The sequence below is a fragment of the Psammomys obesus genome, unplaced genomic scaffold, assembly GCF_907164565.1.
Source record: "Psammomys obesus unplaced genomic scaffold, mPsaObe1.curated_primary_1811, whole genome shotgun sequence".
Classification (NCBI taxonomy): Eukaryota; Metazoa; Chordata; class Mammalia; order Rodentia; family Muridae; genus Psammomys; species Psammomys obesus.
Genome location: NW_026590061.1, coordinates 5,567,992 through 5,630,752, shown reverse-complemented (window position 1 = coordinate 5,630,752; position 62,761 = coordinate 5,567,992). Strand labels below are relative to the sequence as shown.

The 62,761-nt window shown below is 45.2% G+C and overlaps 2 protein-coding genes across 2 annotated transcripts; one reads left to right on the top strand and one right to left on the bottom strand.

Annotated features, from left to right (window-relative positions):
* Nucleotides 1-4,703: 4,703 nt before the first annotated feature.
* Nucleotides 4,704-23,511, top strand: Cmas (cytidine monophosphate N-acetylneuraminic acid synthetase). Its single transcript, XM_055605583.1, has 8 exons — nucleotides 4,704-5,010; nucleotides 13,128-13,270; nucleotides 13,419-13,574; nucleotides 17,075-17,208; nucleotides 18,215-18,309; nucleotides 18,639-18,810; nucleotides 19,278-19,431; nucleotides 22,936-23,511. Exons 1-8 carry the CDS (start codon nucleotides 4,757-4,759, stop codon nucleotides 23,124-23,126), a joined length of 1,299 nt encoding a protein of 432 aa, XP_055461558.1. The 5' UTR covers nucleotides 4,704-4,756; the 3' UTR covers nucleotides 23,127-23,511.
* A 10,603-nt stretch (nucleotides 23,512-34,114) lies between these two features.
* On the bottom strand, nucleotides 34,115-53,971 carry LOC129675673 (sulfotransferase 6B1-like). Its single transcript, XM_055605661.1, has 6 exons — nucleotides 53,670-53,971; nucleotides 51,515-51,699; nucleotides 47,864-47,990; nucleotides 40,378-40,472; nucleotides 39,906-40,092; nucleotides 34,115-35,286 (listed from the first exon to the last, which is right to left on the bottom strand). The coding sequence occupies exons 1-6, from the start codon at nucleotides 53,812-53,814 to the stop codon at nucleotides 35,168-35,170; spliced, it is 858 nt and encodes a 285-aa protein (XP_055461636.1). The 5' UTR covers nucleotides 53,815-53,971; the 3' UTR covers nucleotides 34,115-35,167.
* Between the last annotated feature and the right edge of the window lie 8,790 nt (nucleotides 53,972-62,761).

Genomic DNA, 62,761 nt, shown 5'->3' with positions numbered 1-62,761 from the left:
ATATATATATATATATGTGTGTGTGTGTAAATATAAATAAACCATTATGATTTTATATAAATATAAATATAAATATAAATATATATATATATATATATATATATATATATTTATATTTATATTTATATTTATATAAAATCATAATGGTTTATTTATATTTACACACACACACATATATATATATATATATGGTTTTATATTGAGGTCTTTGATCCACTTGGACTTTAGTTTTGTCCAAGGTGATAAATATGGATCTATTTGCATTTTTCTACATGTAGACATCTAGTTGGACCAGCACCATTTGTTGAAGATGCTGGGTTTTTTTTTTATCAAATGATTTTGGCTTCTTTGTCAAAAATCAAGTATCCATAGGTGTGTGGGTTTATTTCTGGGTCTTCTATTCGGTTCCATTGATCCACCATTTTGTTTCTCTGCCAGTACCATGCAGTTTTTATTACTATTGCTCTGTAGTTCAGCTTGAGATCAGGGATAGTGATGCCTCCAGATGATCTGTTGTTGTACAGGATTGTTTTGGCAATTCTGGGTTTTTGTTTTTCCATATGAAGTTGAGAATTATTCTTTTAAGGTCTGTAAAGAATTGTGTTGGTATTTTGATGGGAATTGCATTGAATCTGTAGATTGCTTTTGGCAGGATGACCATTTTCATTATGTTAATTCTACTAATCCATGAGCATGGGAGATCTTTCCATCTTCTGATATCTTCTTCTATTTCTTCAGAGACTTGAAGTTTTTTTTTTTTAATAGGTCTTTCACTTCCTTGGTTAGAATTACACCAAGGTACTTTATGTTATTAGTGTCTATTTTAAAGGGTGTTGTTTCCCTAATTTCCTTCTCGGCCCTTTTGTCTTTGGTATATAGGAGGGCTTATGATTTTTTTTTTTTTAGTTAATTTTGTATCCAGGCACTTTGCTGAAGCTGTTTATCAGCTGAAGCAGTGCTCTGGTTGAATTTTTGGGGCTGCTCATGTATACTCTCATATTATCTGCAAATAGTGATATTTTTACTTCTTCCTTTCCAATTTAAATCCCCTTGATCTCCCTTAGTTGTCTTATTGCTCTAGCTAAGACTTCAAGTACTATGTTGAAAAGATATGGAGAAATCTCTATATCTGACAGAGGGCTGATATCCAGAATATATAAAAAAATTAAAGAAGTTAAACAGCAAAAAATCAAGTAATCCAATTAAAAAATGGGGTACAGAGCTAAACAGAGAATTCTCTGTAGAGGAATATAAAATGGCAGAGAAACACTTAAAGAAATGCTCAACATCCTTAGCCATCAGGGCGATGTAAATCAGAACAATCCTGAGATACCTTAAACCCATCAGAATGGCTAAGATAAAAAACTCAAGTGACAATACATGCTGGAGAGGTTGTGGAGAAAAGGGAACCCTCTTCCATTGCTGGTGGGAATGTAAACTTGTACAACCACTTTGGAAATCAATCTGGCATTTTCTCAGACAACTAGAAATAGCGCTTCCTCAAGATGCAGCTATACCACTCCTAGGTATATATCCAAAATATGCTCAAGTACACAAAAAGGACATTTGTTCAATCATGTTTGTAGCAGCTTTATTCATAATAGCCAGAACCTGGAAACAACCCAGATGTCCCTCAATGGAGGAATGGATACAGAAATCGTGGTACATTTACATAATGGAATACTACTCAACAATTAAAAACACGGAAATCATGAAATTTGCAGGCAGGTGGTGGGATCTAAAAAAGATCATCCTGAGTGAGGTATCCCAGGAGCAGAAAGACACACACAGTATATACGCACTTATAAGTGGATACTAGACATATAATATAGGATAAACCTACACAAATCTGTACACCTATAGAAACCAAGCAAGAAGGAGGACTCTGGGGAGGACAGGAGGTCCACAAGTTGAGCAACAGAACCAAAATATCTGGGCACAGGGGTATTTTCTGAGACTGATACTCCAACCAAGGATCATTCATGGATATTACCCAGAACCCCTGCACAGATGTAGCACATGGCAGCTCAGTATCCAAGTGAGTTCCCTAGTAATGGGAACAGGGACTGTCTCTGACATGAACTCTGTGACCGGCTTTTTGACCACCTCCCCCTAAGTGAGGAACAGCCTTGCCAGGCCACAGGGGAGGACAATACAGCCAGTCCTGATGAGACCTAATAAGCTAGGGTCAGATGGAAGGGGAGGAGGACCTCCCCTATCAGTGGACTTGTAGAGGGGCTTGGGAGGAGAAGAGGGAGGGAGAGTGGGATAGGGAGGGAATGAGGGAGGGGGATACAGCTGGGATACAATGTGAATAAACTGTAATTAATATAAAAAGGAAAAAGAAAAAAGAAAAAATATGCTATGTAAAAAGATCTATTACCATGTTGTAAAACACTATTTTTTTTATCTGCTTATAGTCTAGCCCTCTTTTGCTAATACACTGCTATTTTAAAGCTCTCCCTTGAAACTATGACTATATTCTATTCCATGTAATGAGTACTTTTATGCATTACCACTTAGTCCTCAAAATGACCTTATATGTGTGGATTATTACCAACGTCTGTGAGCCGGATAAGAACATTTAGGTTCCCAGAGGAAAAGTAATTTTTCCAAGGTCAATCACTGAAAAACACAGAGACCAGTGAAAGACACTATGTTCCCTCAGAAGATCTTTCTGTCCCGTGCAATGATCTCCATGCTCTGCCCACACAGTAAGATTGTGTCAGTCAAAGCAATGGAGCTATCTGGGGCATTCTGTTATTTCTGGCTTCCTCTCAAGGTCACAGACTCCCACTTAAAAAGAACAGTGGCACCCAGCTCCGTGGCCAGGAGCAGCAGCAGAGCAAGTGAGTGTGGGCACAAGCAATATGTGGCATTTTTGTAGATGGCACTCCTCTCTTCCCAGCCTCCCCAACGTGGGGGCAGAGGAACAAAGGCAGCTCCTGCTGACTTGGCACTGTAGCAAATGGGACTAGCAGGTGTCCTCAGCTCAAGGTGATGTCAACAAAGACCCACCCCTTCAGGCTTTGATCTTGAACTATTCCCATGTGACTACTTACCTTACAACCTTTCTATCCTGTTCTGTTCCAGTCATTGTGTCTCTGCAGCTGATATGCAAAGAACAGTAGGGTTCAGCATGGGTCCATTTTAGAAAGGATTTGGGGAAAGTGTTCAATACTATCAACATTAGCTCCCTTCTTGACTGGAATGATGCCACCGGGGGCTTTCTCTCTCCTCTCTGTTTTGGGCTGGCTTTCTTCAGCGTGAGCATAGACCCCTGGCCCTTTCAGAATACCAAAGGTCTCCACCTCTTTACCCATAGGCTTCAGATGCACACAGTCTTTTAATATCCAAAAACTCAGCAAGAAAAGGATCTTTTGTTCTCTCCTGTCCAGAAAGAGGTCCAAACAGTAGCTATGTTCAGCCAGATGGGACGTTTCAAGGGCCAGTTTTGGTCACACACTGTTACCATGCAAAGAAAGTGTGTTTGCACCACACCCAGTGAGAGGCAGCATTTTCTCAAAGGAACATGTTTTATCAGACAATTTTTTTCGAGGTTTTCTTAGAAGGGAACAGGTGTGCACTACACTAAAAGGGATTGGCAACGCCGACACACCCACAATAAATAACACTGTTGGCTAATTAACACAGAGAATGCCAAGTCCAATGCCAACGGTAGGTGGGGGTGGCTTTAAAATGTTGAGTTTATGGCACCGGTAGGACATAAAAATGAGGTATTTTTTGGAGGGGGGTCATGAATCAGGAGCATAAAAGAAAGATAAATGTTTAACAGTTACATGTTACAACATAAAATTGATTCATGCTTACGCAGCCCATAGTATTCACTAAGTATGAGCCTCAGTTTACCAATGCGCATGCGGGCGGGGTTGGGGGAGGGGGTGTTTAGTTCATTCGTTTATTCCCTGGGAGTGAGGCCACCCTGAACTAGGTCATTAGTTCCTTGCTAGTCTGAGCTATATATTGAGCTCAAGGTCATATAGTGAATTCAAAGCTAGGCTGTATTGAGGCGGAGGGTGATGATAATTGTAAATTAAAAAAAAAAAAAATGAGGCAGAGAAAAGGAAACTCAATCCCCACAGGCTGAAACTGATTTATTGGAGTGGTGAGGGCCCCAGACTTTCTGCAGGATGCAGACTGAGCTCATGTACACACATGCACACACAGGTACTTTTGCAGCTTCCCTGGGGGCAGGGTGGGTTGCTTTTGATAACGGGGCTTATTGTTTGTGCAGATGGAGAGGAACAGTCAAGCTGAGGCTGAGTAATTCTTTACGGCTAGCGGCTATTGCCACGTACAGCCTGATTCATTTCCTCATGGTCTGAGGCTATTACCCAGTTTTCTGGGATAAGGGAGGCGTTGGAGAAGAAAGAAGGGGGAGGAGGAAGAATTGGAGGGAGGAGTAGGAGGAGGGAAAGTGGGAGGACGAAGAGGAAGCTTATGGGGAATGAATGGAGGAGAACTAATCCTCATTTACTTTTAGATACCTACAGACATTACTGAGCACTGCACAAAGTGCCTCTCCCCGCACCTCTGGGCTCAGATAGCGGCTCCTTCTTTGAGCCACCTGGCCGGCCAGACCGGGGCTCTGCGGACTACAACTCCCAGCGTGCCCCGGGGCGGGCTTGCCGTGGGCGTGGCCTACAGCTGCCACAGCTAGCGGGCGGTACCGAGTGGAGTCGGCGGGGCCGAGCTCCCGGATGTGGAGACGTTGGGGCGGCGGCGTGGGAGGAAGATGGACGCGCTGGAGAAGGGGGCCGCCACGTCGGTGCCCGCCCCGCGCGGACGGCCGTCCCGGGGCCGGCCCCCGAAGCTGCAGCGCAGCCGGGGCGCGGGGCGCGGTCTAGAGAAGCCGCCGCACCTAGCGGCGCTGGTGCTGGCCCGCGGCGGCAGCAAAGGCATCCCTCTGAAGAACATCAAGCGCCTGGCGGGGGTTCCGCTCATTGGCTGGGTCCTGCGCGCCGCCCTGGACGCGGGGGTCTTCCAGAGGTGCGCATGTGCGGGAGCAGGGCCCCGGGGGTCGGGGGTCGGGGTTCCCAGGCCTGACCCTGGACGGACCCTGCTGACGGGCACCTGTCACCTCTGGGCTGCGCTGACTGCCCGGTGCTGCAAGGCCAGGGAGGCAGCAGGTGCGTGAATGGAGTCCAGAATTGGGGCTCTCCAGCCTACAGGCTTCCCTCACCTTTGGGGAAAAAATACTCTGGCTGTGAGGCTGTGAGTCAGCACAATGCGGAAAAACTCCCTACGTGTGTAGAAGTATGACTGTTTTATGAGTGTGAATGGTTTTACCCTACCTCTTGAACTTTAGCCTTACAAATCGACAGTTTTATCTCCGTATCATTTTGGCTTCTACTAGGTCGATCAGGAGTTACAAGTTGATGCCATTCATCAAAGGAGGGAGATAAAATCCTTTGCCAACAGTGAATTTAAATGCACATGCTAGCAGCAACCTAATTGTGTTTAAATTTATTGCTATCTTTTGATGGTTTTTAAGATGATTGATTTTAAAGACTATTAATACCCCATATTATGAGGGCAAATTTTTCATCCAGCCAACTTTGTTTGAAAATGAGATCGCAAAAGGCACAGATGTATTTTCTGTGTGTTTTGACCCAAAGGAAGCTCTGGGTGGAGCCAAGCAAATAGAGCTGGCTTCCGAAAATAACACGTAATCGGAAGTGTGGTAAGGAGAGATAGGGGAGAATTGGGGACTTGGTTCAGCTCAGTAACTATGTCTGGAGCCCCACTTTTTGCCAGACACTTACAAGGACGTCCATACACCATTCTATCTCTTACAGAGCTCATGCTTGGTTTTCCCGTTCGGTTTTTGTTTTTCATTCTCTCAGAATACAAACTGCAAAGGCGTGAGAAGATGTGCAGGCCACGGTGACAAAGTAAAATCCCAACATTTGTAAAGGGAAGACAGCTCAAAGACATAATACATTGAGAACAAAATTATCATATGACTTTTGGGTCACATGTCAGGAAAGGACTTTCAGCGTAGATTCAGAAAGGGTAACAGTAAAACTGGGGAGATGGTGGCCCAGCACTGGAGAACATGTTCTGTTCTTCTGGAGGACCCAGGTTCAGTTCCCAGCACCATTGTTGGGTCGTCCACAGCTGCCTGTTGACTGCAGCACCGGAAATTGGCTACCGTTTCTGGACTCCACAGGCCCATGCCCTCACATGCACATATTCACTTCAGTCTTTCAAAGAGGGAGTGAACTTGATGGCAGAGATGGCTCAGTGAATAGAGTGCTTGCCATGCAAGCCTAAGGTACTGAGTTCTAATTCCTTGAACCCACTTAAAATCCAGGTGAGGAACTAGTGCAACTGTAATTACAGCAAGACAGGAGGTGGAGAAAAGAGAATCTGGAAGCCCGTGGGATGGCCAGCCTGTTGTACCCAGTGAACAACAAAAGACAGACCCAGTCTCAAGGTGGAAGGTGAGGAGTGACACCTGAGGTTGCCCTCTGACCTCCACACGTTCCATGGCACCCATGCCTTCACTCACACAAATGCATACACACAACACAAAGGGTAATTTGTACAGTAATTAGGCTTAAGAACAAAAGGTAAATCTTTTATTCATCACATGCTGTTAATCTACCCTGTGATGGCACAGTTCTGTCTTGACCTGGTGTTACAGCAGTGGCAGGGGCCAGTCCATATGGAACCACCCTCTGGAGCCACCAGCCACAGGCGTGATGGGAAGAGTAAAGCTTATTGGCCCCAAGCTGGCTGGTGGAAGATGATGGGCTGTCACCCCTGTTCCATCTCAGCAGAGGAGACACTGGGAAGCATGCAGGGCTTCTGAGGAGTCGGCTTTAGCTCTGGTCATGTGGGCGCTGGTCGGCCATCTCTTTTCATGATTGACCATTCTCTTGATGTTTTGACATCCAGGTATTAGCAGGCATTCCTGATCCTGGTAAACTTGCAGAAAGTGATTGATAGGAGGTGATGTGGTTGACAGCTGTCTGTGACAGTTTCCCTGACCTTTTGCAGGCAAGGCCATCCTTATGGGTTAATTCTTTGGGGAAATTCAGCAAAGCAAGCAGTGAACAACATGCTGGCTCGTCCAAGCCAGGGACTGTGTTGTCCAGGCCCCTCTCTGTCTCTGTGCTTTCTGGCTATCATGAGGGCATCGCTGCTCCACTGTGCCCTGTCCATCTTGACACTCTGCCTCACCGCAGGCCACAGTGTTCTAGTCAAGCAACTGTGGAAAGCCCTCAGAAACTGAGCCAGAATAACTCTTTCCTCCAGTTTGAAATGCTGTCACCATAACTACCACAGCCGAGTGGCATGCAGAATACATTCATGCGTGTGGTATCAGATGAGATCCATTCTTGTACAGGGGTGGGATGCTCTGTCACGATAATCTTAGATCTCTTGTTTCAGGATAGGCTCTTTCTGATGTTAGGCAGGGTCATGAGGACCATCCATCTCTCCACAATGACCATAGCCTCTGGCATCTTAAGGCCATATTCCTAATCTTGGTCCCCTTCTTCTGACATATCAGCCTGAGAAGATGCAGACCCTCCAGTAGAATGGACTGTTTGTCCAGGAAAATCATGATGGGCTCATGGACCCTAAGCACCCTCTTACAGAGTAAACTTAAGAAGTTTTCAGTTGTAGAAACCTTCTCTGTCCTCTGTGATAGCGTACAGACCGGATCTGTGCCTTCCCTTTTCAGGTGGTCACTTCTCTCCTCAGCCCCTGTGGGAAGATAGACCTTGCTGGGCACATTGGGCTTGAACTTGAATTTGTGTCTCTAGTCATGATGACAGGCATTTGTTTCTCGTCCTCACTATAAGCAGCGACTCATAGATCCAGACAGCCGTTGTATGGACTAACTAAACATTTCTTGGTGCCTCTCCCTTGCCTGTCCAGTCTAAAAATGCTTCCGGTTTCTGATTTCAGGATATTGGAGTCTAGTTTCTTCCTTATTGCACTGGCTTTGGTAAACAGTGTGCCCTTTTTAGCTGTGCTGGTGTCTGTGTTTGTTGATTTGCAACACTCAAGTCTTTTCAGGCATAGATAGTCAGGTCTGCTCACCTTCTCAGACCCCATCCCTGACTCTGTTAAGGAGAACACAGTGCCTGTTGGTTCAGTCAGCCCCGCCTCATGAATCCACTGATGGCTGAAGCCCCATGAGGAAGACTGAGGAGCAATTACCGAGTGAGGGGAGATTGTCACTTCAAGACTCAGCAAGTAGTGACTAATAGACATGGAAGATTTTGCTGGGAAATTCCTGCTTTTTTTTTATTAAAATATATGTATGGGGGCTGGTGAGGTGGCTCAGCAGATAAATATACTGGCCACTAAACCTGAGAACCTGAATTTGATCCCTGGAATTCTCAGAGTGGAAGGAGAGAATGGAATCCTACACACACACACACACACACACACACACACAAAAGGCTAAAACAAATACAGATTCACCTGTAGAAAATCCGTGAAGAGCTTCCCTGCAGCAGTATAGGATGTGTAGGATGTGAGCTCTTGCTGGCGCTGTGCTTCTTTGAGCTGCCTGTAGCGGTAACAGCAACTAAAGAGGAGTAAACCCCCTTCCCTGCGCCAGCAGCTTGAGCATCCGTCTGTCCTCTCAAACCTGTACTGTGTGACTTCATGCTATTTCTGGTGTTGCCTACTGTGGGCATTCTCTGTGGGGACCTGTTACTACTGACTCGTTATAGGAGAGGCCAACACTGCTCCCACCAGTCTTGGCCAACCTGCTCTGAAAAGTAGTCCTGTACTGCTGCTTGTGCCCCAGCCTGAAGCCAGCAGCGTGAGGCTGTGAGGGTGTCGGCCATGCCCTCACCATGTCGCCTCTCCGTACCTGACATCTTCATCCACAGAACTGAGTGTACACCTGAGAGGAGAGGCTCTTTGAGGACTGAGGACTCTCAGCCTGACGTGACTCTGACAGGTTCTTCTTATAGTAAATGCTCTAATAGAGCAGTCTGTCTCTTCCCATGGGCCATGGTTCCCTTGCTTGTGAGTAGGAAGTTAGTAACCCTGAGAATGCCTTTAGTCCTCACAGCCCTTTGACTCTGAATGGGTAATGGGAATGTGTCTTCTGTCTTTCAGCTTTGAGCAGACTTTTTCCAGACAGGGCCACACAGTATGTATTGCCAGTTTTGCAGGCCAGATGGTCTCAATTGTAACTTAACAGTTCTGAGCTTGTATGTTACAAAAGTGGCCATGGCACTACATGAATGAAGGAACGTGGCCATACGCCAGTAGAACATTACAAGCACAGGCTGATGGGGAAACGCCAACCTACTCATTCTGGTGAGCAGTATTTCTTAGAGCCTCGATTAAATGTATAGGTTGGGATTGAACTGGCCTCATCAGACCCCCTGGAGGACTTTCGGACATCTTCCCTGTCTGCAGCTCTCGCCTTCCTTCCTTCAGCAAATGCTTAGATTAGGAGCATGAGGTAGAAACATGGCAGCCTGATGCCTGCTTTTCAGGACCAGAGGAGACTGGAGGTTGAGATTATCATGTTCAAAACCACGCTTTGGCTCAGTGGCGGCAGATTTCTCAGGCTCCACATGATAGAAGTTAACAGATCTTTTCCAGATTGCTAAGCTCTCTGCTAGGTCAGTCAGCAGTCCAAACCCAACTGAAGAACATGTTCTGTAGAGAACTGTTCCTCATGCTTGGAAGACCCTGGATCTTCAACCGTGTATCAGTGTCATGTGAGCGAATCTGAGAACAAGTTGATCTTTTGAATCTTGTATAACATTGTGGTGAAAATCAACATACGCTTTAGTTTCATTTCGAAGCCTGTGGGTTTATGATTTTTGAGGGGGCTGTTCTCTCTTACCATCCTTGAAAAGACATTTTATGGTTCAAAAGAACTGTCACAGGCACCGCACCGTGGCTGATACTCTGTGTGTTGAGTTGGGTGGAATGTGACTTCATTCCAGATTAAAGCATTGACTTTGACCTTGACATTTACTGTCCTCAAGTTGTTTTTAGGCCTGCCTGTTCATTCTTTCCTGCCCATTAATGACAACCCCTACCAAAGAAAGATCTGTCCCCTGATCCCTTTGGGAGAGGCCCATTGTGTTAAGTGTGCTGTGCACTGTGCTCCTGTCCCCAGTGCTCCTGCCACGAGTCACATACACAAAGCTTTCCAGTTCTCTTCCCAATGAAAGGAGCCAGTGGACAGCGCGGTTAATTCCTATCCTGTTCCAGTGCTTTGAAAAGCTAACATTTTGAAAAGCTACCTCTTCTGTGGCAGGTGGTTTATTGTTTTTTATTTTAATTTTTATTTATTCATTTTACATCCTGGTCATAGCCCCCTTCCTCCTCTCCTCTGGTCCCACCCTCCATCCCTGTTTCCCTATTCCCCTTTCCCTACTCCTTAGAGAAGGGGAGCCCCGCCCCCATCCCAGCATATTAAGTTGAACCAGTACTGAGCGCATTCCCATAGCCATAGCTGTACCTACAGTTATCACCACCTTTGCTGTGCTGGGCCCGTCAGTGATCCACTTCCTCTCACAGGGCATCCGGGCACCAGTGTACAGCAGGCTGGGAGAGATAAGGCACAGTCGGATGACAGAGTCCGAGGGATCCTGGTCTGGATGGGAGTGCCGGTGGGGAGAAAACCTTCCCTGAAGATATTAGTGTCACACCTCTTTTAGACTACATTCATTGAAACAGCTCTCTAAGACAGTATTTATTGAAACAGCTTATGCATGTTTATTTGGAGGGGATAAGGATATAGATGAACCTTGGGGGAGTGGGAAAGGATTCCAGGGTGGGCACGTATCATTAGTTGGGGCTGGGATGCTGGTGATGCTCAGTTTGCATGGCGAGGAATTCCTGGTGCCAGGCTACGTGATCACCTTGAGAAGTGCAGAGGTAGGGGCTCGGGGTCATGTGCACCAGAGCAACAGGCTCAGAACAGGGAAGGATTGGTCCTTACTTCTACCAATCTCAAGACTAAGATTTCCACCTCGCTCTGGTTCCATGCCAGATTCCCTGGTGGCATGGTCCACGAGCCCCATACTTCACTCAACATTTCATTCATTCATCAAACACAAACCAAGTATCTATTAGACAGCAAGAAACGTTAAAGGGTGCGGGGGAAGGTAAGACATTAGAAGGAGCATGGACACTTAACTGGTTCTCTCTCCCAGATGGTTAAGTGGGAATTACAGTGTTACATGAGCCTGTCTACTGAAAGGGCCAAGGCCAAGAGTGTGAGGAAACAGACTGTACTGTATCAGCTGTCATACCCCAAGGTCCAGACTGGTGCCCAGGATAGAACAGATCCAGCAAACATTTCAGGAATGAAGGAATGAATGAAAGAAGGAAAGGAGACAAGCTGAAAAACTTTTTTTTTTTTTTAATTTTATCTTCTAAACATTTTTAAAAGATCATTGAAACCTTCCCTGGTGAATCATCACTCAATTTTCCTTCAGCTGTAAACTAGATGTGTGCCTTTACCTTCATCTTTACTATATTCTGCTTATCCTCCCCCTTTGCCTGCATTTGTAAGATCCAGCTTAGTTGCTTCGTTAGCATTAGTGTTTCATTGCTCAGTGGGTGCTGGGAGACTTGACCATTCACCTGTAACCCTCTTGTTTACCAAGCTTTCTTTGAGATAAAACAAAGCACATTGGGGCTTACTGGCTTGATCCTTTGATTTAAATCAATTGTGGGTTATGGTAGTGGTGTGTGTGTGTGTGTGTGTGTGTGTGTGTGTGTGTGTGTGTGTGTGAAAGAGAGAGAAAGAGAGAGAAAGAGAGAGAGAGATGTGGGTGAGCTGGGTACACAGGCCAGATGAGGGTATAAAGTATCCTGCTGTGCCGCTCACCACCTTATTCCCTGAGACAGGGTCTATCACTGAGGTTAGAGTTAGGCTGGCAGCCACCAATTGTCCTTCACAGTTCTGGGTTACAGGCTTACCTTGCAGCCATGCCTGGCTTTTTTTCCAGGAGGGCTATGGATTTGAACTCGGGTCCCAATGTTTGCCTAGCATCATCTTCCTACAGAAGAATCATCTTCCCAGCCCTCAAATCCTCTTTCTACAAATTCTGACCAGAATATGTGAAATTAATAAATGAAATCTAGAGGTTGAAAGTTTTCTCTTCTTTCTTATGTGATCTTGGACATAATGGCATATATAGTCTTTTTCTCTCAGTAAATGCTGAATGAATGGGACAGAAAGAAAAAGCACATATATGTGACAGACTCCAAATCTTGAAAACATCTGTATTCTAACATGACTAAAGCATTGTGGCTCAAGTAACATTTATGCCTTTTATTTCTAGACATAGGAGTCTGTGAAGGCCCAGAAAGCGGGGCTTCAGTGGAGACTAGCTTGTCCCTGCAGAGAGGCCTTGTGCTCTCGGTCTTGCTCTTACAGAACCCAATAGGCAGCTGTGCTGTGGTGACTAGAGGTAGGCACTCCCCAGCCAATACAGCCATGGCTCCTCATCGTCAGTAGCGGTTGCTCAGGTATTCACACACTCACTGTTGGAAAAATAAAATTGAATTTCCTGATCATTGTGAACACAGGTCTGGATAATTACTCTCTTCTGAGCTTGAAACTATTTCAGTTAAGCCAAGTCCAGCGCATTTCTACACACATTTTAGTCTCCTGTTTGTTATATTTGGGGTTTAAATTGGCAAAATGAAGCAGAATCACCTTCAACTCACTTTAGATTTGACTTCTAGTGATATCTTATTTAGTCTGTGACCATCTTAAAAATACTGAGTTCATTTTTCCTAGTTCATAGAATTAGGAAAACCATAGAATCTTGAGCTACCTAAATAATAGTTTATTGTGTTGCTTTTATTTTTACATTGCTTTAGATCTTTCTGTTTTTGTTTACTTTGGTATTTTGGGGACTTTTGAAACAGCCTATGTGGCATTGGCTGGCCTGGAACTCAGGGGCATCACCCCTGGTCTGCTTCCTGAGCCTGGAGGGTCCAGGCATGCACCATGACGCCTACAGTAATATTGCTCTAGTTGTACAGAGCTTCTCCAGAGCCAAGCTGTGCGCATTGGTGCAGAATTCTGTCTTACCCCTGGCAGTGTCTTCTGGTGACGTGGCTATTTAACTTTCTTTTTACTGTTCAAACAGTGTGTGGGTTTCAACAGACCATGATGAAATTGAAAATGTGGCCAAACAGTTCGGTGCACAGGTTCATCGAAGAAGTTCTGAAACGTCCAAAGACAGCTCTACCTCACTAGACGCCATCATCGAATTCCTTAATTATCACAATGGTATGAGCTTGACTACTCAATTCAGGTTGTATGTGATCTGTAGCTGTGTTTACTGTCACACAAGACTTGTGTTAACATTTCATTTAAGATCTTAGTATCGCGTGATCACCAGCACTGTGCCTGAGCCTTTCCTTTCTGTTGTCTGCAGAGGTTGACATTGTGGGGAATATCCAAGCTACATCTCCATGTTTACATCCTACTGACCTCCAGAAAGTTGCAGAAATGATTCGAGAAGAAGGATACGACTCTGTCTTCTCCGTTGTGAGGCGCCATCAGTTTCGATGGAGTGAAATTCAGAAAGGAGGTAACCAGCTCCTTGCACTGAATCCAGGCTCTGTTTTGTTTTGTTAATGTAAATTCTGTTAGTGGAAGGGAGGGATCAGGAAGAGGGCTTGGTGTTCAGCTGCAGGAGGCAATGACAGGAGACTCCAGCCTAAATCTTGTTATAAAGCAAAGTGGCAAAAACCAACGCAGTTCTGTTTCCCACTCTTCAGACATTCCAGCCTGTGCGTCTGTTAGCTTGTAAAGCAGACGTGTGAGTTTTCAGAGCAGATACTTTAGTGTTTGTTCCTGGCCTGTCAGCCGAGCTCGAAACAGCTCACCCCAGACCCTCCAGACTGAATTAGTGCAGTGCCTCCGCAGGAGACGCTGAAGTTAAAGTGAGTGCTGGTAGAGTCAGTTAAATAAACTCAGCACGTATTTAGGTTAAAGAGATGGCAGATCCATAAGTAAATGCCACACATCTTAAAGAAGTTGGGAGTGCTTAAATAAACACCTCACTCACCCCAAGCGAGTGCTGGGGACTGCTGATTTACCTTTCCCTGTGCTGTGACCCTTTGGAGCCTCTGGGAAGCAGAACACTGCTAGTGGATGGCATCTAAGCCAGGCTGGCACGTCTTAGACTCTGCTGCATTCCCTGTTTATCATAGCTGCTAACCTTCATCAGTTGTGTAATAAGCGTGTCACAGGTCACATGTTCCCGGTGACTTACAGTAGGTATACATATCCAGCATGGCGGTCCTAGCACCGCTCATGCTGGAAGTACTAGCCATGCTAACATGTCCCTTAAAAGTACAAATACATACCACAGGGGAATGGAGAGATGGCTTGGCAAATAAAGCATTTGCCATAGCCTGTAAGACCCAGCATTCTAATCCCCAAAAACCTATGTAAAGGATGAGTGTACGTGGCAGTCTCCTGTTACCCCAGTACCTGGTAGACAGCCGGGGTTCCTGGGGAAAGTTGGCTGGCGAGTGTCACCAGCCTGTAAGCTCTGGATTTGAATGAGAGAGACAGTTGCATAAAATAAAGTGCAGAGAGATGAAGGAATATAAGGAGGATGAGGCAAATGTTAGGCCTGCGATCCTGGCCACCCCCATCCCTCCCACACACATAGCTCATACATTTCTGACCATCATAGACCTGTGCACACACCAAAAGAAGGAAAGAGTGCACAAATTTCTGTGATTTAGTGTGAATTAAGGGTCATGGCATCTTGTTGATAATCTTACACTTACTGCACGGTAATTATTTTCTTCTGGCTCTGGCAGCCCTCTCCACAGCGAGGAGAGGCTCTGCTCTTCTGAGCACACCCTGCAGCAGGCTGGTGCCTGTGTGAGACCTCCTCAGGTGCCAGTCTTGAGATGTTTCCGCATGTTTCCTTTGTCCTTCCTGGGACCAATTCCAAGTTAGTTCTGAGTATTTTCTGCTTGGGTCTGTCAGTTGTGAGCAGTCCCAGCCTGGTGTGTGCTAGGGTGCGCTGTCTCTTCATCTTGTTGCTGCCATTGAATTACCTCAGGATTTGGGTTTGTTTGTTTGTTTGTTTGTTTTGTTTTAGTTCATTTTTAGGAATTCCATTTCCTTTAAAACTTCCATTTTTAAGATTTTTAAAGACATCTTTGAGGTCTTTAGCATATTCATGGCAGGTATTGGGAAATTCTTAGTACCAATTCCAGCATGTTTGTTCTTTTCTCTGAGTCATTTCTCCTACTGTTTGTCCTCCTGAATGTGACCCTCATATCTCTGCTTCTCTGTGTGTCTCATGGTGTGCCATGCACCTGCCATAGATGTTGGAGTCCACATTTCCTTCACAGAGACTTAGCCTCTTCTCCGTGAGACACAGGGATAAGGGGCTGATGACGGTGATACAGGGAGAAGAGTTATTAGACTCTGTAATTCCAGTCTGCCCCTCAGTGCAGAGCAGATTACTGGAAAGTCGTGTTGGCCCAGTCTGCCCCTACTCAACCACTAAAGACGACCAGCACACAGTGCTGGACAGACAGGACAGGAGGCAGCAGGACAGGAGACACCAGCTCAGGCTCTTGCCTAGTCTTCCAGGCTGTCCCCTGTACAGGGACTTGGTGGCGGGAAGAAGAGTTGTGTTTCCTGTGCCTGACAGTGTGTAACCACATCTGTAAGTTGGAATCTGTCCTCATCTGCATGCAGCACAAACCCTCTGCTTGTGGCTCACCTGGCCTCGTGTTCCGTCTGCCTGTGGCTCACCTGGCCTCGTGTTCCGTAAAGTGTCTTCCAGGGGAAGGGCTTACCTGGGCCTGTCTTACTGAGGTGCCTGCTTTTTAGCTACCTGTCCATACCTCTATTGCAGGTTGTCTGAGGGTAGAGAGCCTCCTCCATTGCAGTCTCCAGAAATTTTAAACTGTGCTGCCAGTAGCCAGTCAAACATATTTGCTGAATTTGCCTAAATTATGTCAGACATGAATCAAATGGAACAGAAAATGGTTAGTAATGGATAGAAGTTAGTCACGGGAGCCTTCACGTACAGAAGTGATAGTCCAAAGTAAAAAAAGGGCTCTGAAACAACAACAGCATGCACATGTATGCAGACCTGAACATATGCACACATAGATACACATGCAGATGCGTGTGTGTGTGTGTGTGTGCGCCCAAAAATATACACACACATGCACGCAGAATTGGGTGAAATCCAGTGAAAGGAGAAGGGACTCTCTCTGTTGCCAACGGCAGCCTCACTTTTTCGTCTGTCCTGTTTACTAATGTTGACATTGCTGGGCTTCCATTATTAACATAGTAAATGTTCACTTTCGTCTTTCATATATTTTAAACCTCAAGTAAAAACATGTAAATATTTCCACTGGTATAAGGCTTTGATAAGGGCTGAGAGTGTAGCTTGGTTGGCAAAGTACTTGCCTAGTGTACAAAAGGCCCTGAGTTCAGATCTCAGCAACCCCTCACCCTGGCATAGTGGCACATGACTGTCATGCCATCCATCGCTCAGGAAGTGGAACCAGAACAAGGGAAGCTTAAGGTCATATTCAGCTAAGTAGGGAATTTGAGGCCAGCTTGGCCTCAACACACATGCACATGCGCACACTTCAGTGACTTAGTTGGAACGTCCCTAGTTCTCTATGATAATTCTGTGAAAACAGCTTGTAACCGTGTTAGATAAATGCGCACTCCCGGTATTTCCGAAGCTGGAAATAATGAGGAATGCACTGAAGAGTTAACTACAGAATGACACTTTATGACAAGTCTTGTCCTTGAGAGCTAGTCAGCGGTTGCCTGCATGCCCTGCACAACAGTACTTGTGTAAATTCCTTAAAACTGAGTTTCTCTAAATTCCTTCTGAAATATTTTTTCTGATGTTAACCATTTAAAAGCAGAGACAGATCATTAGGAATGTTAGCAGTTGTCCCTCGAGAAGTGTTCGTCCCATTTGTATATGAAGACACAGATGTCTGCATTTTGAGGGGATTGTTACGTGTGTGCTTACAGTTACTAAGGGAACAGTGTCTGTCCAAAGTAATGTGACTGCCTTGCTTTTAGTTCGTGAAGTGACAGAGCCTCTGAACCTGAACCCAGCTAAGCGGCCTCGCCGGCAGGACTGGGACGGAGAACTGTATGAAAACGGCTCGTTTTACTTTGCTAAAAGACACTTGATAGAGATGGGCTACTTACAGGTCTGTGTGTTCACTTTATACAGCTCTGAAAACCATTCTGGGTTGTGCTTTGGAGTTATGGGGGAGAAGCTTGGTGTACCGTTTCCTGAGGAAAGGCAGGGTTATCATCGGGCTGTTGTCCTTCAGCATCACCCCAAGGTGATTTCTGTGGTCCCCAGTAAATACCTGGGGAATCCACTCAGCTGAACGTGGAGATAAAAAGTGGAATAAGGGCTGAGAACCTATGGTGTTCACATTAGCCCATTCAGTTGTGTGTGATCCATAGTAGGTCACAATTAGACTGTAGCTGTGCGGTTAAATAGTTTCTACTACTTTAAAACAGGAAACAGCCAGCTCAGTAGATCTGACAGCACTGACCTGGTTTTGTGGAAGGCCAGCTCTGTGTCTCAGTGTCACCTTGATGACACTGTGCTGTGTGCCCATTCGCTCGCTCACTGCTCTCATTTTGAGAGGACTGGCTGTCTCTCCTTAGAGCCTACATGGCTATGTTGCATACTTGAAATTTGGCGTATTTTCATTATGGATGGCGGGCACTGTTCCAGTGGGAACCCTGTGTGGGTTACCTGTGGCACTGTACAGATGCTGAGGAACCTAGCATTCCTACCCCGCTTTACAGAGGTGACAGCTGCAGCTCTGAAAATAAAAGAAGGAGCTGGCTTGCGTGTTAGGAGCACTGACTGCTCTTCCAGAGGACCCGGTTCAAGTCCCAGCACCCACATGGCAGCTTATAACCATCTGTAAGTCCAGTACCAACAGATTCGGCACCCTCTTCTGGCCTTCTGGATCACAGACATAAGTGCAAACAAAACACATTCGATGTACAGGGAACGTGCACTGTACACAGACTTCAAAAACCCTTTTGTTTGGTTTGAACTTTTCAAAATAATCATCATGGTTGTGTTGCTCGTTTGCTGGATTATTTGTTCTTTCAATGTGCACCCAAATTCTAGCTGCATATAAACAGTGAATACCAGGCTAGCACTTACAGCATCTCTCCTGTCTTTAGGGTGGAAAAATGGCATATTATGAAATGCGGGCTGAGCACAGTGTGGACATAGATGTGGACATCGACTGGCCCATTGCAGAGCAGAGAGTTTTGAGGTAAACGAAGGAAAAAGGATGGCCGTGGAGCAGAGCCTCATATGTGTACCTAGCCTTCTAGACCTTGTTTTGAGATAGTCTCTGTACCTAGGTCCCTGGAATGGTGTGCATGTCAGACACGCCTGCAGTGCCTCCTCTCCAGCTGGGCGGTGCATGGCCTGGCTGGGCAGTGCTGCTTGTGGGGAGCTCTTGCACTGTCTGCAGCGTGCACAGGGAAGTGAGCTTCAAGGTCTGAGTGACCCGGGGCCCTGCTCTGTTGCTGTCCTGGAGCAGGTGTGTGCGTGAGGAGTGTTGATTTGCACTCACAGCTCTGTCTTGGTTTCTTTCAGATTTGGCTATTTTGGAAAAGAGAAGCTGAAGGAGATAAAACTTTTGGTTTGCAATATTGATGGATGTCTCACCAATGGCCACATTTATGTATCAGGAGACCAGAAAGAAATAATATCTTATGATGTAAAAGATGCTATTGGCATAAGTTTATTAAAGAAAAGTGGTATTGAGGTATGTGCTTCCTTAGTGTAATAGTGTGTGCCAGATTCTGACTCAGGGTCAAAGAACATTTCAGTAATTGGAAGATTAAGCCAGGCCTGGTGCCACAGACCTAAAACCCCAGCTACTAGGGATCATGAGTTCACGGACTGACCGTGTAACTCAACAGTACCTATTCTCTAGATGAAAAGGGGGCTGGCTGTGACTCATGGTAAAATACTTAGCATACCGGCAGGATACCTTGGGTCCAGTCCACAGTGCATGAAGGAGCAAAGTTGAATAACTACAGTTCCCTGGAAATGTTTAGGTGTGGCGCTCTGCAGCACGAGGTGTACTTTCTCCTGAGCAGCCGAGCTGCAGGGAGCTGAGGTGGGTCATCTCCATAGGCACCACCCGCTCGAGATTTTAGTCTTCACAGCTTGATTATCATGGAACCCATGTGTTTCCCTCTGCTTCTAACAGCCCCACTTCTTTTCCAGGTGAGGCTTATCTCAGAAAGGGCCTGCTCCAAGCAGACACTCTCTGCCTTAAAGCTGGACTGTAAAACGGAAGTCAGTGTGTCCGACAAGCTGGCCGTTGTGGACGAATGGAGGAAGGAGATGGGCCTGTGCTGGAAAGAAGTGGCCTACCTCGGTGGGTCATTCAGGATCTGCTTACTGTCAGCTCTAACTAGAGGGAAGGTCCCCAAACAACTGTGGGGCAGCAGATACCTCTTCAACTGCAGAGCAGAGCATTACATCAGAACAGTCTGGGCAGTGAACAGAGTTCACTCCCTGGGATATGCACAGTAGAAAGAGAGAAATGAACTTTGAAAGTCATTGAACCTTTAGCCCTTTAACCTCCACACAAGAGCCCTGACCCATGCCCCCCAACACACACACACACACACACACACACACACACACACACACACACAAGTAAATACCCATCAGAACAGCTGTTCTGAAGGCGGCCTTGACAGTTTGTGTCAGAGTGGCCTGGTGGGATAGTGCAGCACATGCTGTGGAGTGAGGCAGTTGGCAGTAAGCTGGAGGTGTCAGGAGCGCCAGGCGCCTTAGAGCTGCTGCAGACGGCATGCCATCTCGGCAAAGCGCCTGGAGTTGCTTAGACATGAGAACAGTTTTTACTGTTTGCTTTTTACCTGCAAATTCCAGTTTTAGGAAGAAACTGGGGAAATGTGCCAATAATGGAGAGAAAATGAGCCCACCCAACACCCCCATAAGCAGCACAGGCACACAGTGGATGCTGGGTAGCCATTGAGGACTGTGATGGCGTCTGTGTTGATTGACATGTTCAGAGGAGTGTGAGATTTTCTTCTTAGTGTAAGCAGATACACTTAGCAGATGCCTACAGTGTGCATGTATGGAACTAGTTGCTAGAACCATAAACATGTTGCCAGCATCATGACATCAGCATTGTCAGTATTTAAGAAGGGTAAGCTGCTACATGGCACAGTGACTTCAGATGGTGCATGAAGTACACGCCATAGACCATACTATCCTCAAGAAGGTCACACGATCCTGTTGAAGCCAAAAGCAGGGAAAGTGCAATAGAACATTTGTTACAGAAAACAGCACACATGTGATACAGAGGATCCGGATTATCTGTGAGGCTCCAGGAAGCTTTCTTGACTGACTTTGCAAATTCATAAGGAGCAAACTAAACAAACATCAGAAAGAGAAACAAAAAAACAGAAGGCTTCACATCATGTAGGAAATACGTCACTTATGTAGGCAGAGGCCTAGAGTCAGACTTCAGAAGGCATTGACAAAGGAGGAGGGGTAATCATGCTGGGTGGTGCCCTCCATTTGCATTTAAGAAAATGTTCCTGTGGTGAATATGTGTGGCTTGAACCATCTCCTTTCACTCCCCCTCCCAAACACACACACACACACACACACACACACGGTTAGGAAGTATAAAATCTTTCCTAAATGTTTACTTCAAAATGCAGGCAGTGTTTCTAAAAGGCACATAAATGTATAAAAACACATTCCAGGACTGGAGAAATGGTTCACTGGTTAAGAGCCCTGGCTGTTCTCTCAGAGAACCCAGGTTTGATTCCCAGCACATACATGGCAGCTCACAACCATCTGTAGCTCCAGTTCCAGGGGATCCAGTGCCCTGTTCAAGCCTCCAGAGGCACTGCATTGTGTGTAGACATACGTGCAGGCAAAGCACTCAAAGTAAATCTTTTAAGAATCCTTAACAGTATTAGTGTGCCAGGCGTGGTGGTATATACCTGTAGCCCCAGCATGGGAAAGCTTGCATCTCAACAGCTCTCATGAAAAGAATTTAAAGAAGAATTATATAGGGTAATGCTGATTTTTCGTTTTCTCTTCGGTGGAAACCATTCACTTTAGCATACTGAGTTACAAGGCAGACAGTGAGCACATGGGTAGCAGCATTAGCTTTTCTTTTCAGTGTTAACATTGAAACACCCTTAATCTCCTCTTCAGCTCTTCTGCTGAAGAATTTGGCCCTCAGGATGGCAGGCTGTTTAGGGAGCTTGCCCTTCCCCAGAACTTGTAGTGGCCCAGTCGCACAACATCAGTGATGGGAGCAGCTCCAGTCTTGTTTTTTGCAGAATTGACCTGTGTCTGCTCACTGACCAGTGTCCACAGTTAATCCAGCTTGACAGTTGGGCAGAAGCTCTGGTTCCTGTTTAAGTGGTGATGCCTCATAGCAACTTCCCCAAAGTTACCTGGGTGATATTTGTCGAAGTTGTCCTGTGGTGATGCACGCCTCCAGCATTCCCACGGCCTCCTGGGTGTTTGTGGTGCTTACTGATGTGCCCATGACCATGGCTTACAAGGCCCTGGAGCTTCCAGGTCTTTTCAGTCTGGATGGCATGGTGTCGGCAGAAAGAAAAGAGTAGAAGTATTTTCTTGTTGGTGTTTGGTCTGAGTCCAGCTCCTAGTTATGCCCAGAATGATGACTGTCCTACTGGTGGCTTCTGGTATGTCTTCTAAAAGAGGGTTGGACAAGGCAGGCAAAGGGAGGGTAGAGTTTTGTTAATGTAATTTAGTATTTATTTTGGTGCTTTCAATATGGCAGTTTTCCTACAAATAGTATGAGATAAAGGCCAGATGTAAAAGGAAAGGACTTGTATAAGCAAAATGCACCATGTGGACTTAGTTTGGCTCCTGGTTTTTAAATTTCCTAAATGAAAAAGAACTTAGAAGGGCTTGGAGAAGTAGCTTCAGACCTGAGTTCAGGTGCCTAGCATCCATGGAAAAAGCCGGGCATGGCAGCCAGTCTTGTGCTAGCAGTAAGGAAGAGGAAATGGGCAAGGTCTTGGACCTGATTGCCTAACTAGTCTAAGGCGTCTGATGAACACCAAGTCCAGCAAATGGCCCTACAATAAAAAAAGTCGATGGAGAGCCAGCAAGATGGCCCAGTAGATAAAGACACTTGCTACCAAGCCTGATAACTTGAGCTCAGCCCTGGACCCATATGCTAGAAGAAAAGAACCGACTCCCACAAGCTGTCCTCTGCCTTCCATGTACACAGTAAATAAGCTAGTGACTGATAATGACACCTGGCCTCCGTACACATGTATACCTACATACACAAAATGATAAGTTTGAGACGGTTGGTGATATTTGACCATAATAGGTTATTAAAGCGTTTTAAGGAATCAGTTATTATATAAGTTTGATAACTATTTTTCAATTAGATATAAATGCGTGAAAGATTGTGAATAAAGGCCAGGGGTGGTGGTAGTGCACACCTTGAATCCCAGCACTCTGGAGGCAGAGGCAAATCTGTCTGGGAATTCCTTCCACATTCTGCCCCCTAGGAAAACTAGGGAATAGGGCATGGAAAGAAGTAGTGATTAAACAATCTAAAACTGATAAGCATACTTGGGATCCTTACATGTATTTTATTTTCCACTTAACAAGGTTTTCATTTATAATTCAAGTACAGAGTTTCTGACAATTGTAATGTACACAGCAGGTAAAGGGTTTGCTCCATTGACCCTCCACAGCCCTTTCTCAGTTGTACTTAAAGCTGTAGTTTTGTTCTGATTGTTAGTGTTCCTACTGACGTTACCGTTACTTACCGGTTGTGGTTTGCCTCGGTTAGCTGGAACATTCTGTCTTTCATATTGAACGGTGTCTGTCTTGCTCACAGGCAATGAAGTGTCTGATGAAGAATGCCTGAAGCGAGTGGGCCTGAGCGCTGTTCCTGCCGACGCCTGCGCCGGGGCCCAGAAGGCTGTGGGGTACATCTGCAAATGCAGCGGTGGCCGGGGAGCCATCCGGGAGTTTGCAGAGCACATTTTCCTCCTGATGGAAAAGGTTAATAACTCATGCCAAAAATAGAAGCCGGTGCAGCGTGGGAGGGGCAGGAGAGCAGCCTCTGCCACTTCACTTTGTTTTGGATCAAGTCCCCTGGTGTAGTCTGCAGACACGTGATCTAAGTTGTGTGATACCTTACTCTTCAAAGCTGAGTTTTCTCAAATCATTGTTCCAGAGCCCACGAGATAATTATGTCTGCTTTCCTCTTGGTACAAGGTAATTACTGAGGGATTGACCTAGTCTTTCTCAGACTTCTAGTGAATGCAAGTCAGACATCCTAAACAATCAACTTTGTATTGTACCCTGTCAAACTGTGTTTGTGTGGTTTTAATGATACTGGGATTTTATTTATTTTAAGGCAGTGTGTCTGGTAAGACACACCTGTCTTAATAAAGTTACAGTTCACAAACTTCATGAAGTTTTTGTACTGTAGAGGACACTTTCTAGGCATTTCCTTTAAGCTCTTGCTGTGTAGATTCAAAAACAAACTGTAGGTTCAAACTTGACACCAAGTATGAAACATGGCTACTGCACTTTGTATGTAGACACAGAGAGAACACAGAGAGATTTACATACATTCATGCCTGTGCCTATCACATACTTATTTAGAGAAGGCAGAATGAACATGAACAGCTGTGGCTGAAGCAAGGCAGAATGTACTTTGGCAGCTATGGCTGAAGAAATGCTGCTGTCATACTAAACTCGACTATCACTGTGACCCTGTGGCCTTTGCAGATATCGCCACTGGATTCCAAGAGTGAGGTGTCTGCTCACAAATGTAGACCCTTAACAAACAGGCAGTGTTGCTGATAGCATTTACAACTCTTCCCACCATTGAAAAAGAAAGTCATGTTAGTGCTACCTAGAAGTAGGTCCTTCATGCCCACTGTGTGTAGGCAGCATTTCTGTCACCATGGAACTTCAGTTCTGAGTCGTCCCTAGAAGGCAGGTGCTAGTTAGAGGAAGAGACAGGTAGCTTCATCTTCATTTCCTTCCCCTTGTTCTGGCTTTGCTCTTGACTTCCTCTGTGGGCCACTGTGTTCTCTGGCATCCCCAGGTTCTCACCTCAGGTTCACGTCTACCTCAGCGCAGGAGTGTTGATCTGATTGCCAAGCCCTGGGCTGTTTGTGAGCCCTGGTTGCATCCCAGACTGTTCATGGAACAAGCCAAAGCCCTGGTCTTCATCTGTGAAGTCTCTGACCCCTTATAACAAGAAAGCATGGCCTAGGTGGTGTGCTGGCTCATGCTTGGCACTCTAGCGCTTGGGAGGCCAAGACGAGAGTATCAGGAGTTCAGTGCTTTAGTGAAACGCCTCAAAACCAATCATTTAAAGCAAGTTAAGATAGCTTTCCTCAGTTTCTCCTCTGTTCAGATAGCAAGTTTTGAGTCTGATGCTGCCAGCCCCACATGAATGTTTTTTTTCTAGGTCCTTTGTTCACATTTGATGTTTATCATTTGCAAAATCTTCTAGTGACTCTGTGCTGACCACAGAAAAAAGCCACTTCAGTTCAAACATTGGCCACAACCTAATCTTTTCAGACCCACTTCCGATGACTGTGGGTTGCCCCATTTAGTCAAGGTTTTGTGTTGTTTCCCAACAGTACCCTGTTTGGCCTGTTGTTGAGTCCCACCCATATCAGCATGATCTATTCGTTCCTCAGAAACATTCTCCTTCAGGAGCTACAGTGTGAGAAAATAAACTACTCTAGGGCCCTTGTTCAGTCATCCAAACTCTGTACAAGGCAAGAGTTCAGCTTCACTGTGGAAACTAGTACTTACGTTTCCACTGATACAAAACCTGGTCAAGATGCTGTGTATTCAGCAGTGGCAGGCAGGAGCTTACAGGTCACCACTCACATCCTCCTGAACAAAAAAGGGCCACACAGTGGTTGGAGCTTGTCTGAACAGAGCAACCCAGATTCATGCAGAGAAACTGAAACTTCCCAAAGCAGTCACAGCCAGATGCCACGAATGGGAACTTCAGTACTATCTGATAAGGCTAAGTGTGAGGAATGCTTGGGAGCTGCCGGCAGGCTGGCCCGGTGCTAGCGGGCTCTGACAGGATCTGAGGATCCAAGCAGAGGATCTTCGTGATCATAGGCAGAGGGGCAAGGTAGCAACTGGGAACCCCTTTCTCCTCCCAAAGACTGCACTCCAATGGGAAGGGCCTTGCCCCTCAGCTCAGGAGAATCTGCAGTACACAGCAGAGAAGGCATTGGGGAAGCAGACTGGGAACTCCTCTGGAACAGCACCAGAACCAGGGGAAGAGGTCATAGAGGAGGACCGGGCCAGCTTATAGAGCCATCACAGAATGCCTCCAGCTTCCATTCTCAGCCCTCGGACATTCATCAAATCTCCAGTAAAGTAAGAGGGTTGACACACAACACACACACACACACATACACTCACACTAACCTTCAAGACAGGCTTTCTCTTGGGAGAAACGAAGGGAAATGCCCAGGCCACAGGCAAGAACCCTTGAATTTTATTTCCCTGGTATTTACAACTACAGTAAAGATATATCCCACCCCAAGCAGGATTGATAAAAACCTTTCGACTGAAACCAAATTAGTTATAATCCCTAAGTCCCAGTTTAGTCCCTAAAAGCCCGGTTTTCTACAACAAAATAACAAGTCTTAGCAAAAAGCAAGAAATGGCTAAATCTAAAGAGACAAAGCAATGGCGATAGTATGAGTGCCTAGGTGTGACACAGGTGTTTATATTGCCAGACAGGCAGTTTATAACAGCTGTGACTGGATGCAAACAGGTGACAGGAAGTTCTACAATGTGCAAGACCAGATGAGTAATGTCAGTAGAGATACGGTAATTCTAAGGATGGCTTAGGCTGGCCTTGGTGGCCAATGCCTGTCATCCGAACTCAAGGCCAACTGGGGCTGCATTGGTGTGACTGTCTTAACCCCTGCCACCACCCATGAATTAAAATGAAACACTAGAATTCCAAGACGTGGGGGCAAAAAGGTCTATGAGACCATGCCAAAAAAAAAAAAAAAAACCTAGATGGGAATCTAAGTAGAACAAATAGGACAGAAGAAATTCAGGAAGCAACAATGGTCAAAGAGCCTCCCCGGATTAACAGAAAACCTTGCAGGAATCCACAGGCTTCGGGAAGAACAATGCAGCATGGAGATTATTTCAGGTGTGCCCCATGGAAGCAAGGGCAATGGGATAAAGTGCTTCAATTACTAGAAGAAAATGGATGCCAACCTCAATCTCGACATTTAGTGGAACTTTCATTCAAGAGAAAAGACGATAAAATGAGCTCACACAAAAAAGGACTTCGTTGCCCAGAAGAGGAAGAAGTCATTTAGAGAGAAGAAAATGCAAGAGGTAGAAACTCAGAGCTATGCAAAATACAGTGGAAAAAATCAGTCAAAGTAGAATTATTTATTCTTAAAATGATAGTTCTGAAGTAGCCTGTACAATGTATAGATGATCACAGGGTATAGATGAGGGGAGTGATGGACACAGAGATGGAAAGGATGTAGTAAGGAGGTACATATTCCTATAAAGAGTTGTGTGATGCTATTTAAGGATGTGTTTAGATTATTTTTAAATGTGCATGTTAAACCTTGGGACAACCACTGGAAAAAAAAAAAAACCTTTAAAACTACGTATACAGCTAGGCGCAGTGGGGCTCACCCGTAATCCCAGCACGCAGGGAGGCAGAGGCAGGTGGATCTCTGTGAGTTCGGGGCCAGCCTGGTCTACAAAGTGAGTCCAGGACAGACAAGGCTACACAGAGAAAGTCTGTCTCAAAAACAAACAACCAAACTCCAAAAAATCCACATATGTACACAAGCTGAAAAGACTAGAGCACTTCCTGCTCCCCCAGCAGGTCCCAGAGCATTTCCAGCAGCCACAGTGGGGGGCTTGGTGAGAGCCTGTAGGTTCAGCTTTAGGGGAGCTAACGCCCTCTTCTGACTCCCACAGGTACCTACACACATGTGCATACACACCGATACAGACACAACACTTTAAAGTCTAAGAATAAGATGAATAAATAGGGGGATACACCAGGAGCAGAGCACTTGTGGGGTTCCACTTTACCTTCTGGGTGGTTGAATCCCAAGGCCTTCCCGGCAGGGCTCTGTTCACCCTTCCCAGCCTCTACACTGATGATACACCCCAGAGAGCCGAGCACCAGCTGTGCCTCTACCGCAGGCCTGCCTTAAAGCCCTCTCTTTCTTCACAGCCAGTTGCTCCGTATTCAGTGTGTATTTTAAATGACAAAGATGAGAAGAGAAAGCTAATCTGTTTAGTATCACCATCTTGTTCCCAGGTGGCGGATGCCTCTCAGCCTGGAGGACGGTGCCCCTGCTGGGAGTTGCCAATAGACAAGTGACTTGTGGCTTTGTTCACCCAAGGCTTCTGGCTCGCTTTTCATACGTGCCCCGGGACTATGTGGCTACATACCGCTGCCTGGCTTCTGCGGACGGTAAAAATGGCCTCTATGTATCTTACCTTTCATCCACAGCTCTAGAAGGGAAGTGCTTTCCCTCTATTTTACAGATGTGGAAATTGAGCAATCGACAGCAATAACTACCAAAGGTCAGACACTAGGTGGCAGCTCTAGAATGTACCAAGGCAGCAGATGGGTAACCAGTCAGTCTTCCTCGGAGATTGCCCCCAGCCACCTGCCAGAGCTCTTGAGCAATCATTAATTATGATTAATAATTGTTCAAATGCATGTGCGGCCCTATCCTGGACTGACAGGTGTAGAGCCTGGGACTTAGTCTAGGAGTGTGCTCATTGAGAAAAGTCTACTAGCTGGGCCATACACGCCTGTGATCCCAGCACTTTGGGAAGCAGAGGCAGGCAGATCTTTGTGAGTTCAAGGCCAGCCTGGTCTATAAATCCAGTCCAGGACAGCCAAGGCTACACAGAGAAACCCTGTCTCAAAAAAAAAAAAAAATCTAACAGAAACAAAAAAGAAAGTTCTACTAGGTAATCTGTGCACACAGAACTGCAAGAACCCTTTAGTTAGAGGACTTGGGCTCTGAAAGCACAATAGGGTAGGACCCAGGCTCAGAGACCGTCCTGTTCCCGCTTTACTTGTCACTACTCGATGACAATCTTCTTTCTGGCTATCCGTCAGCTTCAGACACCTATTTCTACCCACACTCTTGCAGAGTCACACCTGCCTGAATGTGAGCGAGTCATTAACTTGGAGGGTCCTAGTGCAGACTGCCACGTTAGTGTTTCCAAGACATACAGTCCCTGATGTCCACTCTAAAGGACTCCATAATCTCTGTGTGACCTACAAAACAGCAGGCTTGTGGATCGCGTGGCCTGCATCTGCAATCCCAGCATCTGAGAGACTGAGGCAGAAGCATAGGGTTCAGGGTTATCCTTGTCTACATAGAGGGTATGTGACAAGCCTGGGCTCCATGACACCCTGTCCCCCAAACAAACCAGTCACAAGCTCATTCTCATATATGGACTTTTCATGTCTACTTAGCAGAAAGCCTGATGCTCTGACAGGTGGAAAGCAAGCTGTGAAAGTTAGGACAGGAGGTGGCTGAGAAAATGGCACCACATGTTGAGCCCTGTCCCTTCCATCCTGCACTGGTGCCCTGTCCTCATCCCCTGTCTCTGGAGTCTGTCCCCTAGGAAGGCAACTCAACGTAATGAAAGGGGCTGGCTTTCCCAAGCCCTAGCCCCTCCCCTCACAGGGAAACAAACACTCAAGTTTCCTTTCTTTGAATTGTGCATCTCACATTTGTTATAGCAGAAACAGATGTTCAGACAAAGCTTTGCAGAGTGAAACAGGATAGAGGCCAACGGCTTACTTGAGTCCACCAAGTCCCATCTGTCCAGGGGAGGCCCAAGTAGTTCACTTCCCGGTTGCCTTCCCACCATAATTAGCCCTCCACTTGATTGGCATCTTGGAAGGAGTACTGTGACAGGCTTGTCACCCTCTGGCCTATTTGCATTCTGTTGGAGGCTCAGGGGGTTCCCACAGGTCTTAGGAGTCTCGGGGGAAACATCACTTTAACTCGCTGGCTAATGAAGGCTCAAAACCCAGGAGCTGGGCATGCTGAACAGGATACAACTGACCTTCATTAGAAACAAAGGAAGAAAGGAACAAGTAATATTAGTATTAATAGCATCTATTTGCATAATTGCCTAATTGAACCATTTCTGTCTGAGGCGAATAAACTGTCACTTTCCAGTCCAGCCTGTGCTACCTAGCAAGGTTTAGCTGCCCACCCTCGTTTATTTTAATTACAATCCCACTTGGACCAATTACTCAGAAATACACCCTCTCTCCCCAAAGCCTGACTACATATCAGAGGGTATTGTCCCACAACCTGGCTGAATGTCCCCTCAGCTGTCAGTGCTAGTGAAGGGTGATTAAAATAATGGAGAATGACTAAAAACCACTATTTGCTTTTCTCTATGGGAGGAAATTTTATGCAAAATAATATAAATCACTGAAATAAATAGCAAACTTGAAATGAGACAAAACCATGTTTTATAAATGAATAAATAATAAATAGATGTACACACACGTATTTGTCAGGTTATTGATTGATGCAGGATTCGACCCTGTTACTATTCACGGCTGGAGAGTCTCCTCGTCGCCGGAGAGATAATGGTGAGAACAACAGACGCTTACTCGGGGTTAGTAAGTCCTCACTGATGTTGAAAACTTGAAGCCACTCCTGCTTATGTTTCAAAGACACTGAGGGGAACCCCAAAAGCTTGTGGTATCTGTTTACCCAAATCTGTTTGCTGTAGTTTTGAGATGAAAGCCCTCATACTTTTAGAGAGGAGCCATCCAGATTGTCTTTATCTAAATGGAGCACGGCAGTTGCCGCTAATTACTTTCCTAATTGGCTACTTGTGGGGTTTGCTAGATTGATGGCTCGTTGGCTCCTGGGTCCTGGAGCTTTTCATCCAGAAAAACCATGGGAGCCACTTCCCAGGCCTGCTCTGCTGGCTGAGAGAATTCCTCCTGGGTTTGAATCTGTACATTGCGAGCCGGATGCATTAATCCCTTTATGAGACTAAAGTAAAAGTCAATGGTGTGAACATTGTCTAAATGCAGCATATTCCCCTTTGACACTGATTTTCAGCTAGTTGATTTTCATTGGTATTTTATAAATGTGTGAAGAATATTTCTATTTGATAGTTTCGTGTAGCACAAGAGTAAATTGCCAGGAAAAGACAAAGTTAAAGAGGGCAGCCAAGGCTCAGTCAGGAAAGTGCCACACAAGTCGACAGCCTGAGTTCTGACACTCAACATGCATAAAACTCCAGGCACAGCTGTGTGTTCTTGTAATCCCTACACCAAGTAGACTGAGGCAAGAGGACCCCTGGTCCCTGGGGCTCACTGGCCACCTAGTCTTACTTGCTGAGCCAGAAGTTCAAGAAGAAACTCAAAAATAAGAGTGATTGAGGAAGATACCATTGACCTCTGGACCATACACACACACAGCTATGCACACACAAAAGAACTTTAAAAATAGTTATTATATGAATGCCATGGTACTTCTCAACAATTTTGATACGAGGTCTCTCTCTAGCCCAGGCTACTCTTGATTCACTCTGTAGGTAAGGTTGCTTTTGAACTCAATATGAAATCCGGCGTGGGCTCAAACCTGGCAAACCCTGCTTCAGCCTCCGGTATGTCGGGGTTAAAGGCAGGCAGCACCGTGCCCAGCTCATATTCTTATAAATTAATTGGTCTTTCTTTTTGCATTTCTGCCTGAAGGTGAATGATTTCACTGCACTCAGATTAGATTTTCTTATATTAAATTTTCTTAGATACTGCACACCTCAAAAAGCTAGATGAAAGGGTTTTAAAATGTTTTTGACCCTAAGAATGTGTAATTTCTCACCCAATTACACAATGTAAACACTGAAACATCGGTTGGTTCCCCGTTAATACATACACTCTTATGGTTCTATGACAGGTAAATGTACCCTGTTTTTTAATATCCTAATAGATATTGAAAGCAAGCATAGTGTACTGTGACTAGTGTGGTTTGCAAAATGGAGAAAAAGTAAAGAATTACATGTGCAATTCTCTACTCAATCAGCTAACACTTTCAGGTTTACAGTGAGCGGAAACAGCGGACAGGGGTGTGTTCATTCATTGCAGAAAGCATCCCACACCGGACACTCACACTAAAACTGGGAAGAAATAGCTAGTCCAGTGGGATGGAGCTTAAACAGCAAAGGAAGGGAATGGACGGTGAGATTTAAATTCACACGTGACATATTCAGCGAATACAAAACCGTATCCGTGTGGGTTGCCGTGTCAGAGCTGAGCTCCCTGTGTATGAAGAACTTCAGCTCCACCGGACCTCAGGCCCATGATTGTTTCAAGTCTCACCTGCTACGGCTGGGGCGGGGTTGGTGAAGGGACAGCCCAAAGGTTGGGGTTCTTAACTAGCAAGGGCGAGAGAGGGAGGTTTACCTTATCATACAAAGCTGGAATAGGGCTAAGGGTAGGAGGGGAAATTAAAAAAAAAAAAAGTCACCAGTGAGTCAGTGGGAGAGATGAAAGTGGAGGGCGGGAAGTTGAGAGTGTTAGAGGCTTTCGGTGGGTGTGTACACAGATCCTGCTGTGAAGACAGCCAAGGCCCTGAGCTGTTTGAGGACCCCCTAATGGTGAGCATCTTTGAGGCTCGGGAATTCCTCATTAACGATGAAGCGGGTGCACAGTAAGGCAAGAGAAGAGAAACAGCCACCATGGGAAGGCAGGAGGCACCTCGGGCAAAGAAAAGCCTGCTAAGCTGTTCTGTTGAACGTGAGGGGAAACGCAAAGGGGCAGGAGAGCACATCGGGGACTTCGGACAAGGGACCAGCCTGGTGGACACAAGGCCGTCAGCGGGCACAGCGTCCACGGACTTCGGGAACTGTTCCATAACCCATCTCATCGGCTGCAGGCCTGACCGCTTCTGCAGTGAGCCAGGAAAGACGCAAGGGACAGTGGCTCTAGCAGAATTTACCAGCGTCTACATTCTCCGGCCCGCTCTGCCCTCCAGAAGCAGGGCACGGTGGGTGTGGTTACAGCTAGGGGGTCCAGCATTCCCGGGAAACCGCTCATCAGGGAAGAGCCTGCTTGTCTCTAAAATCAAAGCAGCACCAGCGATATTTCAGTTGGGTTTTGTCTTCTATGATGCAAACGCCATTGTTTTGTTTTGTTTTGTTTTGTTTTGTTTTGTTTTGTTTTGGTTTGGTTTGGTTTGGTTTGGTTTGGTTTGGTTTGGTTTGGTGTGATGGGGTTTTTCTGAGTTCCTGGCTGTCCTGGAACTCACTCTGTAGACCAGGCTGGCCTCAAACTTGGAGATCTGCCTCCCTTTACCCTCCAAGTGCTGGGATTAAAGGTGTGTGCCACCAACATTGAGACACAACCCTGAGTGTTGCTTATTGGTGGCATTCAGTACAGAATTCAGTGAACTGGTGCAGAGTGCTTTGATTAAACTTCTCCTAGACAGCCACTCTGGCCTGGGTGCTTGGGCGGAGGCAGGACATCTGCTCTGAACCCAAGGCCAGACCGAGCTGTATAGTAAGACCCTGGCCGTACGGGAGCTAGGGCAGTAAAAAGTAAAACCTAACAGCGAATCTAGTCCCCCACGGGTACACAGCTCAAGGACCCCACGCCGATGCACAATAGAGACAGCTGCACACACGTCTATTGTCACACTAGCCAGTGTAAGTTGTCAAGGCAGCCTCCACGTCCACTCACAAATGAACGGATAAAGAAGATGAGGCACAGAGACACAGTGACACATGATGAAATTGTAGGTGTAGCGATCCTAATCACAGTTTCTGCGGCTGTGACAAAAGTTGGCCAAAAGCAACTTGAGGAAGAAAGAGTTTACCTCAGCTTGCAGGTTAGATGCCATCGTGAAGGGAAAGCCGGAGGAGGAACTCGAGTCTGAACTTGAAGGCAGGAACTGAAGCAGAGGCCATGAGGAATGCTGCTTCCTGGCTTGCTCAGCTACTTCCCACATACCCTCCAGGACCACCTGCCCGGGGTGGGCTGGGCCCCTGCTCTGTCAGCAGTGCCCCACAGGCTGGCCTGCAGGCCAGTCTGAAGGAGGCATTTCCTCAGGGAGAAGCCCTCTTCCCAGATAAGTAGCACAATCTACACTGATCTGCTTGCACGCACAGGTCACCTCGCTCTCCTCTGCAGTGGAGCCCTCTGCCACGCCCTCAGCCTCTGCCAAGGCGCTACCTCTCTGCCCCTTCCTGTCTCCTCTTTCTGTGTGGAGTATGCCTCTCATGTGCCCACTTCTGAAAGATTCTTGGTGAAAACCTGCGATAGCACTGGTTCTCGGCCTTCCTCACGCCACAACCCTTTAATACAGCTCCTCATGTTGTGGTGACCCCCAAACAAAACTATTTCATTGCTACCTCACAGCTGTAATTTTGCTACTGTTATGAATTGTAATGTAATATTTGCGTTTTCCAATGGTCTTAGAAGACTACTGTGAAAATTCCGTCTACCCCAAAGAGCCACTGTGCTACAGTGTAAGCATTTTGAGAGCAGAGATTCTTTCAATGTCATCCTCTGTCCCTGACACACACAAGACTGGCTGAGCAGGGACTGAGGGTTCAGATTCTCCGTTACATCCTTAGGTTATTGGCCGTCAGCAAATTCTTATCAAAATTGAATTACAGCCTATTAAAGTGACTTTACAGACCTAGGAGAGTAAGTTACAATGAGATATTCACCTTGGTTATCTTAATTTCAGCAATCATTTTGGTGCTGTGGGGAGATAGTGCGTCCTTACAGGACTTGGTATTTCTTCACTTCCGGCCTCACCCGTCTCCCCAACTGACCCTGAGGGCCTTGTCCTCTGCTGGTCTTCAGGAGCAGCTGTGAAGCCAGCTCTGTTGTGTGTCCTCCAGCTCCAGCAGGAAGGCCGCACCACAATCACCCTGCTTTGTCCTTCAGTAACTGCTTACTTGAAGAGGGAAGTGGCTAAAGTCATCCTGAGAAACGTTATTTTGTAGGTAAGGAGTGCACGAAGTTGAAAGGAATGTTCTTTATTGATAGCAAGTGCATGTGTGCAGGAGATCTACGCAAACTGGACGTCTTGTTGAATTATAAACTTACACCCAAAAAATCCCAACAGATTTGACACATTTACATCTAGGGTATGAAGATCAAAGAGTTCACTTGAACTTAGCAAATCATCCTCTTGCTCTGCGCTCAGCACTAAGAGCTATCTATACACAGTACAGTTCTGACTTCCCAAAAGCCTTAGGATTCTGCAGCAGAAGTGAGCTGTGCTGAGACCTGTGAGTGAACAATGAACACTGAAGTAAATTCAGATTTCATTACAGTGCCCTCTAGTGGCAACCATAGGATAACACACCTTACGACAGCTGTAGAGACTGGATTAGCGTTGGGAGTCTGGAAGACAGCAAGCAAACTCAAAATACTACAAAGAATCAGAGGCACCAAAAATTTTTAAGAGAAAAGTTCAATTTTCAAATCAGAAAATGAGAAAATTTATAACCTAATTGGGGGAACAGTAAGAAAATACAGGCATGTGCAGTTCCCAGGTGAGTGATAGGATCCAGCTGTTAGGCGTTTCAAGCTTGATGCGATGCTGTCTGTTGTTATTGTGATTTTGGAAACTATTTCTCATGGATGCTTGGAAATGCTCGATTAAAAATGTTGAGATACAGGCCAGGATTGTCTAAATAGCAGAAAATAAAATTTTCTCAGGCATGGGACTGAATCTGCCACCTCCTTTCCTTGCCAGGGCAGCTCACGAGGGATTGGCAGTAAGGCGCTTTCCCTGTATAGGAGCTACCCCTGGCTTCTCTGAACACGCTGAGAGTCGGCACAGAGTTCAGCACCTGGAGAATTTATGCCTTCTTCTACTAATCATTCTCTGCTGTCACCAATGCAACACTCATAGTCTCCCTCTTCTTGAACTATGAGTTTGACACATTCTTGAACTGTGAGTTTCTTGTGGAAAGAAATGCCTGCTTTCCACATCAGTAAAGAATACTTAATGTTTGCGAGGCGCCGTGCTGCGGAGAGTGGAAATCAGCCTCATTTCCCATCTGCCCTACACATACTCCTTCAAGAGTCTTCCCACTTCGCTGCTTTTCATCTTCTCTGTGAATAGTTCATCAAAGATTCTCTTCTGATTCGGAGTGAAGTAATTTATCCAATCACCCACCACTCCTGAAAACACAGGAAATGTATCAGGCAAGACTCAACCTAAATCCACAGCACTTACGGGAGAAATCTGTCAGCTTTGTAATCTAATGGGAGTGTTTTGGTTTCTCCTGGCGATAAGATGACGGGGTTATTTTTCACCTGCCTCTTCGGTGTTTCTAGCTTATGGCTGTGTATTAATTGCCGTAGTTTATCATTATTTATTTAAAGAAAGATTTAAAATATAGAAATGTATTTTTACTGGAGTAGCCAAGAACATCCTCTCTAAATGAGGCAAAAGCATAAACAAGGCGGTTGAGCACAGCTCCATGCTTATCTCCTGTGTGTGCCCAGTGGGAGTTAGACTGAGAGCACACGGTAGCAATGGGAGCTGGCCTTCTTTCCGGAAACCCTTCCTATAGAATTAGCAATGGAGAATCAGGCAGATAGACAGTTGTTGATGAAAGGTGTTTGGTGATAAATGTGCATAGCCTGCCAGCCTCTCTTAATTTAAAACATGATATTTCTCAGCCTTTCAGCCTCTCAGCCCCTCAGAACTGCCTTACCCACTGCCGTTATGCTCCCCTTGTCAAACTCAGGTTCCATCCCTTGGATCTTTCTGTCTGAGGACCAACGGCACATTATTCTATCTCTGCATTTGTTCTCTGTGGCCTTTTGTTTGTAATTCCCTCGTAAAGCTTTTCAGAGTTGGGGGCTATAATGCATTCTTTGTGTGTAATCAAGAGCTAGGCATCTTAATGTTATGTCTTCAGAAGATACACAGTTTGCATGCCGACATGCCGCATACATAAAAGAAATGCATTATAGTCTAGGGATGGCTTCTTTTCTCACATTTTGTGTACCTTATTAAAAACACAGGTGTTATATGATTTTTTAGGGTCATATTAGGTAGTCCTGGTTGGCTTGGAACATACGATGTGGATCAGGCTGGCCTCTTATCTGCCCACTTCTGTTTCCAGAGTGCTGGAATTAAAGATGGGAACCATCATGCCCAGTCCATATGAAAAATTAATATACTGAGATTATATTAAGATAGACATCATGACCCTGAGCTCAGAAAACTATGGCCTGTGTACTAAAACTTGTTCACCATGTGTCTCTTCTGGTTTGGTTGTAGGGCTGTTGCGGTTTTAAAGACTTATTTGTTTTATATGTGTAAGTGAGTTACATCAGTGGATATATTTAGTAGGAGCCAGTCTTCCATGTTGGCATCCATGCAAAGAAAACACACACAGGTAGGACTCATGTGCTGTCGATTACAGGTAGCGGTGACAGGGTTTCATCTGGGCATGTTTGGCAGGTTACAGCCAGGGTGGGGCGGGATGCAGGGTGAGGGGCCCGGTGGCCATCACAGGAGGGTCTCATACATGTACGAATGAGACTCGAGAGTAGTGACTGCTTCATGAACAGGATTCTCAAAGGGTGATGCAACCAAGCACATCACCACAGGGCCGAGGAGTTCCGCCCTTTCTCACTCTTGTGATCTCTTCCCTTCTCCTCTTTGCTCCTTTTGCCTTGCTTATGCACACTTTCCTCCAACTGTCTGTCCCAACTGCATTTCTCCTCCCAAATCCCTCCTAACTTTTTTCCATCCCTGCCTCTCTTAGACTACCATGTCATCTTCCTCCTCCATGCTCGCTCACAGCTACTGGAAGACTAGCCTTTCCTCCCCCTCTTTCTCTTGTCAAGCCTTCCCACCACCTCCATCCTCACGACTGTGGAAACTGCTCAGAGCTAATAAACAACTGACAGGTTGCCATGTGTAGCACTGGCTTTCTGCCCGATTCTGGCCTCTGTCTTTTCCCAACTCTCCTTGGGCTGCTTCTCTCTCATGGAAATTAGGGTCCCCTGAGAGCCATCTTCTGTCACTTGTGCCACCAACTCTTGGCTTTCACCCAAATGACTCTGCCTCATTCCACAATCTGCCAATGGTGCCATGACTGACTTCTCAACTAAATTTTATGCAAGCAGGACTCCTGTCACTGTCCCAGGGGTCACTGACAATGTTTCTCACCTAAACAGCTTATCAGCATCTTGCTCGGTTCTTCTGCCCAACTTCCACTCTCTGCTAATCATGTTTATTCTCTGCCTCTATCACTTTATAGCACACCGACCTCCTTGTGTCAGGTCCCTTCTTCAACTAGGGAGTGAGTTAACCCAGAACCGGAAAGACACACATGGTCTATACTCACTTATAAGCAGATATTAACGGTATAATACAGGATAACCATATTACAAACTACAGAACTAAAGAAGCTAAACAACAAGGAAGACCCTAGGGAGGATGCTTAATGGAAGACTAGCCTTTCCTTCTCTTCTTTCTCTTGTCAAGCATTCCCACCACCTCCAACCCCATGGCTGTGGAAATTGCTCAGAGCAAATAAATAATTGGCAGGTTGCCATGTGTGGCCCTGGCAATTAGAATGGCAGATAGAATAGTCATTGGAAGTGAAGAGAAGGAAGAGGTTGGGAGCCTACCATACAGGGTCCTCTGAAAGACTTCACCCAGCAGGGGTTGGAAGCAGATGCTGAGACTCACAGCCAAACTTTAGGCAGAGCACAGGGTGTGGAGATAGAAGACCTGAGGAGACACGAGCTCCTCAAGGAGACCAACACAGCCAACAAATCTGAGCTCAGGGGAGCCTGTAGAGACTGATGCACCAACCAAGGACCATGCATAGAGAAGACCCAGACCCCCTGCTCAGATGTAGCCCATGGCAGCTCAGTCTCCATGTGAGTTCCCTAATATGGGGAGCAGGGGCTGTCTCTGACATGAACTCTGTTGCCTGCTCTTTGAGCACTTTCCCCTGGTGGGGTGTCCTTGCCAGGCCACCGAGGGAAAGGGTGCATCGGGTACTAATGAGACTTGATAGGCTGGGATCAGATGGTAGGGGAGAAAGACACCCCATTTCTGTGGTCTGGGGGGTAATGGAGGTAAGAGGGAGGGAAGGTAAGACTGGGAGACAAGGGAGGGGGCTACAATTGGGATATAAAGTGAATAAATTATAAAAATTAAATTATATAAAAATGAGGCTTGGGAGAGAGGAGAGGAGAAGAGAGGAGAGGAGGGGAGGGGAGGAGAGGGGAGGGGAGAAGAGAGGAGAGAGAGAAGGAAGAGGGGAGAGGAGAGGAGAGAGAGAAGGAAGAGGGGAGAGGAGAGGAGAGAGAAGGAAGAGGGGAGAAGAGGGCTTCTCACGAAGTTTAAGCTCTCTGGAACCAATGTCTTCTCATCTCCTTCATTCTGATTCTCCCATGTCCCTCGCCAGCACAATGCACCATTTCATCTTCTAGCAGGTACTATGTGACTAGTTGTGGTTCTGACTCCCTCTGTCTCTGACATTGGCTCTCCCTGGAAAGGATTCCTCTCCTATCATTTCCATAAATAGTTCTCAAACTTTTCACCCCGTATCTCCTGGGAGCTCTCCTCCTTTACTGGATGAGCATGATCCGGCCCCACACCCCAGCCTACATTCCTAGTCAGAGTTGCTTGTACAGTTAGCATTGTGCATTTCTGTCTGGAATACGAATTTCTGGAGGAGAGCTGCTGTGTTTTATTCAACATTTGCCTCTTAGTTCCAGAATTAATACCTTATTAATATTTACTGAGTTGAATGTTTGCTTTCTTAGCCTTGCTTTTATGACTCTGCATAAATAAGACTGAACTACAACAGTATAAAATTTGCAAAATTAAGATAATAACTGTTTTACAAATGAGTTGGTAAATGTTTGCTGGGGGGATTATATGCAGTTGGGCCAAAAAGGGGGAATAAACATTTGCTTTTTAGTAAGAATCATGGATGCATATATACTTAGAAAACATTTTGCCTATGTACATTGTAAAACATTTCTCCTATATGTAGATAAAAATGTACACACCTCAAACTATTCTAGGGAGTACAGAGATGGCTCAGAGGTGAAGAGAGCTCCACAGAGGACCTGTGTTCAGTTTCCAGCGCCCACATGGTGGCTCACAACCAACTCTTCAGCTCTAGTTTTAGGAGATTCACTGCCATCTTCTGGCCTCCCCGGGCACCACACCCACACGGTATAGACACACATGCAGGCCGAACACTCTGGTTCCACATCCAGATATTTCCCACTTGCTTCTAACTCAAACCTGGAGAATTATTGGGGGAGACTTAGTTCCTTTGCTTGTATTTCTGTGCACACAAGCCATGTGTGGTTCGTTGTGAAGCTAGAGGGAGCACAAAGATCAATGAAAGCTTTCAACGTAGCTGCTGTCATCCTCTGTACACAGAGGAGATTGGTTCCAGACTTCTCGAAGTCACCACATTCCGAGATACACATTGCTTAGATAAAATGGCACCTAACCTCTGCTCCTATGAAACCTGTATGTCACCCACTCACATCCTTCCTTTGCCATTAATCAACAATACATCACTTACTACAGTCTCAGTGCTGCATTCGCAGCAGTGGCCTGCTGCCGTTTAGGAGACGAGGAAATGAAAGTCTGCACAGGCTCAGTGTGATCACAATTATCTTCTTTCAAGCATTTCCAGCCTTCATGGCTGACTCCCAGACGAGGGAAGAACCTGCTGCAACTGAGAGCCAAATGCACAGTCCCCAGTGGGAGCCCAAGAGGCAGCTACCTCCTGCCCACATACCTTTTCTGAACACCAGGTTCCTGTTGGGCGTGAGGGCACAGATGACATGATTAGGATCGCAGTTTTCCTTGGCAGCGTTACTTTTCATCTCACTGAACGATGTATGTCGGGAAATCTTACTCATCTCGCTGTCAGTCACACTGATGCCAAGGAAAGCACTTATTTTCTTTAGGCTCTTAACAAAATCCTGAGCAATAAGAAAATTAACTGAGTAAGCGTGACTCTTACCTACACACCAATTCATTCCTCTTAATTTTAAAGCAAAATTCATCCACTGTTTTGTTTGTTTGTTTTTGGCAGGGTCTTCTGGCTGGTCTGGAACTCACTATGTAGAACAAGGTAGCCTTGAACCCACAGAGATCTTCCTGCTTCTGCCTCCTGCTGGGACTGACGGCATGTGCAGCCATACTTGGTTTTCATCCACCAAGTTTTAATGTAATCAGTTCCAGCGGCTGAGCCACTGGGGACTTACTTTCTTCATTTCTTCATAGAATAGGAAGAGAACATTTTCATCTTTTTTGTGTTCTTCCCAGCTCAGAATGTGATCAAACCAGGAACCATACACAACTGGAAAAGAAGTGCATTTTCTCGTTACTGTTTACAGTGATGGCTGCCCCTGCCTGGCCTCTCCCTGGCAGCACTTGCTCACTAGTCTGGAGAGAGACTGCCCTATGCCTCCACCTCATTGCTCTTCGCTGGATGCAGTGCTGTCAGGAGCTGCTGCTGGCCACACCTCTCACAGTCACACGGGTGTTTGGGGGTTTTTTTGTTTGTTTTGTTTTTCTTATTTCTAGTAAATAGTTTTTAATACCATGAAAAGTGGCAGCAAAATAAAAACCTATGTTTTTCTCAGTAATTACATTCTGAAATTACATTTCTTCTAAGAAAACATTAAGGACCAGTCATTTTCTTTCTCTAAAGTGGCATTCGTAATTTCATGTTTTTATCACAAAAGTTTATAAACATTTTCCTTGATCCCTGGTCTCACTATGTAGCCAGGGTAGTTCTGAGACTCATGGTAATCCTCCTGCCTCAGCCTCTCAAGTGCTAAGATTTTAACCATGAGCTATCACACCCAGTTTTAAAACTTTATTTTTAAAAAAGACTCCTACAATGGTTATAATATTTATTGACTAAAAGTTTAAACTAAATTAAAAACATAATAAATTAAAAAAATATTCTATTCATTTATTTTAGTTCAAGACTGAACAAGTCAGCCTTAGGAATTTATCCGTGGCTACCATTATCTCTTTATTTTGTTGTCAAACAAGAGTCTTGAAAAATTCTCAAGGCCCAAAAGTATCATTCCATGTAGCCTCTCTAGCAATGATGATTAGAAAAAGAAAAGAGAAGCTAGCTCCAGTCATCCCAGGAAATCTACTCACTTAAATCACGATTGATTCATAAAAACAGAGTTTCAATGCACCCTTCCAAATGCCATTGTCACCCCAAACTCAAATGCTAGCCTATGCCCTCAGTGCCAATGATACTGGGATGGAAAGCTCCTTGTGTCTGCTCACTCTTTACTCAGCAGATGAGAGTTTAGGAAGCCCTGAGTGCCTGATAGATATTTCATGTGGTGTTTTAAACATAAAAGCTTAGAATAAATTATATATAATATCACATATTTGCAATACAACTAACTCATAAACTAACTGCAGTTTTTGTTGATTTCAGATTTTGAGGAAACAAATTGCAAGTAAATAATCCTGTCCATACATTTCTCTTTGTTAATTTGTTCTTACAATAATGAGTTTCGTTGTGACATTTTCATACAGGTACAGTTTTATTATTTGCTGTTTTACACACACACACACACACACACACACACACACACACCACTGAAATCCAGATTTCACATATGAGAGAAAACACATTGTGTTTGTCTTTCTGAGTCTGACTTATTTTGTATTTGTAAACCAGGAAGTTCTGGAACAGCTCTGACGTCATTGCAGAGCTGACCTTGTATCCCAGGCACGGCTAGGTAAATAGTAAAGTCCTTAAAGAGTTGCCTAGCTTCTCCTTATCAGCGCTTCGAAGTTCTGGGACAACTATGTCGTTACAGAGCTGGCCTTCTAACCCAGGCACCCCAGGCAGATAGGAAACTCCTCCAGAGCTGCCTAGCTTATCAGCGCTTCAGGCTGTTCTGGAGTCTTACCCAATATCTTATTGCAGAATTGCCCAAATGACCACAGCAGCAGTAGAAGATTTCTTTTCTAAAAATGGCTACTCTTTTCCCAGACTCAAATGCCTTTAGAAGGAAGACTGACTCTTCTCTCCTGTAGCCTTAAGGAATGAACGATAACCTCACAGCAGCAGAGGCTCAGCCTAAAGTTATTTTGCCCCCTTTGCCTTTTACCAGCACCCACAGACCCCGAAATGAGGCCACTGTGGATGCTGTGAGAGGCCCTGAGACTGTCAGAAAAGCCTGTGTCCTGCAGCCAGCGATATCAGCAGACTCAGGGTCGTGGTCACCAAGCAAATGTAATCAACCTTGCCTGCTGTGGCTTTTTCAGAAAGAAATTAATTGCAACATGCATTTGAGAATGAATTTCAGAGTCTAGACTGATGTAATTTGAAAGGTAGCTGTTCTGTTTGCCACAGATGAATTTATATTCCATCTTTCTCCAAAAGGATGGAGACCAGCTGAAACTATTGGGATGTATGCACCTTCCTGGCTAGCACATGAAAATACATTACTACTGTGTACTGAGGAATTGGAAACTGCTTAGAATTTTCAAGTGACAAATCGATTTAATTTTTAAATCACAAGCCCTCATTTTCCAAGTCATTAACAGCCCTTGACTGTAAAGAAAATTCAGCTTCTAAAATGAAGACACATCCATCTTCAGCAGAAAGGGAACTGCTTTCTTGCACACCCTTCATTTTTTACAGAATCACTGGCCCTTTTCCCCCCTCTTCTGGCTTTAGCTTATGCCTGAATTGTGCTCTCCCACCACCCAAAACTTCTCTTTCCCTGAATGGGCATGAATGGCTTATGCTCACCCAATCCACCTGTCTGAAAAGTAAGTCAGAAACTTTGCTTGCTAAAGACTTCCAGAAGTACCCTCTTTCTATAGAGGAGCACAGGTTTCTTTGAGACTATATGTCCTTTGAATATTCCACATTTTCCTCCTGATCTCAGTCTTCAGTCAACCCACCAAAGTCACTGAGGACACTGACTGTCAGTCACAACCATCTGTGTCACCTCTTGCCAACATCTGTAATGGCATTACCAGACAGCTCCTGCAGTTCTCTGCTGGCCTTTTCTGTCTTTGCTCTCTTCTCCTCATTGGCTCACTCAGCTGTCTCCTTGACAATGCTCCCTGCTGCTTGAATGCTTATTTCAATAAGGGAAAGAAAAAGAAAAAGCCACTCAGTGTTGAAGCAAAACCCTTCATCGTGTTCTCTCTCTCTCCTACTGCTGTTAGTGCTGCCAGAGGGCCTTACAGCCTCTGCATGTAGACTCTGGATATCTGCTTCCAACCTGTGACTCCAAGGCTCCCTACCCACCTACATGCACTATGTTCATGCTTCGTTCTCTGCACCAGCTGTTTCTGCCTTCTGTCTGATACCAATTATAACGCATGCCTTAGCCATTGTTTTATAAAGCAACACTTTCTGGAATGGAGGACCTACGAAATACACAACCCCAATATCATGCTTGAAAGGGAGCTAGAGGTGTAAAAATGAGTTCAATGTCAAGATATCTGTTTCACTGAGCTATTAATGTGGCCTGATAATCACCAACGCATAACTTATAGTTACTGTTTAACTTGACGAGCTCTTACCCAGAAGGCAAATTGCATCTTTACATAAGTGTCTGGCTACAACTTTGCTCTACTGTCTTTTTATATAAGCAGAAGCTCAGTGTTGTTGGGGGCCGTGCAGGAGAAACAGCACATTTGGTGTATGGAGCAAAGCTCCAACCCTCTTGACATATTTACATATATACACATACACACATTGGGTGGATGGAGCAAAGCTCCAACCTTCGTTACATATATACATATATATACATGTCCACATTTGATGGATGGAGCAAACTCCAACGAACAAGCTCCAACAACTTAATTTTTTTCTCCCACAGATTATATATTCCAGCAAAATCTCTCAAGTAGCACAAAAATGTGATTGCATTCCCTTTTTCTTCTAGTGAATGCTTACAATGAGTACACATAAGAAAAAAATGTGTTCCCCAATATTCTCACATGATCAAAGGCTTTACACATTATGGACGAAAAGCAAATTATTCTCAAGAACCCACATACATTCATAACTAAGCAATTTGTTATAGATTAACAAAGCGTAAGCAAGCAGGGCAATTTTCTGAGCCAGTTTCTCTTACTGGCAGGCTGTAATCTGTGGCCGCAAGGAAAAGATTAATTATTTTATTATCTTAAAAAGTAATTGTATAGAAATCTTAAAGGAATCACAAATGTAAACATTTATATAAAGACCAATCAGTCATTTCTGCTTCAAGTAATTTCATTTCAAGGTGCACATCTATTCATGAACATTTTTATTAAATCATATCAGGAAGCTGAGGGCAAAAATGGGTACAAGAAATTAATTATCACCTTGATCACCAGACGAGCTTTAGGGAGAGTCACTTCAGCCAGTGCCAGTCAGGCTGCCATTTTTTCTGTTCCCTGCCCTCAAAAAAAAACAAAAAAACAAACAAACAAACTCTAAGCTCAACTACTAAGAGTGTGCCTTTCTGAACTTAAGATTGTTCCCTAAGATTTTCTACACCAAAGCCACTAGCAAAACCTTCTTAACCTAGCTTTACTAACAACCTGTATCTCTAATTCCTTCTAAAGGTGGTGATCACTGCTAACACTCTACCTCTTCAAGTCCTTTCTGAGGGTGGTGGATGAATTATGGGGATGTCATGCCTCTCACCTTACCCATCGATCCTTTCTACTATGTCATGTACAACAAAAGAAGAAACACTCTCTTCAGAGCCCTTCAAGCAACCCTTCAAAGCCCGGGGTGGAGCGGACCCAGGTACGTATGCAGCTGCAAGCAACATTGTTGCTTGGTGTTTGGTGATGTTGTTTGGTGATGACTTTTTGTCCTGAGATGCTTTCATGTAGCCTATGCTATCCTGGAACTTGAAGTGTAACCTAGGACAATCATCAACTCCTAATCCCCCTGCATCAACCTCTCAAGTGCTGGGATTACATGTCCGTCCTCTGTCTTAAAAACAGGAACAGCAAAGTTGTTGCCCGTGTCCAAACAAACCTCTTTAAAGCGTTAGTGATTGAGTGGTGACAGGGCTCGCCCAGGACGGAGGACCCCAGTGGCAGGAGCTTATGGAGAAGATCCCATTACAACTAAAGAAGCATTCATTCACCCAAGAAGGCGTAAGAGAAGTGCCTGGAAGGTTTTTCCAACCAGCCCCTGCCCCTCCTCCCAGCCAGTCTGCTCTAATGCTGCAATGCTCGCCGGTTGGCATTTCCCAACACCAGTCAGCCTCGATGCATTCTGGCCTGGCCTGGCATTTGGTACGGCTGTGTCCAAAGAGATGAAAATATAGAAGAGGAGCAGCATTATACTGGTGCCGCCCTCGTTCCTCACGCCTCACCTGGGTGTCCTCATCTCCTGGGTGCAGAGACATAATAAGGACATGGCTAGGTTGGAGCACAGGCCCTGAGAGAAGGAACCATAGCATGCAAAATTTGAAGCAAAAAAAAAAAGCATTTTTCATCTTGAGAAAAAGCAGACTTGGGGTCTGTTTTGAAAAGAAAAAAAGAAAAAAAAAACTGCTTACTCCAAAAATGGACTGGAGGCAGAGTGAGGCACACTAACCATCTTTAAATATTTAGAGGGTGATTATGTGGAAGAAGTCATCATCAGGGACCTTTTTAGACTAAGCACATTGTGTCACCGTGTTAGGAGGAAAGATTTAGGAACAAAGATTAAATTGTGGTTCTACTCTTTATTTGTTACATATGTCTCTGTGTGTGAGTTATTTGGCCTCCTAAGTTTGTCATTCCTTGGAGCTGTAAAATCAGGATAATAGCATCTACCACATAAGCAGTGAGGGTGAAATAAGGTAATATTGATCTAGCATGTAGCTAAGTATCTCTGTCACATACGAATCGCACAGTAAATGGTAAGAATGAAATAGTGTGGATGCGTGGGCCTAATGAACCTGGGGTCAGGGTTAGTATGTTCAAGCACAACCTACACAATTCTTGGGAGCTTTCGGTAGTCACACAGAGGTCAGGTGAGTGTTTGAATCAAATAACGTGCCTGTCAGTCCTCTGGCACCATGGTTCTGCCAAATGTGTGGCATTTGTTAAGGAGGAATCTCCATCAGAAAGTTGAGACGGCTTGATTTGAGTCTAGCATAGTCCTCTGCCCACTGAAGGAGTCACGAAGACCTGGGATTAAGGCTGTGCTCGCTGTGGCCTCACTGAAACAGACTGGTGAAAGCTAAACGATCTGCCAGCAAAAGTGTAAAACTAAAGACCTGCTGTGTACACTCAGTGCTGGCAGCGTGTGCACGGGGTAGGGCTCAGTGGTTAAAACAAGAGTGAGTGACGCTGGGAGGGGAAAGTGGGGGTGGAGACACTGGGGAGAGATGGGGGAGAAGCAGGGAGTAAATCTGATCTGATTATTTACAGGTAGGAAATTCTCAAGCACTAAAATCTTTAAAATCCGAACAAGTGATATGTAAATACATTTCTTAACCCAGTAAGCCGGGACAGGGTGGAGGTGGGGAATGAGCAGAACGTCAGATCTTCCAGACTTTTAGACTGCCGACTCTTTGTGATTTATTCTTTAAGTAGAAGTTATTTGTTAAATGTGTAACTAGAGAAGAGCTGCAGTAACCCCAACAGAGACGGAGTTCTCCAAGCATTCGTCACTTTATGCTCATGTCTCCTAATTTCTTTACTATATTGGCATACTATCTTTGTTTAATGCTTATTTAAGAATCAAGTTTTCATCTGGGCAGTAGGGAGGCAGAAGCAGGAGGATCTCTTGAGTTTGAGTCCAACCTGGTCTACAGAGTGAGCTCCTGGATAGACTAGGCTACACAAAGAAACCCTGTCTTGGAAAAATAAAAGAATTGAAAATTTTAAGGTTCTCCCAATATTGCTGAGTCAGAGAGAGGGGACCTGGCTCAGTGGTGCTGCAGGGCGGCAGACCCAGCGTGCCCTGAGCACTTTATCAAACCAAGTCCCGTGGTGTTTTTGATTAACTGCTTTCCGTTCTCTTCCATGAAATCAATTTGCTCATGATTTGTTTATTGATTTCTTTGGGAGAATTTGTGTGTGTGTGTGTGTGTGTGTGTGTGTGTGTGTGTGTGTGTGTGTATGTGTGTTTCATTTGTTTGTGATATCTTCCAGGCTACCTGACTCCCCCACGCTGTGCCTAATCCCCATATTGAAGATTCCATAAACTAACTCTCAAATACGCCCCTCCCCAGAGGCCATAGCATGACTATGAAATAAGAATTAGCTTAGCAGAAACGAAAGAATGCTCTCCTAAGTGCATGTGTGGAAACAGGCAATTAGGAGCCATTAAAAGGTTGGCACCAGCTTTCATTTCGAGTGAGAAAGATCAGTGTATTTAATGAATTTTAAAAGATGATGGTCAGAGCTGGGAGGTTCAGGAAGCGCTTGCTGCAGACACCAGGATCTGGGTTCAAATCCCAGTACCCAGATTACAAGACAGTGGAACATTCACAGGTACAAGTCTGTGACCTCAGGAGACATCTCTGGGGTCCCTGGATGGCAGCCCTGCTCCAAGCTCAGGGACAGGCCTCATCTCAAGGAGGTACGGTGGGATTAATACAGCCTGACACCCGACACTTTCCTCAGGACTCTGCATACCAATGTGCACACACACGCTTGCTTGTACAACACACACACACACAGAGAGAGAGAGAGAGAGAGAGAGTAAAAAAACACAGTTTAAAAGAAGGAAATGCTGATTCTATTTACCATCTCCTTTGATGAACAGCTCTAAGAACGCAGCCCACGTTTCCGGGGAAGGGAGGTTGGGGTTGTCCCTGTAGTAGTGGAACAGGGACACAGCTGTATCTTTCGGATTTCTGACAATGTAGATGATCTGTTTAAAAAGTGCAAACAACTTATTCTGGGATGGAAATAACCACAACACAAAATGTTTTCCAAGAGAAAGTTGTAGTCAAAACTTGCTTATGCAAATCCTACCTTTTTCTTCCTTTTTCAAAGAGTGTTAGCTGCTGACTAAATAGTCCTAAGCTTCCATCTTTGAAAACCCAGAGTGCACAGGAATCATCATGATGATCATTAATATGCAAGTTTTGATTGCAGAGGTCCTAGAGGTGGCCTGGCTTGCTCTATTTTTAACCAGCCTCCGGGACACTGGTGCTCACAGCCCAGGGGACAGCTTTCTAAATCAATTTGCTAAGTGTGGTCCTGTCTTTAGAGCTGGACATGGGAAAACCCCTCTTCATTGTCAGGTAAAATTACTTTTTGGTTATCTATACGTTAGAAAATATTTGCATGCGGCAGGAGTTTTCACAAACTATTATTTTTATTGGAAAAGCTGTAGCTTGGACTTTCCCTTTTCGACAGTTTAATTCCTTGCAGAGCAGATTATTTAAGATTCCCTTCCAGTGTCTAGGAATACGCAACTATAATTCAGTCCACAGCCACGTTTTCAGTGTGCACCGAACACCAGGCAATACTGGACAATCCGGGTGCAAGAAGTGCAGCAATGGGCAGCATGGAAATGGCTGAGCTAACAGCCAACGAGATGTTCTCTTGACAGGGAGGCAGGGAGGGAGTTCTAAACCAGGGTTACAGAAGAAACAGGCCAGAATCCTCCCAAGGAAGCTGGAGAGCACAGCCTTTCTTTTTCTTTTTTTTTTTTTTTTTTTAGGCTTTTTTTTTTTTTTTTTTTTTTGTATTTTATTTTTTTCTTATCAGTTACATTTTATTAACTCTGTACCCCAGCCGTGTCCCGATCCCTCATTCCCTCCCAGTCCCTCCCTCCCTCCCTCCTCTCCACCGTGCCCCTTGCCAAGTCCACTGATAGGGGGGACCTCCTCCCCATTCATCTGATCCTGTTTTATCAGGTATCTTCAGGACTGGTTGCAAAGCTCTCCTCTGTGGCCTAACAGGACTGGGAGCACAGCCTTTCTGATCACAGCCGACTTCGCATGAGTTAAGGACAAGATGTTCTCCTCTGTCAGCTTAACTGACAGCTGGGACAGACAGTTTACCCCGATAAGACAGGATTCGCTGAGTCACCTTTAGTTAGTACACAGCTATCTTTCAGTGTTCATAGTCCAGATGTGCAAGCCACATGCGTAGGGCCTGGTCCCTCTTTGGGGAGAGATGTGCAAAGGTGAGCGTGGCTCGGGAACGAAGCCACCTTTACTCAGCCACACCCAGCAGCCTCTCTACCTCACTCTGCAGCACCCAGCAGCCCCACAGGCCTTAGGCCTTCTCTGAGTGTGCCAGGCTGAGCAGAACCACAGAAACCCAAGGCTGGGCGAACTCGCTTCTAAAACTCCACTGTGTGAACAGAATGGGATTAAAGCAGCTAAAGCTTACACCTCCACCAATCAGTTGGACCAACTTGCTTTGGCAGGGAAGCGAGTCGCTGGGGAAGCCCTGAAGTTAGATGTCTTTGCTATCTACTTGGGAACACAAAGGAATCCATTTTTGAAGATGTTAGAGTAAACAAGAAACCTGAAGAGTCGAGGGAGGAGGGTAGGAGCGGTAAAGAAAAGACAGGGTGGCTCTCTGGGTGAGGCAGGGAAAGTGACATTAAGCAAATCACCATGAGGAGCTTAATGGTTAAGAGTCCTTGTTCTGGAGGACTCCAGTTCAGTTCCCAGCACCAACACTGAGCATCTCACAGCCACCTGCCATTTCAGCTCCAGAGGGATCCAGTGCCTCAGGCATCCTTGGACACCTGTCCTCAAGAGCACTTTCTCACACACATAAAATATAAAACCATTAAGCACCATAAAATGAGTTACAAAATAGAAATTAAACGCAGTGAACTTTCCTAACAAAAAGAGAAGGAGAAAAAAAAAAGTAAATACAATTCTCTGTAACGCCCTGATGGCTTTGGTGGACGCTGGGAGGGACGACCCTGACCTGGTCAGCCCTGCAGAGGCAGGGAACCTTGGCTGACCCCACGCCTGAGCCATGAGCACGCCCATGGAGGGCGGATACATTCAGTTATAGGCAGCATTGTGTCATGTATGATAGGAACAAGGGGTTCAATTTGTGCTTCAATGGGGACAGCCAGGGATGCGAAGTTGACTCAGATAAGAAAGTATTTGCTGAGTCACTTAATGCTAGGCCTATTTTCTAGAGAAGGAAGGAAAGAGGCTTGGTTCCCATCGGGGCCATTCAGAAAGGGGTCTGTCCGCCTAAAAGTTGCACCCTCAGAGTGGAGGTTAAGAAGAACCTGTCTGAGCTTCAGGGTTTTTGCTTTTAAGCAGCCTGTGACCCAAATCGTATCTCTCTCTCTCTCTCTCTCTCTCTCTCTCTCTCTTCCCCTCTCTCCTCTTCCCCTCTTCCCCCTCCTTCTTCTGTCTCCAAGCGTTGCTTCCATGTCTTCCCCTAAAAGGAGTATGTCCGACTGCTTTTCTCTTTCTGTTTGCCTCCCTCTTTCTCCCTCTATCTCAGAAACAGCCTGCTGGGGGGGATGGGCTACTGAGTTTTGAATACTAAGTTAAGCTTCCTTTTGACAGCAGAGCCCTGATCTGACACCACAGCCTGACTATGCAGGAGGCAGAGCCTGCAGGGCTATGTTCACAAAATGACAGTGGAGGGAAGTCTCTGGGCCATTAAGTGCACAGGAGCCTTTGTTTTTGTTTGTGCAGTCAGAAGATGGCCAACACGGTTGGAAGAGGCTTCATTTCTGGGAACTTTGTGTGTCTCTTGTCTCTGATTTCCAAAGATTATTGTTCTTGTGCCTTATTTCCAATCAAAATGTTCCATATGCACATATTCCTCAAAAGATTAGATTGGATGCTAGTGCCGTGTGCTAGAAATTCACTTCACTCATTGAGCTAATTGCTCCCAGTATTTTGTTTCCTGTATAGATACATTTCAACCAAATTGAGAATATTTGTTGTGCATTTGTTATGTCGTCCCTTTATCACATTAAAAAAAAATCCTTCCATGAAAATGTAAATGGGAAAAGAAAGCTGTGAAAGTGAAAAACGGTCTTTTAAATTATAACTGGCTTTAAGAAATTATAACCCATCAGTTAATAATGGCTCAAGGAGAGTGTCCCTTAGCATTTTTGTTATAATAACCTCTTCCTAGAAAGAAACAAAATAATTAAATATAAGCAGCACTCACTTGTCTACCACAAGGCACCACGACAGGGCAAGAACTCCATAACCCGAGGGCTGGGCAGCCCGCTCAGCGGTTAGGAACACTGCGCTTGCAGAGGTCCTGGGTTCAGTTCCCAGAACCCACGTGGCGGCTCACAGCTGCCTAGAACTCCAGTCCTAGGAGAACTGAGGCCTTCTTTGGGACTCAAAGCCACTGCATGTACATGGTGCATACACACACACACACACACACACACACACACACACACACTCACACTCACCCACCCTGAAGGGTAGCACTTACCTTACACTGCTTCTGTTTAACAGTCACAGGAAGCATTTCATAGTTCAGATGTGTTGGGATAACTCTTCTCCTAGAAACCATTTTTAGCTCTTCAAATTTAGAAACGTTTCCCAGTTCGATGGGAGACGTGAGAGTAATCCCAGCGTGGGGAATGTTCTCGAGGACCTCTGCCACCCAGTGGGTGCCTTCACACAAACAGAAGACGAATTAATTAATTAAACGTTAATTAAACGTTGCAGCTGAAGAATCGAGTGCAGAGCGTGAGCACGGTACGAAAGCAGGGCAAGTGTGACTGTTAACATCAGTCCTGACTGTGACACCCCGAACTGATGAAATGCTGACTCCTCTTGTGAGTAGAATCTGGTTACAAGAGTGAAAAGGATTGCACGGGGCTGTGGCTGATTCCTTTCCTTAAAACAATTTGTTAGCGCTCACTTCTAGACCCTTCAAATCACCAACACACACACACACACACACACACACACACACACACATACACACACACACACGTGTCCCCTGGTGTGATCCCCATGGTCTTGTGAGCCCAAGAGCCTTCATTCTCTCAACCCACCCCCACAATTAGTGTCCCGTGGCTCCTAGCCCCTTCCTCTGCTAGAGTGTACACCAGAGTACAGTTACCATGATGTGTGGGCACATTCATCTCCCACTTACCCTGTGAGAGACACAGACCTTTATGCCCGCATAGAACAGTATTGGTGCAAACCAAGTATGTAAATCCTGCATGCTTCTCGCACTCAGGAGATAAAAGGCTGCCACGTGGCATCTGGAAGGAGCACAGAGCTCTGTTTTGGTTTTGGGGGTGGGGGTGGGGGGGCGATGGTGTTGTATTTGTTATTATTGTATTTGCATATAATGTGGTGGGGTGAATGTCTCAGAGTTCACGAGAAAGTCAGAAGGCAACTTCGCAGAGCTGGTTGTCTTCCACTCTTATCTGTACTCCCTGCCTCAAATTCAGGTTGGCAGGCATACACAGCCAGGGCTTTCCTCACGGCACCATCTTGTTGGCCCAGCACTGTTCGTGTATATGTGTCTGCTTCTGACGCAGGGGTAATGAACCCATTCACTACAGAAGTGCTCTTCCGCTGAACTTCCTCCACACTCACTCGGCCAAGAATACAACTCTGCATGGTGGCGAAGCAAACGTAGGCTACATTCCATTTTTGCAGCAGAGAAACAAGCTTGCAGGAAGGAGTGAGGGCATTTTTGTAATTTGAAGACTACGTCCCTAAGGAGAGTAAACCAGGCTAGTTTTTATTTCATTGTGATTTCGGTGAGCTGTAATACACACGCACAATTTTATGGCTGAATAAATACTCAGTCTAACTCACTCTGACTGTTTATAGGTTTTATTTAGGTGTATTTTGGGAAGTTTTTTAGGATTTATTTTAGGAGTGTGAGTGTTTTGCCTGCAGGTATGGATGGGCATCTTGTGAGGGCCTGGTGTCTGCAGAAGAGGGCCTCAGATTCCCCGGAAGCGGCATGTGTGCTCTGCCTCTTCCACAGCAATGACCTCCTGGTTTAACTGGTGACTGCAGTGTACAACTGACCCAAAGGCAGCCCAGCTGCCAGCTGCTGAACCTGCTGCTGGTAGCCGCCATCTCTATGCAACCACTATTCTGGAAATAGTAGCAGGCAACTGGACATTACATAACAAAACAAAATTAGCATTGAGATGATTCTGATAAAGCACAGACCAGCGTTAATTAAAGTAGTTAACACCCATGTGTATATGACTATGTGGGAATCCATTTTGAAGTAAAAAGTTTAGCAAGTAAAGCATTTATTTTTCTTAATAGAGCAGATGAAAACAGTTATGAAAGTTGTTCAGTAATCAGGACGACTGGTGCAAGATACAATGGGAGTCTATCACATGGCCATTTTGCTTGTCACACGTAAACATTTCTGTACCTTCATAAACAGAATGAAAAGGAAAGCTTTAGAAAAGCTTTAATTGCTTCCCCTGAATCTTTTTAAAGTAAAAAGTTTAAATACTTAAGGGTCATCCCCTCCTCCCCATCCACTTTGGAATAGAATTTCTGATAAATAAAGGTAAAGGTACTATGGAAACAACTGATGTTTATTATTGTTGCATCTCTGCATCTTACCGTTCACGTCAGAATAAAAAAAAACTCACCAGATTTGGGGTAGGAAACCAGAAATATGTCATCTTCTCTTGCATCAAAAGAGTCCAAGGAACGAAGGAGTTCTAGGGAAGACATGGTGGAGAACAAGACGCCCATGTGCTTATGAAGGAGACTTGTCTGGCTCTGGGCTGACATCTTCGTGGAATCTATTGGAGGCAGTCAACTAGCGCAGTCGCTACAGGAGCCTGACAGACCTGGCCCACAGGCACAACCCTGCAGAGCAGCAGGGCAACCTTGGTATCTCTAAGCTGACATTCCATGTGTCTATATATACCTTTTGCAATTCTCCACAAACTGAACCAATGTCTATTATAAAAGTCATGTTATCTGAATTTTTCTGATAACACAGGTTACAAAATATGTCCTTCCCACCCAGTTCAGGATCATTCGCGTAGAACTCTACTAGGCAAGCAAGAGTAATCACTGCGTTAAGATAGCACCACTGATCGAATCCTTTGTCCTAAGTTGGTAGTCTTTTACTGACCAGAATAAATTACATCACTGGAAGTAATTAGGAAAATTGGGTTTGTACTTATTAACACAGTATACGAAGTAGATAGTATTTAAAGTGTGAGGGAAAGGAGACAGAGACGGGGAAATAAAGCATTTCTAGGAATTGGCAGGTACTCTTGCGACAATCCTTCTGTGCTATAGTCTAGAGGAAATACAACCAGAGGCAGATGCCACAGTGAAAAGAGATCCCTTGAGAGCATACACAAACAGGAGGCCGTGGCGAGAAGGAAGGGAATCCCCGTCTCAGTCAGTATCAGTATTTGTTGGTAATATTACAATAGTCCAGATCCAATTAGATATGGGAAATAAATGCCTAATTATTTCAGTAGACCTCGGTTGAAAATGTGACTTGCCTAACAATTGAAGGAACTATATACATTAATGAAGAAATGAATAAAATTCTAATTGAGTATCAAAAATAGAGGTATACTGTAGGGGAAATAGTTGAAGAAGAAAGATGCATCTGACAGTAACAGAAACAAAAGACCATACATGTAGGAGATAGCAAGGAATTCACTAGTAGAATAAGCATGTGGACTGGGAACAGCTGCTGGGTCATGAGGTCAGCACAGGGAACGGGCTGCATCCCTGTGTTCTAAGACAAGACATCGGAAAACAGAGCTCAAGGGTGCTCAGTGGGTGCCGTTGCCTAGCATGTGTGAGGCTGGAATGGATGTAATCCCAGCACCCAGCAGGTAGAGGCTGGTAAGTTGAAAATTCAAGGTCCTTTTTAAGCATAAAATTTTTGTTAGGATTAGTTTGTTGTTGGTTTGGTTTGGTTTGGTTTAGTTTGTTTGTTGGTTGGTTGGTTGGATTTCTCTATGTAGTCTTGGCTGTCCTGGACTCTGCTTTGTAGACCAGGCTGGCCTTGAACTCACAGAGATCCACCTGCCTCTGCTTCCCTGAGTGCTGGGATTACAGGCATGGGCCACCAAGCCCTGTTTAGGATTAGTTTTTTAGTAGTTAATTTTTACACCCCACCCTACTGGCTCCCTTTAAAAATATTTTTACTGAATTTAAATATAATGTCATCATTTTCCCCTCCCTCCTACCTTTCACAGGTCCTCCCCTCCCACATTCACATCCTCCTCTTCCTTACCTTTGTTGTTGCATGCACATATAAATGAATAAACATAGACAAACAACCTGCTGAGTACATTGGTGTTGCCTGAATGTACATGTTTCCAGGGCTGACCATTCAGTGTTACATACCCAATCCAGAAGGCTCTTCCTAATCTCTCCCTCTCTCAGCCGTTGTTAATTACTGATAGGTCTCCATCTTGGAGCAGCGCCCAAGAGATTTCCACCATCTGCACTGGGGTACCAAGCTCTGCTGGCTCAAATTGTTCAGGTCTTGTTTAGGCAGCCATGTGGCTGAGAATTCGTGGGTAGTTTCCCTACTGTGGCTAGAGAGCACAATCTCACATCAGGCTTCCTGGCCTTCTTCCTCTTACAATCTTCTGCCCTTTCTTTCTTGATGGCCCCTGAGTCCTGAGTGGAGGAGCGGCTCTGCAGATGGACCCACTGGTGCTGAGCACCCTGTGGTCCGTTGCTCTCTGTATTTTGACGAGCTGTGATTTTCCGTGATGTTCACCATCTGCTACGAACAGAAGCTCTTCGACAAGGGGTGATGGCTACACTCATCTGGTGCTATAGTGACCCGTGTTTAGAATGCAGTTAGGAATGATGCTGGTCCAGTAAAGTAGGAGGTGGAGTTCTCCTTTAAGACCCATGACCTCACTAGCCCTGGGTAGCTGACTACCTTTCCAGTACCAGACATGACTTCTCTACTGGTGAATGGGCTTTAAGTCCAATTACAGAGTTGTTGGTTATCGTCAAGAGATAAGTGCTGCCGTTGCAACTCTAGGGATATCTTGCCATTCTGTTCATTGTTGTGGTTCCTGCTCATTACAGCTGGGTAGGACTATTGATTCTTTTCCTCCCTTGGCATCTTGCATATCAGTTGCCAGTACTATATGGAAGATAGTCCTCAGGGAGGAGGCTTTGCTGTCATGTCTGGCGAAAATCCTGAGTCCTATGTCCAAAGTACATGGAGTCTTCAACCTCTAGGAGCCAACCAATGCCAAATCAATAGTGTCTGGGGAATGTTTTAGACGATCCTGATAAACAACTTGAAAGGAAATTTCCCATGCCTGATATTGGGGTTTTTGTTAGATAATCTATGGCTCTTTGGGAAAAGTATTGTCAAACCAAATGATAAAACATCATTTAAGAAAAATAATGTGTGTGTCTATAATTTATATTATATATAATTTTAGGATTCCTTATGTCTTTTTCTTTTTTTTCACAATTTATTCATTAAATATTCTAATTGAAGCCACCTCAGTCAACTCCCCCCAGCCCCAACAACCCTCCCTCTTCCTCCCACCCCCTTCCCCTAGTCCACTGAAAGGGGGGGTTCGCCACCATTGCCATCTGCCCCTAGCTTGCTAAGTCTCATCAGGACTGCCTGGATCCATGGCCTGGCAAGGATGCCTCCCCAGGGCAAGTGATTAGAGAGCAGTCAACTGAGTTCATGATAGAGGCAGCCCCTCTGTTCCCCTCACTCAGAGATCCACATGGAGACTGAGCTGCCCGTTGGCCATATCCGAGCAAGAGTTCTTCATTGTTAGTATGATTTTTCCCTTCTCCCCCTTTGTCCACCCTCCCACCTCCCCAACTAAGTCCCCTCCTTGCTTTCCCTTTCTTCATATCACCCGTATCCTGCTATGCCCCTCTCTAGAGCTGCCCTGCCTCTTCAATCCTGGTCCCCTTTTCCTGCTTACTACAGTTACTCCAGATAATTTACTCACATCTGTAGATTTAGAGTTAGAAACCACAGATGAGAGAGAAAAATGCGGTGTTTGTCTTTCTCGGTCTGGGTTACCTCACTGAGTATAGCAAGCTTTCTAGTCATTTTTGGCTCCACAGCAAGTTCCAAGTCAGCCTGGCTTACATGAGATCTTGTCTCAAAGGAACAAAAAAGAATTTGAGAAAGGATTTGGAAACCAATACTATTTATAATGATATAAAAAAATCAAGTGTTGCCAGGGTGGGTCGGACCCCTTAGAGTAGCCCCCTTCTCTGAAAAAAAAAAAAAAGTAGAAGGGGGAATGGAAAGAGAGGGGCATGAGGGCAGGGCTGAATGGAGAGGGAGAGGGGACTAGAATCAGTGATTTAAAATTTTTAATAAATAAAAAGGTTAGGAAAGACTTGAAAAGTTAAGTATTAGTCTAATTCTGTGTTCAAAGCGAGCACAGGAAACAAGTCAAGTATTGCAGAGATCATCAGTGTGTGCTTAGATAGAAATGGCAGGAGTGAATTACACCACAGAGCAGATGACTGAGGGTTACTAGAATGTCTCAATTTGCCTTATGATTTATAAAGTCCATACAGTTGGATCAAAATTCAAATTAGCATTCATACTTGTCTAAATGCACATGAGTGACTGTCAGTTGATCCTAGAGTAGCCTAAGAAATCTTAAAGGTCTTATGAGATTTTAAGGGTTCTAAAGAGCAGTGGTAGTTAAGAATGAGGAAGGTGGAATCCAACACTAAAAATATAGTCCAATGGAATAGACCAAAATGTCCAGAAAAATGACACACACATAAGTGGTAGTTTGGTTCAAGACAAAGGTGAATCTGAGTAGGTAGAGTGATTTTTTTTCAATGAAAAAATGCTCATTCTTAGGAGTGACATAAATCCTACCTTACACTATATACAGACAGATAAAATAAAAATCTTCTAGAAGAAAGCATAGAAGGCTATCTTCAGAATTTTCATTAAGGCAAACATTTCTTCAAAATGATAGATAAAAACAGTAACTGTTGAAGCATTAGAATTGGACTCCATTCAGTTAGGAAGTACAGTTGGTTAAAAGTCATCATTAAAAGAATAAAAAGCAAGCCAGAGACTGCCAGAAAACATTGAGATCATATGTTAAGCTCTGTGTTCATTACGAGACTCTTTAAAGGATTCCTACTAAAATCAATACATAGAAAAGAATTAAACAAATCAACAACAAAAATGAACAATAATCTGAATATGTCTTTGAAAAGTGTTCAGGGTTAACACTTATGGAGTAAGGGGAAATTAAAACTAACAGTATAAATGAGGCCTGTTTCCAGCATGCCAGACACCAGTGGCAAACACCTGAGATACAAGTTGATCTGCCTCAGGGTGTCATGGCTTCCAATCATGGCCAACTGGGCCCTACAGGGGGGGAAGTCATGAGGAATGTGCAGTGCAGGTCTCATGGTGGCTTCATGGTGGCATGGTGGCCAGGAAGCAACAAGAAAGAGAAGATTGTCATTGTCACCTTTGGGGGATACCCCCAGTGGCCTAGCTTCCTTTCACAGAGTCCCTGCTCCTAAGGGTCTGCCACCTCCCAATAGCACATCAATCAATAGCGGAAACACAGGCTCTTTGCAGCCGTTTCTCACCCTAACCACGGTGATTCCCATAAGCAGAACTTTTGACTTCCGTGTATGATTTGGCCTTCTCAAGCTTTTACCTTCTCATGTTTCAAGGAGAAGAGATAGAGAGAGACAGAGACAGAGAGCAAGGGGCCTGGAAAGATGACTCAGCAGTTGAGTGCTTGCTGCTCTTCTGAAGGACCAAGGGTTCCGTTCTCAACACCCAGAGAGATGGCTCCCAACTCCCTGTAATTGAGGCCCTCTGCCCCCCCCCCACAAATACTGAATCAAAAACTAAATCTTTATAAAACTAAATAAATAAAATTTTAAAGAAATCAGAATAAACAATATTTTCATACTAATAGGAATAACTATAAATGACAAACAACACCTGCCGCCCGCAGAAAGATACCTGGGAAGGCAAGGCTTTGGGAAACTGGAGACTGTTCAGTTCATCTGCACGAAACAATTAATACTGTACAGTTTCTTTATTGCTTCACAGGAGCCTGGGCTTGGTATGAGAATGTCAGGAGCAGGCAAAAGAAACTTATTCTAAATATTAGCATTTCATTTCAGACTCCGTTTAATCATAGGAAGAAACAAGTTCAAGGTCCCAGGCCTTAGGAGAGCTGGGGATTTTCCAATAGCCAAACAGCTTCTGTTGTGAGGAGACAGTTGTCTGAAACCAGACATCTCAGGGACAATTTATAAGCAGACAACTGTCTGAGTCCACCCATTTCAAGGACAACCTCTCCATCTTGCTGGCAAGGTCAACTAAATTCATGTTTTCAAGCCCAGAAACCTACTGCTATTTAGATTGATGGAAACTCCCTTGCTCAACCCCTTAGGCCAAAACATGATTGGACAATGCTACAGCCTAACATTCCCCCCCTTTACGTTATGGTTTTGTCCTTTAAATATGCTGGGCAACGTCCCTTCAGCATCACAGTTCAGCTCCCGAGTCTGCTCTGCGCCCTGATGGATCAGGAACGGCTTGATTACAATAAATTTTTGTCACCTACATTGACCTGGTGTTTGAGTTACACTGGATTTAAGTGGACCCCACAACAAGAATATTTTAGGTTTGCATAAGAAATCCAGAATTCTGATTTTTAAATGAAAGGCCTTAACTATTTCCCCAATAGAGAAGAATCGTTAAAAACTGAAGAAGTCAAACAGATCCCAAGCACACGGCTCACCTCACTGTCACTGCTGGTGACCCTTCCAGAAAGTCAAAGACGTGACTAGAGTGGGGACCTGACTTCTGGAAGTCATCTGGGGAATCTGTGGCAGGATGTAGGCAGTAAAGAGCAGAGGAAACAGGAAAAACGTGAAAAGCGTGAAACGTAGACTGCTCGCACAAATAGCCAACTCCAGGAAAGAGGTTCCTTTCTCTCTTTTCAGCACCGGGAAACGGTTGACTTTTAACCCAGGGGAAAATGCCCCGAAATCATAGGTATCGTGAAAGTGACCCGCAAGGCTGTATCATGGTTGGCAACAGGGACACAGACAGCACAGGCGCTGTTGAGGCAGAAGGGGGAGTAGAGATGAAAGTTGAGTTTCCCCTTGGGATTCTTTCTATTGGACCCACAGCAGCTCGAAAAATACCCTTCCACCTGTTTTCTAGAACAGCTACAACGGGCCACACACCAGCCTGGCTGCTGCCCACAGAAAACTATGTGCTTTCACAAAGAGAGTTCTAGCTCAGGGAGGCAGTTTAAAAAACAAAACAAAACAGAAAGAGGGCTAAATAGATGGAGCACACCCCTGGGTCAGTCCCCCGCCCTGTAGAACCCACGTGCAGTACTGCGCATGCCCAGGACAAGCCGCGCTTCATCGGTGTACCTGGCTTCATGCCAAGTCAGAGGAAAACGCGCGACACAACAGACCTTGTCTCAAAAATAAATAAATCAAGTAATGCAAAAAAATAAGAAGTAATGGTTTAAGACATTGAACACCAGGGAATGTCAAGACTACTTTTTTTTTTTAAGTGGCCAAGACTAAAGGGCTAAACTTAATGGACAAGAACTGAAAAGATCGGCACTTGGGAGTTTTGCTGGGAACACGGAGGAACTGGTGTACTCGTGGCGGACACTGGTCAGGTCAAGGGACGCTGGCAGTCTGTAGCAAGGTAGTTCCATCCTGAAGGCCAAGCATTTCCCGGCAGTCACTCCACGCTGGGTGCTCTCCCAAGGAAGCCAACGCTCACAGCCCTTCGGTGTGCAGCAGCCACAAACTACAAGGGAAAACTCCAGGTGGACAATGTCTGACAGACACATCCACATGATGAGATCAATCCAACCACAGAAAGCACCACGAACTGGTCCATTCTCCCGTGGCAGAATCCTCAAAAACAGAATCCTCAAAACCACGTTGCTGGGTGAAAAAAAAACAAAACAAAACAACAACAAACAAAAGCCAGACAACACAGTTTATGCCTGGCATCATTTTATTTACTTATATAAAAAAAAAAATCCCAAAATATGTATGCTGAAAGGGCGCAGATCAGCTGTGTCTGGGGGTAGGAAGGGGATGGATTGGCAAGATGGAAGAACGAAAGGGGCAAGAGAAAGCTGGGTTTAATTGACTGACTTGTGTAGATTGTAGAGGGCCCACGGGAATGCAGATTCAACTGTATGCGTTAAGTATTGCACACCAATTTTACCTGAATGAAGGTGTAAAAATGAAAGTGTTTAAATAGCTAGTGCCAGCCTGCCTTCTTGGATGGATGGGTATCCTGGGACTCAGAAGCCAGGAACCACACAGCTCTGAGGGGAGAAAGTACCGCCAATGATGGTGTTACAGCTCTGAGGAAAGGTATCCTGGGACTCAGAAGCCAGGAAACACACAGCTCCGAGGTAGGACAATGCCTGTATGGAATGGCATCCTAAGGCATGGGAACCTAGGAACCAGACAGCTCTGAGAGGAGGCCCCCTCAGGAGAGGCACAGCAGCTCCCAGGAGAGGGCATCCCCAGCTCTGCTGAGGAGCTCAGGAGCTCATCCCTGCTCCTCTTCTTCTCTTCATTGCTTCTTTTCTTCTTTGCTTCTTCTAATGAGAGAGTCACACCAGGCAGTAAATCTCGATTTACTGGAGGGACTAATACAGACAGCAGAGGCTGCCTCTGCTCCCAGGAGAAGGCAGCAGAGAACTCAGCAGACACAGATTTCTTAGGGGGCGGAGCTTCCTAGGGCAGTGATTTCTAGAGTGGGGATTGGTGAGATTTCAAGCCCTGAGCTTGGGGGGGGGGTGGAAATTAGTGGGCTTTCTTGTTCAGCGATTGGTGGGTTCTCCTGTTTAGGGATTGGTGGGTTTTTGAGGAAAGCTCAGGGATTGTTGGGTTTTCCTGCTCAGGGATTGATGGGGTATTGTGCAGACTTTTCACCTAAAATTAGCATAACCTAGGATGGGTCCTATTGAGGGGATGAATATGATCTTTGTAAACCTCAGAGGCTGGAAATGCTGCTATGACACAGAGGTCTGGGGGAAAGGCCTGCCTGCTGGAGTTTCTCAGGCAGGGGCCTGGCCACTTTTTTTGCCTTGGGGGTTTGCAAAGTTTACAAAGTACACAAAGTTTACAAACAGAGTCTACAATAGGGAAGCCTTTCCCTGCTGCATGAAGAGCCAACAGAGACTGGGGAGAAGGTGCTGCCATCAAAGACAGCTCCCTGAGGCAGGAAAGGTTTTAGCCCCTGCTGAGGAGGTGTCGCCTTTCTGACAGGAGCTGCCATTTCACTGCTGCCATTTCACTGCTCCTGAGGCAGGAAGGGGGCTCTGACAGCTCAGCTCTTGGGTTGGGGTGAGGGGAGCTGCCAGACACTTTGATTGCGGCTCAGGAACTACACTTAGAACCCAACAGTCCAGAAGGAGGGGGGAAGGGAGGAAGGGAGAGAGAGGAAGAGAGAGGGAGAGAATGAATGTGTGTTCAGCACAGTGAGGTCTTAAACATAAACTGTTATTGAAATTATCTGAGAGATGCTTTACAAAATTTTGTAACCTTTTTTAATTAGAAATTTGATGGGTAGTTTTCTAATTCTGGCTTTAAAAAAGCCATTGGAAGCATGCCATTATTGTGTGAGGTATTTTTCTTTTCCTTTTGGCTTTTCCGGGACAGGGTCTCATGAGCCAAGGGTGGCCTCAAAGTCCTGAACCCC

Excerpts from the sequence above, each read along its gene's own strand:
- Cmas (XM_055605583.1), top strand. The coding sequence starts at position 4,757 with ATGGACGCGCTGGAGAAGGGGGCCGCCACGTCGGTGCCCGCCCCGCGC. Across the intron at positions 17,209-18,214 it reads TAGAGATGGGCTACTTACAG|GGTGGAAAAATGGCATATTA; the intron begins GTCTGTGTGTTC and ends TCCTGTCTTTAG. Across the intron at positions 18,310-18,638 it reads GCAGAGCAGAGAGTTTTGAG|ATTTGGCTATTTTGGAAAAG; the intron begins GTAAACGAAGGA and ends GGTTTCTTTCAG.
- LOC129675673 (XM_055605661.1), bottom strand. The coding sequence starts at position 53,814 with ATGTCAGCCCAGAGCCAGACAAGTCTCCTTCATAAGCACATGGGCGTC. Across the intron at positions 47,991-51,514 it reads TTAAACAGAAGCAGTGTAAG|ATCATCTACATTGTCAGAAA; the intron begins GTAAGTGCTACC and ends CTTTTTAAACAG. Across the intron at positions 35,287-39,905 it reads GAACCTGGTGTTCAGAAAAG|GAGTGGTGGGTGATTGGATA; the intron begins GTATGTGGGCAG and ends CTGTGTTTTCAG.